The sequence below is a fragment of the Euphorbia lathyris genome, chromosome 5, assembly GCF_963576675.1.
Source record: "Euphorbia lathyris chromosome 5, ddEupLath1.1, whole genome shotgun sequence".
Classification (NCBI taxonomy): domain Eukaryota; kingdom Viridiplantae; phylum Streptophyta; class Magnoliopsida; order Malpighiales; family Euphorbiaceae; genus Euphorbia; species Euphorbia lathyris.
In genome coordinates, this window is record NC_088914.1 from 51,731,997 (window position 1) to 51,804,085 (window position 72,089).

General features: G+C 38.6%; 2 protein-coding genes across 8 annotated transcripts; both read right to left on the reverse strand.

Moving 5' to 3' along the window:
- Nucleotides 1-12,666: 12,666 nt before the first annotated feature.
- Nucleotides 12,667-29,374, reverse strand: LOC136230040 (protein TONSOKU). The gene is made up of 20 exons (XM_066018974.1): nucleotides 28,985-29,374; nucleotides 27,538-28,335; nucleotides 25,247-25,423; nucleotides 24,951-25,042; nucleotides 23,280-23,378; nucleotides 22,632-23,110; nucleotides 22,511-22,554; nucleotides 22,173-22,415; nucleotides 19,815-19,962; nucleotides 19,013-19,129; nucleotides 18,169-18,269; nucleotides 17,954-18,074; nucleotides 17,635-17,744; nucleotides 17,004-17,115; nucleotides 15,709-15,813; nucleotides 15,560-15,626; nucleotides 15,222-15,342; nucleotides 14,957-15,130; nucleotides 13,489-13,606; nucleotides 12,667-13,410 (listed from the first exon to the last, which is right to left on the reverse strand). Exons 1-20 carry the CDS (start codon nucleotides 29,255-29,257, stop codon nucleotides 12,908-12,910), a joined length of 4,002 nt encoding a protein of 1,333 aa, XP_065875046.1. The 5' UTR covers nucleotides 29,258-29,374; the 3' UTR covers nucleotides 12,667-12,907.
- A 30,904-nt stretch (nucleotides 29,375-60,278) lies between these two features.
- On the reverse strand, nucleotides 60,279-63,696 carry LOC136230666 (probable serine/threonine-protein kinase WNK6). 7 transcript variants are annotated; one of them, XM_066019815.1, is made up of 9 exons: nucleotides 63,654-63,696; nucleotides 62,944-63,049; nucleotides 62,769-62,806; nucleotides 62,337-62,564; nucleotides 62,038-62,258; nucleotides 61,817-61,974; nucleotides 61,298-61,745; nucleotides 60,969-61,193; nucleotides 60,279-60,900 (listed from the first exon to the last, which is right to left on the reverse strand). In XM_066019815.1, exons 2-9 carry the CDS (start codon nucleotides 63,028-63,030, stop codon nucleotides 60,488-60,490), a joined length of 1,818 nt encoding a protein of 605 aa, XP_065875887.1. In that variant the 5' UTR covers nucleotides 63,031-63,049; nucleotides 63,654-63,696; the 3' UTR covers nucleotides 60,279-60,487. The 7 variants fall into 7 exon arrangements, with proteins under 7 accessions (XP_065875887.1, XP_065875885.1, XP_065875889.1 ...); XM_066019813.1 differs by having other exon boundaries at nucleotides 62,769-62,809; XM_066019817.1 differs by having other exon boundaries at nucleotides 60,969-61,187; nucleotides 63,500-63,691.
- Nucleotides 63,697-72,089: the final 8,393 nt, after the last annotated feature.

The following is a 72,089-nucleotide window of genomic DNA, read 5'->3' on the forward strand; positions in this document are numbered from 1 at the left end:
AGTCGCCTCCCACTGCAATCTTTTGGCCAGCAGGCGATCTCCATGGATGGTGATCCTTCCGTGTTGAAGCGGCAAGGTAAAGCATAATCCGGAGATATCAACCGTGGCCTTCAAGGTAGCCAGCAGAGGCCTTTCGATGATGGCATTGTAGGCCAGGGGGATATCGACCACCACCCATTCTGCGGTATCCTCGATCTCCTCGACACCTTCGGCGAAGATAGTCGACAGTGCGATAACTCCCTTTACTGGGACTTCAATTTCCGACAGGCCAACCAGGGGGAAAGTCCCGGCTCGGAGGGCAGTGTGAGTATTCTTCATTGTACGGAGTGCCGTCCAGGTGAGCAAGTTCACCGAACTTTCTGTGTCTACCAGCACTCGGTGCATTTTAAAGCCGGCGATGTTGATAGTGATAACAAGAGCCTACGAATGGCTGGTCCGGAGCGGTGGTTGCACCCTCAGGGTCTGCCCGATTGCCTTCCTTTTACGGGAGCTCTCCGGAGGCACGCAGAGTGATGGTGCCCCCTCCCTTATGACGTGGATTTCCCCATGGTACCTTGGCCGTTTTGGCTCATCTACTCGGCCTGCTTCCCGCTGCTTCGGGCTCTGCTCCCTCTGCCTGATCGCCTTTGGTGGCGCGCCCTGCTCCGTGATCCGCTCAATTTCCTTCTGCATCTGATAGCAGTTCTCCGTGGAGTGTCCGGAGGATTTGTGATATTTGCAGTATTCTTTCTCGGCACAGGTCTTGCTCTTGTCGGCAGATGGGATCTGATGCGTGAATCAGCGAGGCTGGCTCTGAGCAGCGTAATGCACTTCCTTCCCGCGGGATCGATCTCCCCTATGCTCCAGGTTTGCTCGCTCGGCCCGAGCCGAAAAAGGCATTGGGGCCTCCTTGCGGGCTCGACCCTCCTCACGTGCTTCTGCGATCGGTCTGCCTTTTTCCTGCTTGTGCGTGTCTCCTCTGGCCTTGTCCCTGTCTGACTCTTCGTATCCTGCGGGCCGGTCGCAGTCGTCGTATCTGATGAAGGTTTGTGCCATGGTCATGAGCTCTTCGAAAGATCTTGGCATCTTTCGTAAACATTTCTGCTTTAGAGGCTCGCATGAGGTTCCTTTTGCCAGAGCGTAGTGAGCCACCTCTAGGTTGAGGCCTTTAACCTGTGAGGCCATATGGTGAAACCTAGAAAGAAAGTTGCACAGCGGTTCAGTTGCTCGCTGCTTGAGCCCGTTGAGGTCCGAGCTGATCTTCCTTACTTTTGCTGCTGCGGCAAAACGGGAGAGGAAAAGATCCTTTAGGAGATCAAATGAGTCGATTGACTCTGGAGCAAGTCCTCGATACTACTCTTGCGCACTAGACGAGAGTGTGGTTGGAAAAACCTTGCACATGATGTCCTCGTCTTTCGAGTATAAGTTGATGGTGCTCATGAACGATGCCACATGGTCGTTCGGGTCCTCGGTCCCTGAATACTGGGATAGTCGAGGAGCTTTCCAGTCCCGTGGGAACCTTGTCTCGATAATCCTTTGTACTAGTGGCGTTTTGCTGGAGGTGATGCTTCCTCCCATGACGCACCCGAGGGCCCTCTTGTCAAGAAAACGCTGGATCTTCAGTTCCAACAAGTCTTCGCTATTCGCGGCTGCTACCTCTTCGCACCGCGCACTGCCCTCACCGGACGAGGCGGCCCCGGCCCCTCTTCCCGCGAGGACCCCGGGTCCCGCGGGCTCTCCTGGCAACGCCCCCTCTCTTTGTATTTCTGCTGCTTCTTTAAGGTATTGCCAGATTTTGGCGTTCTCCTCCTGCAGGCTCCTTTGTTGGTCTATGATCTTCATCTGAGCCGCCGTATGAATAGCCTGGGTTGTTTGAAAACCTTGTATTGCACTAAGGAGTTGAGTGGTATTGTAAGTCTCTTCTTCTTCAGGGCTTACCTCCTCCATCAGTGGCCCCAGGTTTCTGGGGGAAATTGGAATGTTCGGAGTGGAACGCTCGATGTTAGTCATGGAGCTAGTTGCTCCTACTTCCGGTACTATCGTCGGGACAGAGTCAGTCGGGGTCTGCATTTCGCTTGAAGCTCCGAGGTCACTTGTATTCCACCTTCACCGCACCAAATAATCTGGGAATGCGGAACAGTGATCTGGATCTTCGTCGGGAAGGTCTGGTTTCTTCGGGGATCGGCTCTGCGCGGGGAACGGTCCCTGCGGATACTCCGAAGATTAAGACAGTTAGTGGTTCAAGAGAGTATGGTAATCAAATGTGAGTGAGGTGGGAAATTAGTTACCCGATCTCTTCTCCTTCCTTCATTGGCATATTTATAGCGGATTGACTTGGGCCTGTGGGCCTCCTGTTGCCCTGGCCCATTCGCTGGTCGGGCATTGTTGGGCCTCTTGGGCCTAAGTGATATTCCGAATCACTTTGTTTTTACTTTGTTTTTGACCAAGTAAGTCTTACTTTATTTTTTTTCAAAAAAAAAGTCTTACTTTGTTTTTTCTATCATTGGATGAACTTACTTTGACAAAGTCTACTATCATGCAATGGTGAAAAATACAAAGTAAGTTTTACTTTATCAAAAACAAAATAAGCATAAAAGACACCCAAACTTCAATGTATATTACACGTATTAATATAGCCAGTGAAATAAAGCTGATAACCATTTAATTGATTTTCGGAAATAAATATTCAAGTAACAGTTTTCTTATTTGCCCTCTTTCTAAGAAAAAAGATACAGTATTTGTTAATATTTGCTCTATTCACTTAAAAATAGATAATTAATAAAAGGCAAAAGCTAACGGATATATAATATGCATTAAGTGGTTTGACACAAATTAATTAATTAAAGACAAAAGGTTAAATAATTGTGTTAGATATATATTGTATTTATGGTAATTATCCTATATTTACGCTAAATATAAGATAATTACCATAAATACAATATATATCTAATACAATGTGCCAAAATTAATTAAAGTAATCAAGAATCTTTTTTTAGTTATTTAAGCTAAATAATTAATGACCAACAACATTTTGTGTAGGAGATATGGAAAGTCACTTTCACTTATTGTCATCTTTATTTTACCTCGACATATTATAACTCAATCTCCTCCTCTAACTCAATCTCCTCCTCTAACTCTTCTGAGCATATTCAATGAAATTTAAATAAAAAATATAATTTCCAATTTCCCACTTATTTCTTTGATACTTGATTTTCTAATTTTTGAAAGCAAAATGATTAATTTGAATGTCCTCTCACCCATCCAATGAAAACATAGTTGCGTTCATGGGGGAAGATCCTAATTTAGAAAATTCATTACATACTTCAATTTCAGTACAGCCTCCAAATAATGCAGAAGAAACTCATGATCAAGCAACCATTTGTGGGTCAAACATTTTTAAGTTAAATTTTTTGGGTTATTATTTACACAGTCTCCAATTCTTCACTAATTTCCTCTAATTTTAATATTTGGTTTTTTAAAATTTTAGAGCAAAAGTGCATGATTTGAATGATAACTAAATTAATTAAAAAAAGAAGAAAAAAAAAGAACTAATATTAGAGAGAATTAAACGTTAGATTTGTAGAGAGAGAAACAAGAAGAAGAATAAGTGGTATAAATGACAGCTAAATTACCATTAAATAGACTACCCAATTACAACCATATTTTTTTTTTGACCAGAAAATAGAAAATCATATAGATGATGGACTCGCATCCGTTTCAATAATGTTCACAAGCCATTCCGGCACAACAGTTGAAAAGAAATCGCTAGCATTGGAACAGGCAAGCCTAGCTACCAAATGAGCTGCACTGTTCACTAAACGAGGAATAAAAGCTAATTTAAAAAGTGGGTTGGATCCTAACAACACTCGACAATCCTGTATAATCATTCTGAACTCGAATATATCCTGTTTACCCGCTAGAATAGCATCGACCACAAGTTTGGCATCAGACTCGAACTCAATAGATGTATAACCCAAATTAACAAGCCATAGCATACTCGTTCGAATAGCAAGAGCTTCAATAATGCTAGGTTCTTTGATACCTGCTGGGATAAGACTGCTGCTGCATAGTAAGAAAGTACCCTTTTCATCTCTGATTACCACGCCCATACCGCTGCTCTTTAATTCTTTAAAAATTGCACCATCGATGTTACATTTAACAGAACCTGGGTTAGGAGGCTTCCATTTCTGAACCGGAACCGATTGCCTCATGGAACTGATGGTCGAATTCTCTTAGGCTCCTGATACCGTGTTACCGCGTCCATACCGCGTCTGATTGGTACTGCGCGACACTGGACGCTGCTGATCAGGAACGGGACCAAGTGTCGTCGGTTGTGCACTGTGGAGGCTGTGGTGCATCTGCCCCTCCCTGCTTTGCGGTGATGCCGCTACTGGTTGTCTGGGTGGCTCTCGTTGTTGGTATGTTGTCCAATCATGAACCGCTTCCAAGCTGGTACGCCAGCTAGTATCTGTCGGCCACCACCTCATGTGCCAAAGAACTCTGTTTATGTGGTCCCATATTACTTTCAAAGCACAGCATGTTCTGGCAATTATTTCCTGGTTTGAGCCGCATAAAGCTTGTTGCAATAGCCACTCTGCCAGATTCGAATTGCCCACAATCGGAGAAGGAACAGTTACAACCATATTTAATGCATAGAATTTGACTAATTACAATGCAAAACATTTAATGTGTTATATAAAAAATAATAAAATATATTTTTTATTTAGTGCTCCGGACACGTTAGCAGGCTCGTTAATAAAATCAATTAAAATTGATTTGAGTTATAATGGCCTCTAATTATTTAAATTAATTAGGTATTCTCTTTGATATTTAAGGTATGAAAACAAACTCAATTAGATGTTTCTTTTTGACAGAACTTAATTAGATGTTAAACTGATATTTATTTTTTATTTAGAAAATGAGAGTTTATTGATCACTCAAAAAGAATTAAATTGGAAAGAGGGAGGGAGGGGTAGAAAACCACATCCCATGATCAGACACAGAACCAGCCATTCGAGCCAGTATATCAGCTAAATGATTACTGATGAAGTGTATGATACTGTCACCACAAGCTTAGTCATAAACTTGTGTTGTTAGAATCATACAACTTCATCACCGTGTTATATACTTTTCCATAAGCATAACAAGCCAAGTGACATGATACATAGTAATGGAGATTTAGGTTGACCATATGACTATGCTTCACTGTCACCATATGTTGTAGGCATGAACATTATTTCACTGAATGAACATTCATAGCATAAGAGTATGGCCAATCACAACAACATCATACATGTAACTAATCAGCTACATGCCCAAATGAACATTCGTACACATACTCAATCAGTCTAGCTTCCTAAACAGAACATCAAACAAGCCATGTTTCATAGACATACACATATCAATCACTTCTAGCAGTATAACTCATAGGTGTAAGAGTATTTCCAAGCACAATGAACATTCAAAGCTTTAGAGTATGCCTAATCAGCCACATGCGTAATGATAATTCATACATAAACTCTATAAGTCCTAGCTTCCTAAACAGTTATATCTAACCAATCATTCATATCAATCATTCATCATCACCCACAACATCATACATGTATGTAATCGTTCAGTTCAAACCCACATAACAATATATATATATATACTCAAAATCAGGCTAGTTTCCTAAATCAATGAGTTCTATGTTCCTAAACAGTACATCAAACATACTCAATCACTTCTAGCTTCCTAAGCAGAACATCAAGCATGAACAAGCCAACATGCTTCATATACATACACATACTCATTCAGATAACAAGCCAAGTTGAAGATATATTGCAAACCTATCTCAGCAGCACCACCCACAACAACATCATACATGCAACTAATCAGTTCAAACCAACATAACAACAATATATACTCAATAAGTTAAAGAAATCTGCTCATATGCTAAACGCAATAACTGATTGACAATCTCTTTAGTCAGCCTTCACATGTAGCATTCTTACTATCCCTGCAAATATTATGTCCAAATAAAAAAAAATCAGAACATCTTCAGGAACCGGCACTGTATTGCCCTAGGTTAAAAAAGATAAAGACCCAAGCTTTTCAGCGGTGAATCTAACAGTGAATACAAGAAAATCAGTGTATCTAAGCGAGAGATCTAACCCTTTCAACGATAGGTCTGAAAATCAATAGATCCTTATTCCAGCTGCTGAAATCGACATACACAAAAGTAAATCGGATGAGGAAAAGAGAGAGTAAGGAACAATGAAAATCAATAGATACTTACCAGTACCGTGTTTGGAGCTCACTGATTGCATGAATCAACCATGGAGATAGAGAGAGATGAGAGGGGATCAAGATTGCGTAACCTAGAAAATGGGGTTTTGGGTAAGATACAGGGTTTATATATGAGCTAAAATTTCAGCCAAACCATCCAGCGCCTAAATTTGGTATATGGCCGCGTAAGTGAAATTTCGTTTACCGCTTTTTTTGTTTTCCGTATACAATGACAGTAATTTATTTCAGGTGTCATCTGATGAGTAAGTGAAATTTAACAAAAACGCGCATTTTCTTTTGATGACAGGATTCTGTAATCGTAACGTTATCTGAGAATCGAGTGCATTTTTTATTTCGCCTTCAGATGACATAGAGTTAAAATACTGTCACGAATAATATTCAGACGGCACGAAAACAAATGTCTGTCATGTATCTTGTGTCATGTGAAAGGAAAAATGGCATAGTGCCCCTATATAATGGAAACTTTTTTCTAACAAACAAAAAGGCCTAAGTAAGATCAATGTTACCCTTACATAAAGAAAATGACTCTTATTTGATTGTCACATCAAACCTTTCAAACATCAATTATGTCTAAAATATTTAAAATGTTGCAAACAACTTATCAACAACTAAATTTACAAAAAAAAAAAAACAAACTACCAAAATATCTAAAATGTTTAGTATGTTACTAACATGAAAACAATCTGCCAAAATATAAAAAATTGTTTCAGTTTATCAACAAACTTGTTTGGAATATCCAATATGATAGACAAACTACCTCGTTCAAATTTTCTATTAAGTATGAAATAAAATTGATGTTGTTTAAAAACAATATAAGTAAATTTTTACCATTTTTGTATGTTAAGAATAAATTTACAGTTTAACAAAAACGATAGGAATAAATTTAGAATTGATCCCTTATATATATATATATATATATATATATATATATATATAAGCAAAAAAGAATTTCATTAAACAATATCAGCATACAAAGCTTAGTGAATCAAAGAATGAGAGTATGCATCCACTCCATAGGTCAAAGAATGGCTAGTTTTAACTAAGGCATGGGTTACGGCATTCACAAAATGACTAATAGAATTGACATTCACATCAGTGAATAAACTAAACAAGAACTTACAATCATCAATCAAAACAATATAAGAACCGGAAACTTGGCTCAGTTAAATGAGCAACAACTATTGGAACATTCAACTCAACGTCAATCTCATCCAAACTCTTAGTCTTTAACCAGCTTAAAACCTCTCAAATATCCATGACTTCCACATCAACCCAATCTCCAATTGACATTGCACGGTCAAGACATTCTTCAACCCAATCAGTAGAACTCGTTCCCCACTTCAACATAAATGGATAATCATGGAACCCAAATCACAAAAACCACGGTTAAAATTAGCTTCTTGAAACTCCCGCAGTAACCAATTACAATGAGGGACTCTCCCTTTTTTTTCAAAAGTATATAAAACTTGTTTGACATACTCATAAGAATCAAAACTCTACCGACACCATCCCTTTGTTTAAGAAATTAATATAGTACAATTATAGAAAATCAATTTTCAAAAAGTAACATAGATTACAAAATCAAGTTCAACTATAAAATATGCATCAAAGTGATTTTAATTTTAGGGGAAATTAACAAAATTAGCCCAATTCGGAGATCCATTTATATATGAGACCTTGGAAGGAAGTAAAGTTGGCGTCCTTGCTCATCTGTGTCAAGGGAAATCATTGGATATTAGGGACCCTTCATATGATGGTTATGCATCTACATGTACACGATAGTTGTATTGCAAACAACAATGATGTGAACCTTTTTTAATTCTTAGCCAAAGTCAAAGCTGTTATGTTAATATATGTATAACATTCAATTTTCATAAATCACAATATCTGAAATATGTACCTGCTAATTGTTGTCTCTCATAAAACCATCATTGTAGAGTAGCTCTAATGTAATCTACCAACATTGTGATAGGTAGACGGCTTCCTACCACCATAACTGTATTCCATTATTCTGTTATGTTTGTGGTCATCCTGTTATATCGACAAGTATGAAAGTATGCATGTGAGCATTTCTCGATTCCAACTTGCTTTAAATATTCTATTGTCGGGCCATGTAGTTGCCGAAGTCGAGAAAATGCCTCGTTAAAATCAGAAACTCTATAAGCTTTAGCAGCTCGCCAGTATGCCTCATTTATCTTTCTTATTTTTCGGAATGTAGCTTCCACATTCATTCTCAGATGTTGACAACAACATTCATATATTGCATTTGAAAACACTAAGGGCTCGTTTGGTATGTTGTAATGCAATGTACGTAATGTAATCAAGTTTGTAATGTAATCAAATGTGTAATGTAATGTAATGAAATAATCATTCCATTACCATGTTTGGTTGACAAATTTTAATAAATTTGATAAAGTGCAATTATCATTACAATATATATATTTATTTAGTTAAATACAATTTTTCATGTTTTTCGCGTTTTTTTCGTTTTTCCTTTCGTTTTTTCACATTTTTCCGTTTTTTTTTCGTATTTTCATATTTTTCTGTTGTTTTCCTCGTTTTTGCTTCCATTTTTTTTCTCTTTTTTCGTGTATTCATGTTTTTTTCGCCTTTTTCCATTTTTCGTTGTTTTTCTCATTTTTGCTTTCTTCCATTTTTTCTGATTTTTCATGTTTTTTCATGTTTTGTTGTTTTTTTTTCGTTTTTTCTATTTACATATTTTTTTTGTATTTTTTCTTGTTTCCGGTTTTTTCACATGTTTCTCTTTTTTTCACTTTTTTCGTTTTTATATTTTCATGTTTTTTCGTATTTCGACATTAGTAATAAAAATATAAGGGTTAATCGTAATGAGGATTCATGTCCATTTTGTTCGTAATGCCCATTACATAGTTTTGCAAAGAAAAATTAAGTGATATATTCGTGGTTCCATTACGACAAAAATGATTTGGCTAACCAAACATGGTAATGAGTCTCCATTGTAATGGACATTCAATTACAACACCTATTACAACGTACCAAACGGTGCCTAAATTCACGGCTTAATCAATTTCCATGTGCCTATTCGAAATGATGGCAAAATTCTTACATCCACAATACATTCTTTAAGCTTGGTTATAAACCAAGTCCATGCCTCATTGCTTTCGTTTGGTCCAACCCCAAAAGCAATATGATAAATCTGGCTATTACCATCTTTGCCAACTAAAGTGTACAATTCGTGTGGATATTTACCTTTTAAAAGTGCTATGTCAACACAAAAAAACATGTCGAATATATTCTTTAAACGCTCTAAGTGAAGGACTCATCGCCAAAAAGAAGTATTTGAAGTGATCATCGTCGTCCATTTGAATATGTGTCACCGTACCTGGATTGCATTTTTTCAAGGTATCGCAGTAGTCCGGTAACAACATATATTACTCTTCTAGTGGACCCCTCACATCTTCTAAAGCCCAGCATCTTGCCCTCTAAGCTTGCAGGTAAGACATGTTGATTTTATACACTTTCTCAAAATCTTTAACAATGTCCTTTGGTGGATATACTTTATCCTCGAGATCAAAACTGATTCGCAATAACTCATTTCCCTGCTTGCCTGTGTTGTGGTAACATTTGATCTCTGACACATGTGTGTTTGTTCATTTCATCCATTCTTTAGAGCCTGAACATATCGGAATTGGGTATCACAATACCTCTAAGCCGCCATTTACATGTCTTATCATGCTTACATCTAACTATAAACATGGACTTGTCAAACTTGTACACTCTCCATTCGAACATATTCTTAACTGCGTATTTTCCAAGTGCATCTTGCAATTCTTGTTTGTTTGAGAATATATCATGCACCTTTAACCCGGCAAACCCTTTTGATGCACTAGATTCAATAGGAATAACAGGTGCATCATAGACCTATGATAGCCATCGAAATGGATCAGTTCTCTTTCTTCTTCTTTCTTCATCATCCGTCTCATAGATACTTAATGATACATGGTCAGCGCATGCATTGATTTCGGGAACACCTTCGCAATGAGATTGTTTCCGAGGGATATGTTGTTCTTCATTTGCATCATCATCATCATTGGGGTTATAATGACCTCAAATATCTTCTTCATACCGTTTCTTCGGGGTAAAAAATGGGTTCGAGCTAATTTCATCTAAACCGGGGTTGGATGCGATGTTGAAATCCGTGATCTTTTCTTTACCTGGTTGATGCATGCCAAGTTCAATGGTAGCATCACAACTTGATTGAATAACATTCTCTATCTTCATAGCTCGCGGTAGTTGTGCATTTATAGTTTGTGGTTCAAAATTAACATATAGTGAGATAAGACCGTTTGGATTCATCCGACAATACTCTATGAAGCACTCAACATCACTTGAATCAACAATCGAAACTACTATCCTATGAACTTTGTTTGGAACCTATGTAGTTTGCATAGTCATACATACGTCAAATGATGTTGAATCAACACATGGAGAAGTGTAGACTCTCTCCTGTAAAATTTCGAAGTTGATTTTTGTTGAAAGCCGAAGCAACTTCGATTCACCCCCCCCCCCCCCCCGCGTATGTCATGGATTTTCTCATGGTTTTCCATTGGTCATTCCACATGATCACACACAAGAAATGGTCGGTTAACATATATACTACTACTATTAAAAAGTAAACACATTGTTAAACAATATTAAAGACAAAAGGAAAAATGCCAAGGAATGTGTTTCGCATTTAACATAACCCCGAAGTAATGATATAACTGCAGAGTCGCAGTTCGTATGATCATGAAGTAATGATACAACTGCGGATTCACAGTTCTTCGCGGTTATCCAAACTGCGGACCCTATTTCTTGATATTATAGCTTCGCAGTTTACGATTCTACGAAGCAAAATCGTAAACTGCGAAGTGAACGGGTAAATGCTGATATGTACGAAATGGTAAAATGTTACTTAAAATACACAACTATCCTATACAAAGTAATTTTGGGATGTAAAATTAATAAAATACTTACATGAAGAGTTTGGATCTTGGATTGATGTATGAAATTGAATGAAGAAGAGAGAAAGATAAAAGGAAGAGGAAAAAGAAATGGTTAAGTGTTATATATATATGAAGGGCATTTTGGAAAATTCATATTAAAATAGTCTAGATATATTTTTTTTATGGGAAAAATAGTCTAGATATATAATGGATGGTGTAATGAGTCTAAATATGTAAATGGATCTCCGAATTTGGCCAATTTTATAATTTACCCTAATTTTTATTCATATTAAGATTATAAAAACCATTTAATTCTAACGTTAAAACTTTTTATATTTCTTATATATATTTAGGAATGACAATGGGTACTGTACCCGCGGGTACCCGACACTATCCGGCGCAAATGGAACTACATGTACCCTGTATAAAAGGGTATGGGACGGGTATGAGATCAAAATCATTACCCGTTAAGGTAATTAGATGGGTATAGGAATACCCCCCAGGGTACCCGGTACCCGTCATAACTCGTTTATATATTGAAAAATATTATTGTGTTTTAGATGTAAGATTTGATATTTGAACTTCAACCTTTGTTATTCAACCATTAAGTAATACCACTAAACTACTTTGTTCTTATTAATGTTCAATTTGTTCAATTTTTAGATGGATGATTTATTAAATTTATACTTTATTAAATTTGTAATATTTTCTGTTTTATTTATTGATTCTTAACGGGTAAGGATAGCTGCGAATTAAATGAGACGGATATGAGATGCGAAAATATTCTTGTTAGGGTAATGGGACATGTACGGATAATTAAAAAATAAACGGGTAGGGATTTGAAATTGACACTATCCGTGGGTACTCTACCCGTTGCTATCCCAATAATATATTATAGTTTTTATATGTTTAAAATGTATAAAGTATTATTATATAATAACTTTAAAATATTTAATTTCTGATTCAACTCCCCATAACCATTTGCATTCTAGTCTGATTTGTTTACCAGTATAGATATGAATATATGATATTCAGTTTAGTTGAGGGTGAATAGTGAAGTAAAGTACATTAAGGCATGTTGTAACAAAATAAAGCATATTAGGGTATGGATAATGGACCGTAAAATCAAAATATGTATGTAAAAAATGTTTGAGAGAAATGGAGGGGTTGCATTAATAAATGGAATTTCCCTGGAAATGGTTTAATGGGGGGTTGAAATTCTCAAGTCAAATACAGAGAACCAAGTGAAGCCTTTTTCATGGTTTTGAAAACATTGGTTTAGACATGCATTTTATCACAAACAAACAGAACAAATGGAAGCTTTTCTAATTTAAATATTTATAACTCTACAATACGATATTCAAGACTAATGAAGCCACAAACTCGGGAGCTGATGAACAGAATACAGTGATAACTTTATGATTCAAAAGCATTTCAAATGCAGATATCCAAACAATATTTTATTCTCCTAAAGTACCTAACGAATTCATTCACGAATTTTCGGAACCTCTACATTTCCTCATTTGTAAAGTTGCAGAAATATCACTATATATTTACAATGACCAGAAAATTTCATTATAGCATGGTTGCAAACCACCAATGCACCGGGAATGAAGCATCTACATAGAAAGAAAAAAAAAAAGTATGCAATGTTCTAGCTAGCTTCCAACAAATAATTAATCCTTTCTGCAGCAGGGCTTTACCCTACAACACAGATTCAAATCCGTAGAGAAATGAATTACCTTTTCCTTAATGTGCTTGCGCGGCGAACCAGATCCTAATCTAGATGACCATGCAGCATACAGCACTTCGCCAACCGAGTTTGAGAAATCATTATTGCTTAGGTCCAATAACTGCAACCGATTTGCCAGGCTGATAGCAATCGAAAGCTCCTGAAACTGTCCCTCTAAAGACGAATTCTTATCATATGAGCTTGTGCAGCAATCATCATACTCAAGACCAGCTTCTTCCATTGTCAGGTTATCTTCACTATCAGCTACTTCAAGCTGATTACTGTTAACAGCACATAAAACCTGCTGACTCGTGTCAGTTTCTTTTGAAGAAGATCTGCATGTGCTGTTATCTGCACTCGTTTTCGCTGTGGAGTTATAATGGGTTGAATATTTATTATCCATGTTGATATTGTAGGCTAGATGGAGCTCTTCCAAATGCTCATTCTCTACATAAACAAATAAAGATATATAAACAAATAAACACACATGTTAGGGGCAGATACCAAGGATTAAATTTGAAAAACCTGATAGTGCCTTGATCACTTGAACAATTCCAGCGAGCTCCAACTGACATTTGTTAAGGACCAAAACTTTCAGACAACATTGCGGATTTCTAAGCAAAGTCGCAATTGCACCCATTCCCTGTTTTCACCTCTTGTCAAGTTCATTCTATTATCACAACTTGAAAATGCTAACTAGTACAATAAGATCACAAAAGGAAATAATACAATACACAAGCAAATTTAAGAGTTCATATCAGAAGATATTTTATTTCTTGTAAATCACATCTTCCCAAATGATTATGCGAAGTCTCTTACTTTGCAAGGATTGGAGGATAATCTATCATGTGCATCTACTTGAGAAAATTTTGCAGATTCAAAGAGGGTGTGCAGATTATTGAAAACATTAGAGAATCCCAAGTGGACCCCATCTATATTTCAAAGCTACATAATTAACCTAAGTAAACATATTGGACGTTGATTAGATGTTTAATACAGTAGGTGACTGTTCCTTTTCAAATAGAGGAGATTAAGATGTACAATTTGGAACCTTAGGAACCTTAGCTGATTTAAAGCTAATGAGCAGCAAGTTACTTAAAGCTAATGAGGTCAAGCTCATTTGTCAACCAAACAAGCCTAAAATGCATATGCGTACTGCACTGCAATAAACATAAGCATGCTTAGCCTGCTAAGGATGCTGTGGGCCTGTGACAGCTAGATGGCTGCTAGTAGGGTCTATATGTTTGTTTAATTGTAGGAGTAGTTTAGGAATAACCTTGTATATATATGTGTGTATTGTTCTTAAGTAAATTATATTATGTACTCTTAGATTACATGGTATCCCATGTATCTCGTCCTATTTACATGGTTTTCTACACGCACCTTTGAGAAAGGGAGTATATTCCTAATTTATTATACAAAACATACAGACACATATTAGTGCAGTCCAGAAAAAAAGGAATCAAGCCTACATGCAAGTAGTTCAAATTAATGATTGAGATTCCATACTAAGTTTGCTTGGGATATTACTAAGTAAATTAATCTTTTAGAGAGTATGAGAGACATTTGTTTTAATAAATTAGCTGTGGGTTTTATTTTGTAATTTCTGGCTTTGTTGCAACAGAAACTGAGATACAGGAGTCCTTAAGTTCATGCTCAAACCTATGGCCTTCATTGGTTTCAAAAGATGTCATTCCCTTCTAGTTTTAATTTAGGAACCTGAATTCTTAGAGGATTAGTAATTTAGTATTAGTTTGAGTCAAATTCAAGGTCTACAAATACATTTGTCCACAATTACCATGCTTCTACACTTTTTCTTTTAATTAAAACAACAATTCTAGCAGTTATGCCAGCTGCAGATTGTGTAATGCAATTCAGCACCTGTTGCTATCTGCTACAGCCCAGGAACTTATGTGCTAGATAGAAATAAAATAACCAGGCAACCATGCCAACTGTTGCAATCAAAGTGTGATAAGTAACTTGAAGAACAAACCTCTTCCCGAATAGGATTGCCTTCAAGGTTCAGCTCAAGCATGCTGGAAACCAGATTATCATTATTATTAAGTTTCTGAATATATGTGGCTGTGAGTCCACAATATGACAGGTCAAGCTTCACAGACTCTTTAGACTGACTGAACAATGATTCAGTTAATTGAACAGCTCCATCCTAAATTTACAACATCAAATTTCAAATACCAGTGATTAGAAAAATAATTAAGGTGCACTAGAAGCTTAATACAATATCGAAATTAACTTACATTTCCGATGCCAGTGCTTCCAAGCATTAGTCGTGACAAGCATGACCTTTCAGCAAGTTGGCAAAGGCTATCAATAACAAGCCTGTTTATCTTTATACCATTGAGGTTCAGCTCTGTAAAACTATGAAGAAACAAACTTTAGAGTTAAAATTCCCATAAAGGGCGGCCCGGTCGCACTACGCGTCCCCGCTGAGCGAGGGTCCGGGGAGGGGTCCCACCACAAGGGTGTACTAGGGGCAAGCCTTCCCCTGCGACTTTAGAGTTAAAATTCCCATAAAGTAAACAAAAAGATCAAATGAAGAAATCATTTAGAGAAGATCAAGTTTGTAACTGAAAACCTTTCCAAAGAAGCAAGTTTGGTTAATAGATGAATGATAGCATTTCCAGATATAGGGTTATTATATCCTGACAAAGTCAAAAATCATTAGGTAATACTTACCAATAAAGTCAAGATTTTCAGAAACTTAATAGCTATTTCCAAGTTTACCTATAGACAGTTGTGCCAAAACTGAGCCGGAAGTTACTGCATCAGCAATCTTTTGAATTGTTCTTGACGTGATAGAACATTGCTCTATGTTCAAACTATAAAGAGCTAAATACAAAGAGAGCATTGATAAGAGAAAAAATAAATATGAAGGAAACCAAATGCTAGAATTCAAACGCAATAATATATCAATTCAAAATTAATAAAGGGAATTTCAAAAGCCCTTGACCAATCCCAAAACTCCAATATAGATATTTGTCACACAATAAGTCAGAGTAATAAATGTAAGCATGTCTAAGGCTCTTATGACAGCTAGATGGCTGCTAGTAGGGTCTTTATGTGTGCTTAATTATAGGAGTAATTCAGAGAGAACCTTGTATATATATCTGTAATGATCTTTAGTTTAATATATTCATGTAGGCCCTTAATCTACATGGTATCCCATGGATTTCTCTATATTTTCATGGTCCATAACATGGTATTAGAGCCTTGTTTCGGCTTCTTTTTGGGTTTCTGGATTGAGATTCTAAAATTTGTTTTCTGCTTTGTGAGATAAATTTTTGGGTTTCTGGGTTTGTATTTTTGGGCTGTTTCTTTCAGCATTACTGTCTGCCTTGTGAGCATACTATTTGGCCCTAGGGTTCCAAGTCTCTGTTCTTCTTCCGCCGCCGTCGCCTCCCTGTTTCCGACCTGTCTGCCCGGTTAGTTTTCCGGTGAATTTCTTCTTTGTGTTTGACGTTGCTGGCAGCCTCTTGTCAGTGATGTTTCAACTGGGTTATGCTTCTCCATTTCCAATGAGGATTGTTGTTCTGCTGTAATCTCTCCGTCTACCTTTTGCTTGTCTGATTTGTTCTTTTAGGTTGCATCTCCTGGATTGTATTTTATATTCTAAAGTATCTCGAGTGTATTGTCTTTAAGATTATGTTATCAGAATCTACAGCAAGCTGAGCATGATTAAAACCCATGCTTCAGCTTGAGGGGGAGGGGGAGGGGGAGGTTTACACAATAAGTCAATGTAATAAATGTAAGCATTTCTAAGGTTGCTATGACAGTTAGATGGCTCCTAGTAGGGTCTCTATGTTTGCTTAATTATAGGAGTAATTCAGGGAGAACCTTGTCTACATATCTGTACTGACCTTGAGTTGATATATTCATGTATGTAGGCTCTTAATCTACATGGTATCCCATGGATTTCTCTATATTTTCATGGTTTAGAACAATATGGAATAGTGACAGGCATTTAATTAAATTGTTTTAGCTTGCATTTAACTGATTGAGGAGCTCGAATATTGCTTTACCTCTACACTTTTCCAATATGGTTGAAAGGTAGGATCCACATGCATCAGTAAGACGATTTCCAGAGATATTAAGCACTTCTAGTCGAGCAAAGAGTACAGGACATTCACAAATCTGAACATTAGGAAATTCTAAGTCATTAAGAGAAATGAAATTTGGATCATTAAAAACGGTATAACTTAACATCAGTATCAGAAAAAATAAATACATAGAAATACACATATGATGACAAAAGACATCAGCATACTTCTTTCATCTGAGAACATTTTTCAAGTGCTTTTTAAATCATGAACTGTCTTGCTCTTAATTGCATTAAGAATACATTAAAACTTAACACAGTCAACACTGTTTTAATTGTAGAGTTACATCTTTGTTGAAACCATTTGCAGGAAACTGGTAGATCTAGTTAAGCTAGATTATTTGCATGAATAACACAATAATTCTCCCCAATGGAGGATAACGGGAAAATAATGAAAAAGAAGGGAGATCAAAGGGGGCTAGATTCACTCAAAGAATTAATACTTGAGCAAATACAAGCAAATTTAATAGTCTAATAAATAGCAAGCTACAGAATGACAAGCAATTTTGAAGCTTTAACAATGAATGAAAATAGTTGAAGCACAGATGTTAAACCTGAAACAAGGCAGTTGGACCAAACCTATTGCAATGCAAATCCAAAGTTAAATCACCATATGTTTGGCCTGATATAAAAAACTTTTGAAGTTTCTCCATTGTTCCATTTCCTGTCAGAGAATAACCAAATAAACAGCTATTAATGACCAATTTTGAGAAAAATTCAGACGACCATTTCTTTTGAAAATTAAAAAGGAAAACAAAAGAAAATAGCTACCTTCTAAGAAGAATTTAAAGGAAATAAAGCAATGAATCTTGTACTTCAAAAAAATTGTGAAATTTAAATTAGGGATCATGTCAGATGCCATTACGGCATTACCTAATAAATTATGAGACAAATCAAGCAAGGCAACAGTTTTGTGTGTATGCAAGGCATTCAACAGCGGAGTTATAGATATATCTTGCAAGTCACATTCAGATGCAACTAATTCATCCTCAACCTGCAAAGTAGCAGTAATGAAAAACTATCTGAATTAGTTAACTGTCATCTATGAAACCAAAACTATCCTACACATATTGAATATGCAGTAGTACCTCTGAAATATATAATCTTTTAAGCAACTTCATATTGGATATCTCCGACAACTCTTCACAGAAGTCTATGTACAGTTTCATCAGGCGCTTTTGAACCCATCCTGTTAGTCAAGAAAAAAAAAATTGCCAAATGATAAAAAATGTATATTGGGAACAAACTTAAAGTAAAAGAGCAAAATGGAAAAGGAACAAGAAACTTACTGTTATCCACAAAAATTAGCATGTAAGAATCCACCAATTCTTTGCTTGTTTCAAATTAGTTCAGCAATTTTAGCATTATATCATTTACCGCATTTGGTAATTAGCAGGTTATGAGGAGGGAGAGAGAGGGAGAGAGAGAGAGAGAGAGAGAGAGCACTATGCAAAGATGAGCCAACATGGAGGAATTAACTTCCTAATTGTTATTTATCATTTAGGTTGTATCTAACAGTCTAACACATACTCTTTCTAAAGTCAAGTATTTCAACAGTGATAATGCTTCGTTGGCCAAAATTATGTGAATACACATAGAGACAACTTGAGATGCCTCACCCAGAAACCAACTACGTCAAAAATAACATTTGTTTATTCTTCAACACCCATGACATAAACTATCATAATAGCAGATCTCAGAAAATATGTTTCATCTTTTCAAATCGGTATTTTTCTTTATCATAAAAAAGAGGCTCTAACTGATGGACTGAAATAAGTAAATAAACAAATAAACAAGGAAGAATATCTATACAACAGTATACTCTATACACAGTAATTAAGAGTCAAGTACTAAGTACATAAACATAAAACAAAGATGGAGCCTTGGAGATGTCACAGCTTCCGGAAATGAAAAGGGAATTGTAAGACTTACCACTAATGGAAACTTCAATCAGGATATTTCCTACATCATTCACAAGAACATCAAATGCTTCCAGAGGCTCCAGAACTTTTCCATCATATTTTATATGCTGAATGATGGGCAAGAGACCTAACAAGAAAGACCAATGCAATGCATACTATAAAATGATGTAGAAAGAAAATGAGAGGATATAGAACGAAAAGATAATAGCATCCTGAAACAGGCAGAAAAGCAAGTTCTGGCTGATCAAGCTTCCAATGATCGCTTTATGACTTTTATTGCCCAAAAAACTAAGCTTGGTGTGCAAAGCAAAGCCTTGGATGCACTAATATTAGGACTTGCACATGTGCATAAGCTAAACTATGTTTGACATGCACAACTGTTGAAAACTTCAATTAGCATTTAAAGGCATTTGTTACTGACCATGAGAGCTACAGCAGTCCACACTTTGTTCAATACACCTCAAAATTGGCTTCATTGGAACATCAATCATTATAAAAATTTGTTTAAGATTTTTTGACACACATGCCTTACATTCATGATCTTGGTGCCAAATCCATTTAGAGCCCATGGAAACAAAAGCATTATCTGTTTCCTAATTGATTCTGAATCTCAGAGGATTGCAAGTCAAGATTGGAAGGCACTGCTGATCGTGCAAAGACAAGAAAAAGAATCTGTTGCAAATTCTTTTGTGCTTTGTCTACAAATGCACAAGTTTCTTTGCAGAATTAAAAAAAGTAGCTGTTGCATAAGAATCTTAGCATGAGATTAACTGGAAACCAAAAAGGTCGTAAAATCCAATAGTTAGACTAACCCTTTGCTCTCTTGTCAGCAGGAATATGCAAGAAATATAAACAAGCTAGTTCGACCTTCATAGACTCCATGCTTGTTTCATCAACAGCCAAAAATGAGCCTCCTTCAATGTCTATCTGGACATCATCAATTCTGCACCCAATGCATCGCTGCAATACATACAAGAGCTCAAAGCTTAACAATATTTGCCAAAAGAAATAAAATATGAACAGGTAATTTGAATCACTTTCTGCAACAAGACAATACTATCTAGAAAGATGACAAGGAGTTTTCACATATCAAGGAGCTTGGGTTGCAAACAGAAGTATTTAGGTGCGGAGTAGGTCAAGTGCAACAGAATATGGCGCCAAGTTGCCAACCATAATTCATGATCCATGACAACTGTAAATTACCATTCCTAGATAATAAAAATTCCAATAAATCAGATTTATTTTTCTTACTAATATGTGGTGTGTTTAGATAAATTCACCACCCACTAAATTTTCATGTCAAAAGTTTTATGGAAATTACGCATGAAAGTTATCAACCTATTCTCACATCAGTTTGACACCTACACTGAAGTAGTTCATGAATGCTGCTAAGAAAACTTGCTTCAAATTCAATTAAAAAACTATGGAGCGCCTGTCATTGATTTAAGTCATAGATATATGGTGGCAGTTGTAATAGTGGGCAGAAATTGGGCCGTCACAGCAATAGCGTATCATTATTTTTTTTATACAAATATCATTAGTAATGGATATCAAACAAGTAAAATTCCATTGTTGCTAAAGTCAAAAAAAGAAAAAAAGAGCTAACTAATGAACATAAACACATTAAGTAAGGACGCTGGATCCATGATTTGTATCAATTGTTAGGATTTAAGTTTCGTGTGCATTAAATTGAAATAATTATGCACTATGTACATTATCTAGCATCAACTTTTAATTTGATGTCAAGTTTCAATAGTATGCATAAGATCAACTCCAAGAAATTTTGTAAAAGAAACAACTACGACACCATATCTTCCCCAAAAAGCCCTTAATAAACTATGATTTACACAGATTTTTTTTCCTAAGAATGCAAAAAATCATGTAAAACTTTTATATAATAAAAGTTCTGAAACCACTAAAATGAAGCTTGAAAATGGTATAAAAAAATTACTCCCTCCATTCTTAAATAAGCGTCATTTTAGAATTTTCACACAAATTAAGAAACACAATTAATATGCACTTAAATTAATAAATTTATATGGATTAACTAAATAAAAATTCTCTCTCCTATAATGATTGGAGAAAAAACTTTGAAAGCTTAAAAAACACATAAATCAAAACAAAATTTAAATGCTTAGACCAAAAAACTATAGTAAATTTTATTGAAAAACGAAAACGACACTTAAAAAAGAACAAAAACAATTATCTAAAACGACACTTATTTGAGAATAGAGGGAGTATATAATAAGAGTTTTGAAACCAATAAAATGAAGCCTGAAATTGGTGGTTTGATTAGTGAAGGAAATACAAGGGAAGCACAATTTTTGGGCTTGGCAACAAAACCTTATTACATAAGGGCCATTACTAATATGAGACCACTGCAATTGCAATTATTTTACTAATAACAGCTGATTGATGGTTATTAGCATTATATGATTGCCATTACCAATAACTATATTTATAACACTAATTATAATTAGGTAATTCCCAGTTCCTTGCTAATACTATTAGAAATAGGCCTTAAAAATCATTAAAATACAACTATGGTCACAAAACAAATATAAGATTTCTTGGAAACTTGGTGGCAGTTATTTGAAACTATCATTGCAGTATGTCACAACTCACAAGCTAAATCTTTCTGTGTGAATGTTAAATTCAATAAAAAGCTATTTAACAAAAGTTGAGTAAACTTCCTATTGAACAAGTTGAGTAAAGTTCGGAAGTGTGACTCAGTATTGATTCTATTGAACAAGAGTACATTAAATAGCCAATGAATCTATAAAGTACGTTTTATTAACATCCTGATCACTTTAGGTCGAATTTGAATTTCAAGTTTTGGTCCTTGCCTTTTAGAGAAATCAAGTAAAGATGTTATTTGTGCTAGATGAGTTCATATAGGAAAAAAGAAAGCAGATTATCTGTGGTTGCATACGTAGGAAACAAGTCGAGATCTCCATTGCAGCCAAAAGAACCAATTTTGTCATTTGAAATGTATATTAGGCCTTTTTTTTTTTGTAGTGTCAATCTTCGGCGGCTGTTGCCATTTAATATGATAGTAAAATCCAGTAAGTATAAAAATTAGCTGCTCAAAGAGTCAACAACAAGATGAATGCATAAGCACATATCAGTAATGGACTTATCTATGCAAGTAAAATAAATTTAGAACTCACTTTGTGGTTGCTAGAAAAATCATACAATTTGAGATGGGCACCAGTGTACTTAATCTTTGTTCTTGTGGAGATGTCAATATCATGCTTAGAACCACTAGTTGCAGCTTCATCAGCACTTAAAGATCTAGAAACGTTTTCAGTTGGAATCACCACTTTACGAGATTTATGTGAGCCACAGCTTTCCTCAATATTCAGAGGAATGCAGGAGCTGGACACACACTTGGACTCTATCCTTGAGAAATCCTACCAAACCGAAAGCGTAAAGCACATCAGCAGTTAGGTCCATATTTACAATTAGAAGAGCTCACATATATCACTGGATCCAGACAATAATATACCTCAAATTTGTACGAAGAACTAGAAGCATAGTTTTTCTTCTTAACTGCAGCCATTTGAAAAATTATCTCAGTAAAAAACAATAGAACTATAGAACTCAAATAGGTTAAAAATGACGCCTACATGCATCAGAAGTAGCAATATGCTGCGGCACTGAGCATCTACGAGTCAATCCTTCAAAACAGTTCTCATCATTCATTTCACCTTCATCATCTGAAAGGATTACACGAACACGTTTACGCCCAACAATTGTCTGTTGATTACTAGCTTTAGACAAACATTTTGGAGAAGCTTCAGTGGACTTGGTAGAAGTATTGCAACTTTCTGTGTAAGTTGTTTGCTTTTGTGATGAATGTTTATGGGAGTGGAGAAATGAAATCAAAGGCACATCATCATTCAACTCTTCAACACCATTTGCATGTTTTGAATTTGTAGAACTGGATTTACTGGTCTCTGGTGAGTAGGATTCATTAGGTCTAGCATCCGATAGATGACCATCTCCATCTGTATCAGTCTCAGAGCAGTAATCCCGTGCCAAATTTACTGTTTCAAGCTCCTGTCTTTTTGACCGCTTCAAATTGCTAATTTCACGCTGTAACCTCCTATAAAAGAGAACCTTATTTTTAGCAATATAATTTGTTTACGCCAATAATAAAGTTCTTTTAAACAACTAAAATCTGAATTTCTTTCAGAAAAAACTCAAATTCGAACAATCAACTAAACCCGGTGCTTTTTGAAAAATTCAAATGTCGACTATCAATATAAGTGTACCTGGCCTCTTCAACATTATCAAATCTTATCATGTAGCTGTAATGCATGTTCTCTAGAGCTGAAAGCTGAATTGAAGGAAGATTAGCTTCAACTGCAATCCTGCACAATAGAACAAACATCAAACATTAAGTATACTTCTAAAAACAAATGCAGAGAGGTAATTAAGTAAAAAAATATATTCAATTTGAATTAAATATTCCAAATTGATCTTCTAAAGAAGATAGAATCGAGTTCCTGTTTTTCTAGGATGCAATACTTTGCAAAACTATGGCACTTCAGATAACCTGGAGATTGTTTAATCTTCAGAAGCATAAGAAAAGTCTTTTCACAACCAAATTTTATTATAATAACCAGATCGTCTGTGGAAAATTGAAAACGGCACTGATATGAATCGTAACAGATAACTTATTACAGCTCATAAATAAAGGAGAAACAAAAAATTGAAAAAGAATTAACTGCTGCCACATCCTAGGTCATGATGAATAATATGTTGAGCCAACTTGAGGCTTTGCATTGAGTATACTAGATAAGGCAACTAAAGTCGCAGAAATACAATTTTTGCAACCGACTTCATCCATTTTGATATTGTGACAAAGGAGGGAACATAGCTTCCGAAAAGGAACTGGCAAACAAAAAGCAGCCAAAGCAGACTCAAAATGTATGAGACAGAGGAAAGATGAATTCATGTATGCAAAGGCATGCATACTTAAGATTGCGGGTCACGATAACAGATTCTTAGGAACTCGTAGAATATTAATTGGTGACAGGCAGAACTTATAGATTTTTAACTGTAAAACCTACCTCATAAACAGCAGTATCCAATGTGGCAGTTAACACCTGGAGATAAATTTTAGTTCCCAATGGATAAAAACTAAACTATTCGGTGAGCCACTTCTCATTCCAAATATCTACCATGAACTTCTAGTTCCAATATATGTGTAAAAGAAACATTGACCAAAAAACTCAAACTCGCAGATGGCAGAGCAAAACAGGATTTTATTTTTCATAGTAAATCCACTGAGTAGCCTTCATGTGCAGATAACTATAAGTTGTTATGCCCATGGGATCTAGTTATGGGACGGTGATAATATTCAATTGCTGTTCTTCCTTAGAACCTATTATGATTAGAAACAATGGCTCATTTACAGAAAACCCACCGTTCTCTTGATAATATTTCACCAAAATCTTTTGTCTGCCTGTTAACATTTATTGAATAAATAATAGATAAAGGCAACTGCTCTAGGACTTGTAAAATTCTTATAACTTTGCTTCATGCAGTTAACATGAATGCCAGTAAGTGTTATTGCATTAGAAACTGTTAATGTTATAAATGTGAATAGTTGTAACATTTCTCTACTGTTTCTACAAGAACAAACTTAGGGGCTATGACCACATAGGAAGACAAGTCAAACCACATCCAAGCAGTCTTCTTGTGGCGTATCATTTATACACTTGTAAGGGCTGTTGGTGCATAACACAACCCACTTCTATCTCAGGCTAAATTACTGCATAATTCAAATCAATTGAGAAAAGAAAAATCTAATATGTGAAAAGTAATTATATAAACTAAAAGGCAAAGCTTGTATTCGAGAGACAGAAGAAAAAGTTATAATGTTCCATTATCTAATAAAAGTAACATTCTGCAAGTAATCAGAATGCAAAAATAACTACCTATAGCTCTCTTTAAATGCATTTAGTGCTTCCATCCATTTTCCATCACAGTCCAGAACATCACCAATGTTGTTTTTAGCTAATGCTTGACCCTGAAATAAATATAAAGCAAAACTAAGAATGTTGAACATCAAAATTCAACACGTCTATGTACTGCAAATTGACCACCAAGTGTAGCATCATCTCTAAATCTAATGTTGCTAATATGTACAGGCTCCTTGATTCTAGTTCTTCAACAAGAATACTAAGGAAAAGTTTTTGAGGAAAAGAAGTATAGTAAAAAGCAATGAACTTACCTCCAAGTTGCCAATTGCTCGAAATGTCTCCCATCCTTTTTCCACCCATTTTAGTGCTTTATCAAAGTTTCTAAGCTTGAGATATGACTCTCCAAGAACCAGAAATGAATCACCCAACTTTTCCTTGTCACACAGGTTTTTTGCTATTCTCTTCTTACACTTTGCATACTTACAATGCTATAAAAAAGTGCACTGTTTTAGCGTGTAAACATTGTGATTATGCATAGCAACATCAATAAATTCTAAAGACCTGACAAATAGTTCAAAAAACAAGAAGTATGCATGTCTATCATTTGCAAACACCTAAATGACCTTGCTTTGTTAATTATGAAATTATCATGTTTTCCAATTGAATGTTATTTCTAAGACAGTAACTATGATGAACAGAACAACACAGCCTTAATATTTACTATATCTCAAAATACCTTGCCAAAAAGAAATGAGTGGAGTGCAGTTACAGATGTGATCATGCTATGCCATATTTGGTGTAACATAATGGAATACAGAAAAATCACTTAATGGAAGTCCAAAACTCCACATGACCAAAAAAGTAAAATCTGCATCTTCAAATAAAGTTAAAGATCAGTCAGTCCTTTGCTCTTGCCAAATTTAGCCTGTTCGCAAGTTAAAAATATAGTAGCAACTTTATCCAACCAGTCAAAGATTGAACAAAAAGAATATTCTTTTTATCCAGTCATTAACTTTGTATTTTTCATTCTCTCTTTCCCCGATCCCTTTACCTTTAGCCCACGTTTGCAAATGTTATGATTTCTCTTAAATTTCTAGACTTCTTGGTAATACTAATAATTGTTGAATGATGCATGGTTCCAAGAATAGGTTTCACAATTCAACTTCTCTACCTAATTACTTGGTTAGGTTTCTTAGGTAGAGGTAAACATTTCTTTTAGTTAATTCTCCATTAATCCTACAACACAATCTAAACGCTTATTTAATGATCCCTATTTGATAAACACGATTCACCGCCATCCTAGCCTATAGTGTCTTAGCTCATGTCTGAGCTAATACACAGAGGCATAATGGGATGGGTCGAAATATGAACTTCTGTTCATCGAATTAGGTTTATTAACTCAAGAATAAAAGATGAAGGAAGATGGAACTTGAAATTAGATAAACTGAATTTGATTAATAAAAAGGTGAGAAACAATTAATTAAATGTCAAGTTACTAAATTGATAACGGAATGAAAACAGTAAATATACTGAAATATAAAAGACAGAAAATAAAACTAAACTAAGACTATGCTACACTAATGATAAATCTAAGATAATTCAACCCCTTTGATCTTCGGGACAATTTTTAAGATTTTTCAATTTTTCAAGCCAAAGTCTCATTTGATTTACATTAAGCTATTTTATTGTAATTTTTCAGAAGAGAGAAGGAACAAGGACAATGAACAACAACGGGGAAAGATGGTGGGACAACAGAAGAAGAATGTATAATAATTATTACTCCCTCCATCCCCTTTTAGAAATCATTTTAGGGAGTTTCACACAAATTAAGAAATACAACTAATTTAAAGTCAAATTACAAATCTAACCTTAATTAATGCCTTAAACATTGGTTGAAAAAAATGTGGAACTCTCTCTCTCCCTCTCATTCCCTTCTCTCTCTAAATTCACCAATAAAGTCTCTATAATTCAAAAAAATGTCATTATTGAAAGTTGGAAACCAAAATAAGTAATTAATATTTGAAGAATGATTAGCCATTAATGAAACAATAAAGAGAAGGGTAAAAATGGGAAAAAGACTCCAAAATTCCCTTGACATTCTAAATGACACTTATTTTGGAAAAAAATCAATTTCTAGAATGACTTATAAAGTGGAATTAAGGGCGTAGTTATTATCAATGAAATATAATTACTTCATCTAATGTTGTCGTGTGACTGAGAGGTCACGGGTTCGAGTCTTAGAAGCGGCCTCTTGCCAAAAAATTGACAAGGAAAGGCTTGCCCCCAGTACATCCTTGTGGTGGGACACCTCCCCGGACCCTCGCTTAAGCGGGGAAGCGTACTGCACCGGGCCGCCCTTTAGTTCCAGTTATAACTAAGGGAAAGTATAAAACTGCAAATTTGCATAAGGTTTGAATTTTCACACGATGAATGCTCTTCATAAAAAAAGATGATATAGTCATTTATTCAATTACATTCCATTGCATTTAATTTCCTTTACCAAAAACATCCTATATTTAGAAGTTTTACTGAGATAGGACACTTCGCAGCCACTCAATATCATGAAAGCAAGTAAAAAGAGGAATGCACACAGAAATTTTACCTGATCCCATGCAAAAATCATGCTTGATTTCTCAATGAGACGATCCAGCGATTCAAGCTGATGTACCAAAATTTTCCGCTCATGCGGTTTGCCTATTGCATTCTCCACATTCCTTGTTAACTTCTTAAAGTTCTGCTCTTCTTTCTTCAATTCCTCCATAACCTCGACTGCTTGTTTTACAGTTCCAATATTTTGGTGAATTTGCCTGGCCAAAGCATCCTCATCTTCCATGGACTTTGCTAAACTCAGTGCCCTCTGATAGCAACAGATTGCCTTGTCATACTTTTGAATCCTATAGTGCAACTCACCAAGATTGATGAAGCCTTTTGCCTCCCCTTGGCAATGCCCAATTTTCTTACAAATTGCGATATCCTTCTTAATGTGCTCACAAGCTTCATCCCATGCTCTCATCTCCAGGTAAACAGTTCCAAGATTGTGATGAAGCCTGCTGCGGCCATCATCATTTTCATTTACCTCCTCTTCATCACAAATTTCTAGTCCTTTTGTGAGAATTTTCTCAGCTTCTCCAAAATTGTCAAGATCCATCTCAAGCATCCCAATATTATTATGTGCGTCTATGTATTCTTTAAGAAAAGAGGATTTATTTGTTGGTGGATTTTCCTTCAGAATTCGAGCAAGCTCCATGGCTGACTTGAAATACTTTATTGCATTTCTAACTGAACTATGGTCATCTTCAGATTTCAAAAAAATCTCATGGTATGTGCGACCCAGCTGTGTGTTGGCTCTTTGCTGCTCAATAATGTCATTGGCATCTTTAGCAAGTTCCAAATGCTTTTTCTGCAGTAATATATCATAGAAAGAAAAATCTCAATCTCTGAAATGTATTAGAACATGACAGATTCTCCAAAACCTGTGCTTTCAGCTACAGCATTACACATGCAGGTCTAAAAAGGCAATGACGTGATGGAGCCAAAAAGGTCCAATGCACAGGAAAAGTTTTGGCCTTGGCATTTTCAGAGATCAAGACACAACAGAGGGATGAAAAAATCGAGACAACTTCCTATATCACTTTAGCCCATTTTCTCAGCAACTATCAAATTGTAGTGGCCATGAATTTTTTTCTTGTTTCAAGTATAGACCAAAACTCATTACATTATTTGAAACTCCCCCTTTCTGAACAGAAACTAACCAACCAAGCAAAACCCTATTGTTTCTCATTTTCTTCCTTCTCTTATTCCCCCTCGTTAAAATGCACCTACATCATGAAATTTCCAATCCACTTGTCTGAATATATGTGCTTATAATTTCTAGATCAACTTAGGAGGAAGTTCATATCAAAAAACAAAAAACTATCAAGTACTAAAATATAAACAGCGTAGACTATTAAGTATTGCAACTCGTTCCCGTAAGTCCAATCAAAATTCATCTGATAAAGTACAGCACAAAAAAGAAAAAAAGAAATCAATACATATGTCGTCGAACTCACCTGATAAGTCAACGCATTCTTAAAGTCGAGGAGGCGGAGATAGACGTCGCCAAGAGACTGGCAAGTGGCCAACAACTGCTTCTCAGGTAAGTACTTGACTGAAACATCATAATCAATCCGCAACCACTTGAGTGCGTTTACATACTCTCCTCTATTCTTCAGTATGTCCCCTATCACATTCGCCCACCGAGCTTCCTCCTCCCGGTTCCCCACTTCCTCCGCTATCCTGTAAGCTCGCTTCGCCGCAGTTAATTGCCCGTCGTCTTTAGTCATCGCTATCTACAACCGTGAATTTGAGAATCTAGGGCTTATAGATCATTTGGGACACTTGAAAAATTAAATCCAAATAACAAATTGTATGTGCCAAAAAAAAGGAAATTTCCCGCCAAAAGTCTATCAGTGCTGGAAGCTTATGGATTCAGATTAGGGATGGCAACGGGTATAAAAGGGTATGGGATCAAAATCATTACCCCGTTAGTGTAATGGGACGGATATGGGAAGACCCTAAGGTACCCGGTATCCGTTATAATTTTTTTATATATTAAAAAATAGTGGGCTGCTATTTACCGCAATATGAATTTCCACCTACCGCCGTATTTTGACAATTATACCCTTCTCATAATTTAAACTTAAAAAATCAAAAATCTCAAATCTTCTCTAACTTTTTGGTTTTTCAAAAAACCCGATCTAAAACAACATGCCGCCAAAGCCAGGAGCGGGTAAAGGCTTCATGAAATCTCCGGTGAGTTTTTTTTTTTAAATTATTCAAAAATCACGAGTTTCGCCTCCGAATCGGAGGCGAAACCCGGATGAATTTGGTCTAAACGGACCCTATGTGCTGTTTCCGCCAAGGGTGGAATGGACGAACTGTCCATTCCACCTTAGGAGGAAACGGCACCGCCGTTCGTTCCTTCTTTAGGTGGAACGAACGGCGCCGTCGTTCCACAGTACGGTGGAACGAACGGCGCAATCGTTCCACCGTACCGTGGAACGACGGATGTGCTCGTTCCGCCTTACGGCGGAACGAAAGGCGCTACCGTTCCGCCGTAAGGCGGAACGAACGGCGCTTCCGTTCCGCCGTAAGGCGGAACGGTACGCAGTGACCGTTCCGCCTTACGGCGAAAAGGAGTGCCGCAACCGTTCAGCCCACTGTCCGGACGGTTGCGGCGCTCCATTTAGGCCAAATTAGGCTCGAAATTTTTTTTTTTTTTAAACTTGGTCCGACCCGGTCTATGGCAATGCCTAAGTATTAAAAAAAGCAAAATACGAGAAATTGAGTATATCCAGTTAAATATGCGTTATTTGCTTATAAATGTAAAATGTTTTTGGTTTTTACAGACTGATAATGTTGATAACCGTTCTGGAAAGAGACATACAAGGTCACGTGTTGTGACTGCCTCTGCCCGGAGGGACCGGGAAGAACAGATATTGATGAGGGATGCTCAGAGGGCACAGCCGGATGAGATGACGGATGCTGTAGAGATGGACGGAGATGACTCTATGCCTCCTCAGAGTTCATCCTCTGTGCGAGTACCTACTAAGACCATACCGAGGGGTCCTGGCGGATGTTTTGCTTCTACAGCAGGGTCGTCTTCGGGTGAGAAATTTAAATTTAATTATTATTATGTTATTTATTCGTGATTATTATAAAATATACGAATATAATAAATGAGTTTACTGTAATTTCAGGTAGTAGCAAGCGCTCGAAGAGTGATGTAGAGGATGACTGGATCGTGAAGAGCCCGGTTTCTGGGGGTCCATATGATGGTCTTGTGATCCCGAGCTTTCTAGGACATATTGCCACTGCTATCTGGAGCGGACAGGATAGGGGCCTCCTCAGGTGTCAGACACGATCATTATACTGTGGGAAGCTGTGTGTATGGTACGGTGGGGCTTCTCAGCAGATCCAGAAGCGTATAGAGTCAACTGGATTGTCTCATTTACCCAATATCATGTATGGCCACATCGATGCGCCCCTAATTGCGGCTTTTGTAGAGCGATGGCAGCCAGACACGTCATCATTTCACATGTCGTTTGGTGAGATGAGCATTATGTTGCATGATGTGTGGCAGATTTTGCGCATCCCCATCGATGGGGCTATGGTGACTGCTGATGCGAGTGTTGAGGAGCTTCAGTCTTGTGTGATGGAGTTGTTTGGTATGACTCGGGAGGAGTTGCAGAAGGGTCACTACTTTAATGGCGGTATACGAGTGGCTTCCGTCCCGGATTATTGTCAAGGAGATCGGATTGCTGATGCACAGGCTACTGCTTGGACGTTTCTGATGCTCGGTTGCACATTGTTCGTGGACAAGAGTGGAGACCGCATTCGACCTTCTTGTCTGTTGGAGGTACAGGACTCTGTATCTGGAGCCATTGGACTCTCACGGGGCTCAGCTGCACTAGCATATCTATACCGTCATCTAGGTATTGCTAGTAGAGGAGACTGCGGGCAGATCACGGGTTGTCTGACACTGCTTCAGGCATGGATTTATGAGTACTTTCCGTGCTTCAGGCCTCAGCGAGAGGGAGTCACATTGGATCTAGCGATGCCGAGGGCTTGCATGTGGCCATCTATACCGTTGGAGAAGAGTGGGGATCGACTGAAATCATATCGTGTCCGGCTTGATATATTGACTGCTGATGAGGTGCAATTTCAATTTAATTATAAAATCCAAATTCATTTACTTGTATTATTTGCATATTAATGTTGTTGTATACGTCTGTAGGTGATGTGGATGCCGTATGGTCCTGATGTCATTACGCATACCCCTAGGACGATATACGCCGGATGGATACGTTACAGGGATGTGATTGAGCCGTACATGCCGGGGAGATGCCTTCGCCAGCTAGGTTACGTGCAGACCATACCCCGACCGATCTTGAGGCCGTTGAAGGCCGTACGTCCTTGGTCCACCTTGAAGTATCGGGTAGAAGTGCCTGGGGATATGGTGGAGGATCTTTGGACATCGTTTAAATTAGGAGATAAATTTAAACGAATATAGTGGCGACAGTGCGGACCCAAATGAGCTATGCAGATCTCTCGTTCTGGTCTTGTAGCAGTGGAAGGGGCATACAATGGTAAAATAGTACCACAAAAAGTAGAGTTATTTCCATCCAGGTATCCGAAAAACATTACAGCAGCATTGTATAATGTAGCAATCACAAACATGTCATCATAAGCGAGCATCCAATGCTCCGGCGAACATGCTCCACCGTCCCAAGTGATTCTATTAATTGCTGCATCAACACCATCAATTAACACAGATTCATACCGATAACGGTTAGCAATTACTTCATTCCTCATGTGATGCCTAACTGATTGCCAATTCTCTTCGGTGAAAAAAATGTATGAAGAAACAACACGGAAGCCACAATTTCCATCACCGACTACGTCGCAATATGTTTCAACATACGGCTTAATAATCCCAACTACTTTGTCAGAATGCACGAAATCATTAACTTCATACGTATTTCCATCTGCATTGAATCAAAATAAGATATTGTAAACCGCACATAACTTATGTTAAGTGTAAATGAATTAGATATTGCAAAGTTGTATTACCCGAGGATGCAAAATTATGAACAGATGATGAAGAGCTTTTCCTACCACTTCTACCACGGCTCTTAGACGAACTACTAGAACGAGCACGTCCACGCCGAGGTTCGTTGTACTCCCAGGCACTAGGCATACGTTTTGTAGATTTACCCGACTTCGGTCGTCCTCGAACGTTAATTTTCACATCAGGTTCGGTGTAATGTGCTTGATCAGGGTGTAGTTGATCATGTATAAGTATTGAAATGTTTCGCAGCAAGGCTGGGCCACCTTTAGATACCTGGTCAACTAAGGATTTAAAATATCTCTCATCTTCTGTCTGATCATGACACCCTTCAGTTTCATGAGTCTGGCCATAATTAATCAAAACTGTTCTCCAGAACACATGAACCCTCTCAACACTTATAATATCGCCGGACTCATAAGCTTGTTTGATCTCGCATGCACATGGTATCTGATGAGAGGTTCTCAATACACATCCGCAACGTGCATTCACTTCATGGCTCAAACTTCTCATGCGAGCTAACTCAACATTGATCAGTTGCATGCAGTAGTGTGAGACTTTGCATACCAGGTGGTTAAAGGGGAATCCGGAGTAAGAGACTCCTTTATGAAGCCTGGACTGCTCAAGCATGTACCTAATAAGAACATAAACATACTATCAGTTGACTGAGATTTACAAATACATGATAAAAATACAAACATCTTCCAATAGAACTTATTGAAAAATACCTAATATGAGATGCCTAGGCTTCTATCTGTTTATGAACCTTTTGCCATACCGTGTCCAGCGATCCTGTGGATGTATTAAGCCATTGCTTTAGACTCGCATGTTCGCTCTCCACACGACAAGTGGTTGTGTTGCCAAAATGTAAGAAATTTTTCGTCCATGCAACAACAAACTTCTCTTTATGCACCAACCACGTCTCCTCAACGTACGAGATAAGAGTTTTGTACCTGCTCATCGAATCCTGCATCTTGCCCAGATTTTCCTCGTACTCCACAATGGATAAAGATTCAATTAATGTTCTCCATTTTCCATTCTTGAATTTACCGGCAATTGATTTGTCTCCCATGATTCTGTACGTCCGATCTTCTACATCCTTGTTTATATGCCAAGTGTATAGCAAATGTGCTGTATGTGGGAATACATCCAGAATCGGTTTCAACAACCCCAACTCCCTATCACTGACGATAACAGTCGGGTTGAGATCAAACCCAATCAAAACCCTCAGCCGCTGCAGGACCCAACGGTAACTTCCTTCAGTCTCATCTTTAATGATGGCATATGCGATCTTGAAATTGTTATTGCAAGGCGTCATCCCAACAATTTCAACAAATGGCATTTTGTACTTGTTGGTTTTGTATGTGGAATCAATGCCAATGTACCAGTGATAAGTCCTGAATAAATCTACTAATTCTGGATGTGCCATAAACACATGTGTAATGACGCTGGAATCACCCTCAGTTTGCGTATAAAGAGCATACTTGTTCTCGAGAGCGATATGATAGAACTGACTAGCCAAGTCTCTACCTTCAAACCCATCATTCCTCATCTTATCTCTATAGTTGTAGACGTGTTTAATTGTTGGGTGGTCTTCAGGATGCTTTTCTTTAACGGCTGCTAAAATAGCACAAGGCTTCGCTTGAGCCGAACTCATATCACGAACGATTAATTTAGATGCGATACTGAGTCCGCTCATCTGCCGACTTCCCTCTGGATACACACGTAACGAATGATTGTGCTGACCAGTTAATCCAGCCTTAGCCTTTATACTCCAACCAGTAAGGTCTGACCGTTGATAGGCTTTGATCTCAAATTTACACCTGCACGCTTTAGTTTTCGTTTTTCGTATTAACCCTGCGTCATCTTGTTTCCCTCTATAGCGTTCACCCCGTGAACATCTCAATTGCTTTTGCTTTCCACCATTTTTATGCGAAGATATTGTAATCTTAAACCCAATTCGAATAGCTACCTGTTTTTCCCAACTAACAGCATCTTCACACGAAGCAAAAACAGTGTCCGTTATAAAACGAGAACTGTAATCAATACCATCCGGTTGCCAATCTTCTAACGGTTCCTTAATATATAAAAAATGCATAATATGTATTAACAATATGTAAAAAAATGTTGAAAAATGACATTCGGTTACATAGTAGGTATTAATAATACATTTAAAAATATAAAAATATAAATTTAGGACTTAGTCGGGTTAAAAATTATAATTCCGAGCTTGTTCGGGCCTCGTATAGGCTAAATGGACAGCAAGCCCGGTTAAAATGGCAAAAATTGGGATATTTTTGCCTAAATGGGCAGCCTGCCCGTTCCACCGTACGTGGGAACGGGCAGGCCACGCCACTTCGGCCTACGACCGAACGAGCGGCATGCGCTGCTCGTTCCGCAGGCCGAACGGTCAGCGCGTGCTGCTCGTTCGGCTGGCGGAACGAACGGCGCATGCCGCTCGTTCCGTAGGCCGAACGAGCGGCGCATGCCGCTCGTCCGCACGGACGAACGGGCAGTTCGTTCGTTTGACCGTGCGGCCGAGCAGCATCGGCCGTCCGTTTAGGCCAAAACATAAAAAAAAAATCGAAAAACAAAATTTAAATTTAAATTTATATAGTAGGATTACCTCGTGTACGAAATCATGGTCTTCGGGAATGCTTGGGTCCATTTTCGTCCAATTAGAATTTTTAGGCTTGGGAGAGAAAGAGAGGAAATTGTTTTTTGGGGTTTTGAGTTTAAATTATGAGGAGGGCATAATTGTCAAAATATGGCGGTAGTCGTAAAAAATATTGCGGTAAATAGCATTACCCTAAAAAATATTATTGCATTTTAGATGTAAGATGTGAGATTTGAACACCAACTTTTTATTTTTCGACCATTAATTGATACCATGAAGCTACTTTATTTTTATTGATTAAGGTTTAATTTGTTCAATTTCTAGATGGATGATTTATTAAATTTATATTTATTTATTGATTTTTAACGGGTAAGAGTACCTGTGGGTACCCGTGAATTAAATGGGACGGGTATGGGATGCAAAACATATACCTGTTAGGGTAATGGGAAGGGTACGTGTAATTAAAAAATAAACGGGTAAGGATTTGGGATTGGCACTACCCGCGGGTACCCTACCTGTTGTCATCTCTAATTCAGATACCCTAAAAAGTGAATTGCTATTTACCGCCCCTATTATACTTTTCACCGCCCCCTTATTGACATTTATGCCCTCTTCACAATTTCAAACAAAAAATCAAAAACTCTCAAATCCTCTCTAGCTTTTTAAGATTTGAAAAAAACACGACCTAAAACGACATGTCACCAAAGGAATGAAAGGGAAAACGCTTCATGAAAGGTCTAGTAAGTTTTTTTAAAAAGAACTGAACGAAATCACGAGTTCCGCCTCCGAAATCGGAGGCGGAACTCGAATTTTTTGGGGTAAACGGGTGCCCCATGCTGTTGCCACCGTGGGTGGAACGGACTGTCTGTTCCGCCCATGGTGGCAACGGTCGGGCCATGCGTTCCACCGTAAGGTGGAACGCATGGCGCACCCGTTCCACCATTAGGTGGAACGGTGGAGCCGGGCGTTTGGCTCAGCGGCCAAACGGACTGGACATCCGTTTAGGCCAAAAACGGACCCGAATTAATATTTTTTCAAAAAAAAATTAATTCGGGTCGCCCGGTGGCAGGCCCGAAATATTAAAAAAACGAGAAATTGAGTATAATAAATAAAAAAATGTTTTATTTGCTTGCATATTTTATTTTTTTTTACAGGCTGATATTGCTGAGGCGCGTTCTGGACACAGGCATACATCCTCACATGTTGTTACTGTCTCTGCCCGAAGGCTACGGACGGAGCAGAGAATGATGGCGGACGCCTAGAGGGCACAGACTGCACACGACGAGCGTGTTAGACGTCAGGAGATGGCGGATGATGTGGAGATGGACGGAGATGAGTCTATGCCTCCTCAAAGTGCTTATTCTGTCCCAGTACCTCCTGGGACAGTGACGAGGGGTCGAGACGGACGTTTTGCTGCTGCAGCAGGATCGTCTTCGGGTGAGAATTTTAAATTTAGTTATTATTATGTGATTTATTCGTGATTAGTAGAAAATATACGAATATTCTAAAATGAGTTTACTGTAATTTCAGGTAGCAGCAAGCGCTCGAGGAATGCTGGAGAGGATGACTAGATCGTGAAGACCCCGGTTCCCGGGGGTCCATCTGATGGTCTTGTGATCCCGAGCTTTCTGGGACATATTGCCTATGCTATCTTGAGCGGGCAGGATAGGGGCATCCTCAGGTGTCAAACACGCTCAGTCTATTGTGGGAAGCTGTGTGTATGGTACAATGGTGCTTCTAGGGAGATCCAGTCACGTATAGAGTCATCTAGGTTGTCCCATCTACCAGGTATCATGTATGCTCACATCGATGCGCCTCTGATTGCGGCTTTTATGGAGCGGTGGCAGCCAGACACGTCATCATTCCACATGCCGTTTGGTGAGATGAGCATTCGGTTGCATGATGTATGGCAGATTTTGCGCATCCCTGTAGATGGGGCTATGGTGACTGCTGAGGCGGGTACGGATGAGCTTCAGTCTTGTGTGATGGAGTTGTTTGGGATGACTCGGCCTGATAGCTCCCTTCAGTCTCATCTTTAATGATGGCATACGCGATCTTAAAGTTTTTATTGCATGGCGTCATCCCAACAATTTCAACAAATGGCATTTTGTACTTGTTGGTTTTGTAAGTTGAATCAATGCGAATGTACTAGTAATAGGTCCTGAATAAATCTACTGATTCTGGATGTGCCATAAACACATGCGTTATCACGCCAGAATGAGGATCGGCTAGCGTATAATGAACATACTTGTTCTGAAGAGCAATATGATAGAACTGACTAGCCATGTCTCTACCTTCGAACCCATCCTTCCTCATCTTATCCCTATAATTGTAGACGTGTTTAATTGTTGGGTTGTCTTCGGGATGCTTTTCTTTAACGGCTGCTAAAATAGCATAGGGCTTTGCTTGAGCCGAACTCATATCACGCACAATTAATTTAGATGCGATATTGAGTCCGCTCATCTACCGACTTCCCTCTAGATACACACGTAACGTATAATTGTGCTGACCAGTTAATCCAGCCTTAGTTTGTATCACCCCAACCAGAAAGGTCTGAATGTTGATAGGCTTTAATCTGAAATTTACATCTGCACGCTTTAGTTTTACTTTTTCTTATTAACCTTGCTTCATCTGTTCTCCCTCTATAGCGTTCACCCCATGAACATCTCAATAGCTTTTGCTTTTTGTTCAGCGATTTCCGCAAGTGCACGGTTTCGCTTGTAGTAATAAAATATCGATCCCACAGGGAACTTTTTTTAATGAAAACTTATTTTAATTCAATTTGATTCACGTTTTAGGTTTATAAATGTGGAAAATCATTTAATTGAATTGGATTTAATTGAATTGAATTAATCAGAATCAGATGAGAAATTTATGTTAGAAATTTAGAAAACAATTCTGTTTCGAGATTGGATTACAAGACAGAAACTTTAGCGTTTAAAGTAAGAAAAGCGTTAAACTCATTTGCATTAAGCAAAGATAACAACTTAAACTTTGAAAAGATTATAAGCATGTAATAAATCGTAAATTCCTTCAATTAATAGGCTTTGAACCGTAGAAATCTACTCCGAACCAGAGAGATTTCTACGGTTCAAAGCATATTCTCTCTGGTTCGGAGTAGATTTCTACCTTAATCAAATTGGTATTTATTCCCGATAAACCGACCTAACGATCACATCTTCCGTAAACACTAATTCTTTCAAGTGTTCAACTAATTTTCCTTGTAATTATGTGAAATTAAATACGTTTTAATGGAAACACCAGAACCTTACTTCGAAGGTAACATCAAAGTAACTACAGAAATATATATTGAATTGTGTAAACGTTTTATTATAGAATTTGTGAATCATAACAAGTTAACAAAGTAAAGTAAACATGGAGAGCATTCTAATTAATTTGAGTTCCGGGTTGTCAATCCTTTCCTCAAACTTCGTTGGAGTTTGTCAGACTCTAGGGTCGCTTCCACTGTTAGTTATTCTCGTTGAATCTTCGGAATAGAGATGGTTCGTCTTCTACCAGAATGAAAACTTGTCTTCGAACAATTCTTAATCTAAACTTAATCGCTACTGTGTTTGTAATTAATCTAAGAACAATTTGTGTACATCAAGATTGCTTTTACAAAAATGTAAACTAATCTCTGACTCTTTTCTGAGTCAGAGATTCAACATAACATCTGCTCTCTAAACTCTCATTAACCAACTCAATCTTAAAATATGAACTTCTTCATCTATTTATAATATTCCAAGAGGTGTGTTTTAAGGGTCGTATCCGTTGGTGAAGAGTCGCCTCTATCCGGATGAAAGAACGCGTCGTTTGGAAATTAACACATGTAAAATATGTGCTGAAGTTGTTGTTGTTGCTACCGAGATTCTAAAATCTTAATCGCGACCTGGGGCTTGAACGAAAGTGAATTTTCTTGTCTAAAGTAGGCGTGTCGCGACCGATATATAGGAATCTCAGTCACGACACGGGTGTTTGTGCCCGGTCCTCGACTGTTTCCCATCTCCTCGTATCGGTCTTCTAAGTTACATGTACTTTTAGCTCGAAACTATGATTTTCCTCTCGTTTTTGTTCCGTTTTAGCTCCTATTTGGATTTTACCAAATAATTGAGTACCTTGCATCAAAGAAACATATTCGGACGTAAAAGTACTCTAAATAGATATAATTAGCACAATTTCATGATAAAACTGACGTAAATATTAATGATATTTTAGGTATATTTTGGGCTTAACACTTTCCCCCATGTTTATGCGAAGATATTATAATCTCAAACCCATTTCGAATAGCTACATGTTTTGCCCAATCAACAGCATCTTCAAACGAAGGGAAAACGGTGTCCGTTATGAAACAGGAAATGTAATCAATGTCGTCGGGTTGCCAATCTTCTAACGGTTCCTGAATATATAAAAAATACATAATAGGTATTAACAATGCGTGCAAAAATTTAAACATTAAAATTCGGGTGCATAATAGGTATTAACAATACGTGCAAAAATCAAAAAATAAAAATTCAGGGCTTGTTTGGGCAGCCTGCCTGTTAAAAATTAAAATTTCGAGCTTGTTCGGACCTTTTATAGGCTAAACGGGCAGGCTACCCGTTAAAAATTAAAAAACAGGCCTTTAATAACCTAAACGGGCAGCCTGCCCGTTCCGCCCGTTCCACTGTAGGTAGGAACGGGCAGCTCACACTGCCCGGCCTATGACTGGAACGGACCGAACGGGTGGTTCATTCGTTCAGCTTACGGAACGGGTAGCATGCGCCGCCCGTTCATGCCAAAATTTAAAAAAAAATAAAAAACGATAATTTAAATTAAATTTAGATCGTAATAATACATCGTGTTCGAAATCATGGTCTTTGAAAATATTCGGGTCTATTTTCGTCAAAGTCGGGTTTTTTGGCTTGGAAGAGAAAGAAAGGATTTTGAGTTTTAATAGGAAATCAATGAGAAAAGCGAAATAGTAAAAGAAGGGGCGGTGAAAAGTAAATTAGGTGCGGTATTTAGCAATCTAACTATTAGCACGAATCCAATCCAACTAGCTTGAATGATTCGGTTCGGTCCTATTAACCTTTTTTTACGGTGAATATTAATTTATCTTTTATTAATTTTATTTTTTTAATTACTTTTTTTAGCATTTTGCTAAATATTTCTAACTTTTGTCAATTATTTTATTATTTTTAATAAATTAATATTTCATATATTATTTTAAGCTTAGTCTATATCTAAAATTAATAAATTTATTTACCAAAATAAAGGGTGTTGCTATTTACCATCCCAAATTATTAGTTAGCGCCTCTTATTGGACAATTTTGCCCTTTTCATATTTTTTTCAAAAACTATGAATGATTTCTCTCTTCCGATCAAAACTGAAATTCTGAAAATAATTGATGAGTTACAACACCAGAATCCCGAAAATGGATGATTATGAGTCCGAGAAATTGGACGAGGTATATTTTTCGTGAAAATATACATTGTTTCCCCTAGACGGTCACAGAAATCGTCTGACTATGGCTACGTGGTCACGCAAACCGCCTGGCCAAAGGCCAAGTGATCAGGGAAACCGCATGGCCATTGGCCAAGCGTTTTTTTATAGCCGCTTAGGGAAAATAACATATATTTTCACGAAAAATGTACCTCGTCTAATTTCTCTGACTCGTAATCATCCATTTTCGAGGTTCTTGGATTGTAACTCGTCAATTATTTTCAGATTTCATTATTGTGCACTCAGAATTATTTATAAATTTCTTCCACCTTGAGAATTCATTTTTTTTCATCCTCCCGTTAACTCCAGAAAAAGCTCCATCCACCAGACTCTCAAGTTCTCATCCACGTCAAGTTCAGAAAGACGACCGCCTAGTCGACAGGTTTCGAAAGGGGTTTTTACCCTCTTATTTCGGTTTACTTTTATAGATCTTTTTATAAATTCTGAATTGGTTGTATCCTAAGACACTTTATTTCTTCATCTTTGTAATGTATATACATTACATAGCTTGAGGTGTACAACTGTAAGTATTTATTAGTATAGGTATTGGTTAGCATTTATTCCAAGTAAGTGTCCCTATGTATATATACCTATCATATTGAGCATAATCTAATTATTGAGTTTTCCCCCAATCCTTTATATCAAGTAACATGGTATCAAAGCTTCCTCAGTGTGTAGTGTTTGCCCAAGTGTGCAGACAGACCTAGGGTTCCACCCTTTTTCGTGTTTTTCGACCTCCGGCCACCGACATCTCACCGCCCTGCCCACACTCTTGCCCAGGCTCCGACCGGCCATTATGCGGTGGTCCGGTCACATTTCGACCGTCGAGTGCACCGCACACGCCACCTGTCTTCAATGACTCCTCCTCCATGCGTTGGCTCGTGGCGGTGCGTTCGACCACCTCTCCGACTCCGGTCACCACCGTCGGCTTCGTCTTGAGTTTTATGACCTGTCTATCAACTTTATTTCTAATTCCAGTAACTCCTTTTTTTCCCTTCTCTATGGAGGTTTATTACTATCTCTTTACTAAACCTATTATACTTGTTGTGTTGTGGCTCTTCTTTACCAATATGGCTCAAGAAAAGAAAGGTATCAAGTTGAAGCTAGCAGAAATGTGGTCAGTGGAATTATGACGGTATCCCCTAAGATTACCAATCATAAACTGATTGGGTCCAACTATATAGATTGGTCTAAAACAATCAAAATATATTTGCGTAGTATCCGGAAGACGCACCACTTAACTGATGATCCAAAGACGAATAATGAGGATTGGATGACAATTGATGCTTGTCTGTTTCTGGGCATCAAGAACTTTATGTATACTTCTATTGTTGGAATGGTTCATGATTGTGAGTATGCCAAACAACTTATGGACTACTTACAATATTTATATGTTGGCAAGGATAATGTATCTCGCTTATATGATACTTATAAGTCCTTCTATTCCACTGATCATCAAAGTCAATCTGCTCAGGATTACTATATGCAGTTGAGGCAAATTTTTGAACAGCTGAATGAATTGCTGCCTTTGACTACTGATATCAAAGTGTTGCAAGCTCAATGGGAATAGATGTTTGTTCTTCACTATCTACGTGGACTTGGCTCTGAGTTTGAAGGTGTCACTTCTCAAATTCTTTCTAGTGCCACCATTCCTGATCCTAAAGAAGCTCTTAGCCGTGTTTTGCAAAGTGGGGTGGTTCTTTCAACCACTCATGTTGTTCCTGCTTCCAGTGCTCTCGTCAATCATAAGCCTTCATCTAACCGCTCTTATAAGGGTCCGACTAAGGGTGGTACTCAATACACCAAAGGTCCAATAAAAGGAAACAGAGTCTTTGAGTGTTACTACTGTCATGAGCTGGGGCATACCAAGCGTACTTGTCTGATACTCAAGGCAAAGGCGCAAAGGAATTGGTCTGCTCAGATTGTCACTAGTGATGCTACATCCTCTAGGCTGACTTACACCCTTACTATAGATGAATATGCTAAGTATCAAAAATCATTAGCTTCCCAACCTTCTGCTTCATTTATCACTGTCATTGCTAATTCAGGTAATTCCAATAAGTGCCTCATTTCATCGTCTTCAAAGTGGGACATTGATTCTGGTGCAATAGACCATATAAGAGGTAATTCTAAATTGTTCACCTCTCATAATAACACTTTTCCTTCACATGTTACTGTCATTGATGGTACACATTCTTCTGTTATTGGTTCTGGCACTATTAAACCGAAATTCTTCCTTGCCCTTTTCATCTGTTTTTAATGTACCGAGATTTGCATTCAATCTTATTTCTGTGAGTAAGCTTACCCGTTCACTTAATTGTTGGATCTCATTCTTTCCTAATCATTGCTTGTTTCAGGATCTTACAATGAAGCAGATTATTGGTAGTGGACGGGTATCTAACGGTCTCTACATATTGGATACAATTGTTAGAAGACATGTTGCCTGCTCTAGTTTATCCACACCTTTTGATGAACATTATCGGTTGGGACATCCTTCTCTACCACTGTTGAAGAAGTTATGCCCTCAGTTTTAGAATTTGTCTAACTTAGATTATGAGTCGTGTCAGTTTGCTAAACATCACTGTCTGTCTTCCCCTTCACGAGTTAATAAAAGATCAACCTTTTTATTTGAATTAGTTCATTCTGATGTTTGGGGTCCTTATTCAGTTCTATCAAAACTGGGTTTCATATATTTTGTTACTTCTGTTGATGATTATTCTCGAACCACTTGGTTATATTTAAAGAAAAATCGTTCTAAATTATTTACTCATTTTACTGCTTTTTGTGTTGAGATTAAAACACAATTTAATTTTTCGGTTCATACACTACGAAGTGACAATGCTAAGGAATACTTTTATGGACCATTTCAAACTTTCATGATCCAAAATGCTATCCTTCATCAATCTTATTGTGTTGATACACCATCCCAAAATGGTGTTGCTGAATGCAAGAATCGTCATCTTCTTAAAACTACAAGAGCTCTTTTGTTTCAAACACGTGTTCCTAAACACTTTTGATGTTGCCTCTACAGCATGCCAACCGTATGCCTTCTTCCATGTTAAATGGTGAGACTCCTTACTGTATCCTATTTCTTCACAAACCCTTATTTCCTGTGTCACCTTGTATTTTTGGGAGTACTTGCTTTGTTTGGGATGTTCGTCCACAAGTTACTAAAATAGATCCAAAAGCCCTTAAATGTGTCTTCCTTGGACACTCTCGACTTCAAAAAGGGTATAATTTTTTTCTCCATCTCTTAATTGTCTTCTGATGTCATGTTTATGGAATATCTTATGTTCTTTCCCATGTCTTCTGATATATCCATCAGCGATAATGCTATTGATGAAGTGTTAGTCTATCACATTCACCCAGTCTCGACTCCCCAACCCTCTAAGCCACCTATTACTTAAGTATATTCACGATGTTAAAGACCTCCTGCTTTCGATCCAGTAGAAATTTCTGCTTCACCTTCAGATCCTCATTCTGAGTCAACCGAGGCAGTTGATGACCTTCTCATTGCCCTTCGTAAAGGTAAAAGATCTTGCTGCTATCCTATTTCAGCTTTTGTTTCCTATGAGCACTTATCTCCTCCTTCACAGTCTTTTATTGCTTCACTTGATTCTACTATTATTCCAAAATCTGTCTCGGAGGCGTTATCCCATTCGGGCTAGCGCAACGCCATGGTAGATGAAATGAATGCTTTGGATGCTAATGATACTTGGGATTTGGTAAATTTACCTGTTAGCAATAAATATGTTGGATGTCGTTGGGTGTTTGCTGTGAAAGTCAATTCTGATGGTTCTATTTCTCATTTAAAGGTTTGACTGGTTATAAAGGGCTATGGTCATACTTATAGAGTTGATTATTCTGACACCTTCTCTCTAGTGGCTAATGTTGGTCCCTGGTAATTAGTTCCAAGGGGGGGGGGGGGGGTTAGGAACTAATATAACTTTTTCGCGTTTTAATTAAGCTGACTGGAAGTTATTTTTGAGAGTTTATTAACTCAGCCTTTGGTCAGCTTGGTGAGATATATCACAGGACAGCTTTAGTCAGATGTTGACTAAAGTTGTTTCCTTGATAGTTAGGAATTGACACTCTTGGAGGTCAGCTTCTAACTCAGCGCCACTTACTTACTCAGGATCAGCTTAGGTAATTTATATGCTGAATAAATAAAGCAAACAACACATGCAGTTATAAGAGAGAGTTTAGAAATTACTCAGTATCACTTATCCTGGTTCGGCCTCTCTGCCTACGTGCAGTCCCCAGAGTCCTCCAGGCTTTTTGAATCCAATACTGAGCTCTTTAAAGGTAGAGCACAAACCAATTACAAGGCGGTTGAATATGCAAGAGTACCTTCCTCTATTCGTCTACTCAACTCCTACTAAGTGCTACAACCCAGCACATAGATTTCTCTACCACTGAAATGCTTACAACCAAGCACTCAGCTTTACACTCTCAATATTCCTATTGATCACAGACTTGTTCTTTTTTAACTAAAGAACACTTTAGATGATTACAAATCAATCTAGCATTTACACATAGAATAGAAAAGTCGGTGTAAGATTCTTTTTGTATTTGAGTGCTTTTGAAACTTTCTCTCTTGTATTTTTCTTTCGATACTTCAGTATATATCCAAGTTTTTCGATTGTCCTTTTATAGAAGGAAATCTGTAGATTTGATCGTTTTGAAATGTCCTAACCGTTAACATCAAAACAGCTCTTTTGGGGAACAATTTCTGGAAAGCTTCAGACTGCACCTCCATTCCCTTTCTCTGTTTTCTTCAGGCGTCAGGTTTGTCTTCTAGCGTCTGGTTTGTCTGTTTGTGCCAGTTGTCTGTTTCCAATAATCCAACGTCCCATGACTCTTGGAATTAGTCTTTTAGGTGTCTTCGAGGTTCCAATTATTGGTGCAGAAGATTGGCAGACTTTGTCTTTTAGTGAACGGATCCTCCATGCTATCCTGACCGTTACTCAACTTCGTTTGTTCTTTTCGAATGTTCAACGTTCATGCTGAGTTCCTTCAAGGTCAGCTCCGTTCTGTTTAACCGCTCCTGAATAAGTCTTCAACTTTAGTCAGCTTCGTTTTGCTTCTGAATTTTAACTCCACTCAGCTTCTATTCTGTCATGCTGAGTTCCGTTCTACTCAGCTTCGTTTATGCTGACTTTTGTCCTGTCTTAACTTTATATATTTTTGCACTCAATATTTAACAAACATATTAGTACAATTAAATCAAAGCATCTAAATTTAATTGCCTCTTAATCATGGATGATTTTGTCAAATCAAAATCTTGTGGAAAGGTGTTTCAACAAACTCCCCCATTTTGATGTTGGCAAAATACATAATTACGGAACTCAGTTATAAGTTGCCCCATGATTGATATTTTTGATATGACTCCCCCGTAAGGGTTGCATACAATTTTGTCTTAATTTATTCTAAACCTTCCAAGATCTAATTTGATTAGACTTAAGACATCTGTGTGTACTGACTCTGTTTTGGAAGGATGTTGTCTCTCAGTTTTTAATGTTAATGTGTTTAACCTTTTTGATTCGTTTGTTCAAACTTGATTAGTCAGATCAGGAAGAAGACTGATACTTGTGATATTGAATTTAAACAACAACAACAAAAAACATATTAACCTAAACAGTAGACAACTAAGTATTCAAAGACAGGAGACAGGATATGAAGCTAAGTCTCTAGACACTGACTAGCTAGCTTTACTTCTTCTTTCTTTGAGCTGAGGGATCAATATGAGCAATGCCTTTTCCTTTGCTTCCAGACGCAGTACCTGCAGGCTGAGGCTGAGTTCCTCCTTTACTTGTCTCCCCCGTTTTGCCATCATCGGGTTTGTAGAGGAAAGTTTCATTCCGTTCTGCGGAGGAGAGATACTGAGAGTAGCGCTGGAGCCTTTTAGTGCTTTCACCCAAGCCATCAATGACTGGCACACTATCATCCTGGATATGCCGAGGAACCCTAAGAGAGCTGCTGATCATACTGAGGAGGCATTCATGAGATTTGCTCAGGCAGGTGAGGGAGCTGGTGATCTGTCCAAAAGCTTGATGAAACAGTTTGAGCAGAGCAGAATCATAAAACATGCGCTGGCCATTGTTGATGCGCATTGCCTTCATGATAGCTTGTGAAAAGCTCATGAGTTCAGTGTTGGAGATGGGATCAACATCCATTTGGGCTCGGTCAATGTTGAGTAGTCTTACTGCCTCACTCAATTGGTCAATAGTACACTAAGAAGAGGAGGATACTAGATCACGTGTACTGGTCATCTCAGTATGAAGTTGGGTGAAACATTTTTGAAGTTCGGCAGAGGTGGCAAACTCAGCATTGCCGGGTGGACTTAATTTTGTCAGCTCAGCATTCAATTTGGTAAAACAGTCTTGCAATTCAGCAGACGTAACAGATTCAGGATTGGCAGGTGCTCTAGAGGTGGTCAGTTCCGCTGCTAGCTTAACAAAGTAGCTTTGAAGCTCAGTGGAAGTGACATACCCTGGATTGGTTTCTGACAGTTGGTGAATTTTGCCTTCAAGCGAATTCATATGAGTGGCCATTGTAAGCACCAGTTCAGTCAGTTTTGCGATTTGCTCTTGATTAGGTTGCTGAGTTTGAACCGCAGTGATAACACTAACCAGATCCTTAAGCCCTCGAAGTTCATTTAGAAGCTGAGTAATACCAGACAGGTGAGAGGACTCAGCTTGAGTGGATTGGTGACCATCAGCTTGAGTAGTATTGAAGTCTTGAAGCAAGGACTGAGCAGAAGCAATGACACGTCGGCCAGACTCAGTAGCATTCAAGTATGCAAACTTAGCAGTATTGGACTCAGAGGCTGGTACAGAGTTTGATGGTGGTGGAGGAGTTGGTTCTCTGCCAGATTGAGTACCTTGATTGGTACCTGGACTTTGATGGGTTTCTTGAGCTGAATCATCAACATGTTGTGTTGGGGGTGGAATTTGATTAGATAAGTTAATCTGCTCAGCTTGAAGTGGGGAAGTGGAGACAGGAAGTGTGCTACCTTGAGCATCTTGGATTGGATCTGCAGGGTTTTTGGCTTGTTCCTCATCCTGAGTAACAGAGGCTTGTTTTTCCACTGGATCTTCTGGTGGTGACTCAGTTTCATTTGAGAAGTACTGGAACTGGATTGTAGAGAGGTCAGTTTCAGGCTCATCAATGGGAAAGTCGTCCATGAGATCAATTTGCTTTTGTGCTTTCTTTTTAAGTCTTCGCCGTGTCTCAGCTCTTGGCGGTGAATGGTCAGTTCGAATACCTTCACTGGACTCAGTAGCAACTGTCTCCTCTTCTACAAGTTGCTCAAAAGGACCCTCAACGGCATTACTTTCTTTCTTTCTCTGCTCAGTATCATCCTGAGGTTCTTCAATAGTGGGACATTCTTCCTGCTCAGTATTAACTTCTTGGTGTTCAATATGTTGCTCAGTCTCTTTCACAACTTCCTTTTCTTGGTCAGTTCCATGACCTTCAGGTTGAGTAGAGGCTAGTGGGATAGCTTCTACTATCTTTAAAGAGTTACCCTTTTTCTTTTTCTTAAAAGGGGTTTCTGGAGTTTCTTCGTTCTCATCCTCAGGCTCTTCTTGCATCTTTCTTTTCTCAGCTTGCTCCTTAGCCTTGTCGGCTTTAGCTTTTTCTCTTGATGAAAGCCTTACTTTCTTTGGGACAGCATGAATGTCTTTGGAGCAGGTTTCTACAGCCTTCCTCTTCTTCCTTCTCTCAGGCTGAGCTGTCTCAGGTGACTCAGTATGAGCCTCAACATCTTTTGCAGGCTCAACTTCAGGCTCAATTTCTTGTTGCTCAGCTTCTTCATCTTCCTCAGCATCTCCAACTCCTTCATATCCCTTCAAGGGTTGATTATACAATAGTCCATCCAGTAGGACTGCAGTGATTTCACTTCCCAATGTGCTTGTTTCATTCACCATCTCTATTTGCTTGTCCTGTATAATTTTTATAATGAGTGAGCCCAAGCGGAGTTTCTTACCACTTCGTTGAAACGCTCCAACTAGAAAGACGGGAAGATTGAACGGAGTGTAGGTCAACATGTGCCAGATGAAGCACTGTTCGAAGTTTGATGCGGATGAAGCTGAGCTGAGTTTGGGGAAGATAAAGTTGGTCAGCATGAAGTGGACCATCTTTTGTTCTTTACCCATACAGGTGCTGGGTATTTCCCCCTTATGATCTTTGGGTTTACAGAACCCCTTTAGCTTCTCAATTGTGGCTTTTGGTATTTTCTCCTTTGTCGTTCTAAATTGAATTCCTTCGTCTGGTAAATCTAGCAATGTGGCTAGATAGGCAGGGGTTACAACGATTTTCTGACCTTTAACAGTGGTCTCCAAATAGTCACAGTCATCTGCATCAACACGTAGATTCGAGTAGAATTCCCGTACTAACCTGGGATATATTGTTCCTGAAAGAGAGAAGAGACCTTTCCATTTGTTCTTCTCGATCCATTCACAGAATGGTTTCTCAGATGAGACAAAACTTGAAGAAAACCATCGGCATTTTAAAACCTCCAGCTTGTTGACCTTTGAATGTACCTTGATCATTTTCCTTTCTATTTCCGTCGAAGGACCCGCGTGGTCAGTGGGTTTGTCTGTGGTTTGAGTTTTAGGGGTTTTGTTTTTGCCGGAAGCCATTTTTGAAGGTTTTGAAGTTCTTAGGAGAGAAAGAAGTTTGATTTTCAGGAGATTACAGGCGTAAGGAATGAAGAGTGGGGATTCTTCCACTTTTTATATAAATTTACGGCGGTCCTTAATCATTAACTAGCCGTTTTTACCTAGGGACGTTCAACCGATAAAAGTTCTGTCAATTATGACATCTTCGGCGCATGGGATTTGCCATTAATGTGCGTCTTCCCAAGGTGTCAGAGGTTACACGTGTAGGTTCTCTTTACGCGAATGGGTTTTTACTAGGTTTTGCTAGAATTCGAAGCATCCACGATATTGATTGCCTAAGATAATTTCTCTATCACTAATTTACTCAACATACGTTACTCACTCAGCATGTGTATTTACTCAACATAGAGTGATTACTCAATATGTTTATCTACTCAGCATAGGATGTTTACTCAGCTTTTATGCCTACTCAGTATCATCACTCAATATATATGTCAATTCATCATAGGGTGGCTTTTTCATTTTCAAGTGTAGTAAGGAGTTGATATTTTACTCAACATGGCATTTGCACAATTATTCAAAGTTCCACTCATATGACAATTATTTAATACAGACTTAGTTAGAGTGGATATACCAATTGCTTCCCTTAGTGTGTTGAATTGTTCTCGTGCCAAGGGCTTTGTGAAGATATCTGCAAGCTGATCATTTGTTGGCACGTAGGTCAGCTTGATCTCATCTTTTAGTACATGGTCTCTGATGAAGTGATGCCTTATGCTAACATGCTTCATCCTGCTGTGTTGGACTGGATTTTTAGATAGATCAATGGCACTTTTATTGTCGCATTTGATCTCTATTGTCTTTGTTTTGACTCCGTAATCCTCAAGCTATTGCTTTATCCATAGGACTTGTGCAACACAGCTTCCAACAGCCACGTACTCAGCTTCAGTTGTAGATAGAGCTACGGATGTTTGCTTCTTGCTGAACCAAGATACTAGACAGCTTCCAAGGAAATGACATCCTCCTGAAGTACTCTTCCGTTCTAGCTTCTCTCGTCCATAGTCAGCATCAGTATATCCAATGAGTGCGAAGTCATTTGAGGTTGGATACCATAGACCTGCATCAACTGAGCTGTGCAAGTATCTAAAAATTCTTGTTACAGCAGTTAGATGAGATTCCCTGGGGTCAGCTTGATATCTAGCACAATAGCATACTGAGTATTGAATGTCCGGTCTACTGGCAGTGAGAGAGAGTAAAGAACCTATCATACCTCGATAGAGTTTACTATCAACTGACTTACTCTTCTCATCTTTGCATAGGACCGTATCAGTGCCCATGGGGGTTGATATTGGTTTGCAATCTACCATGCTGAATTTCTTTAACATTTCCTTGGTGTATTTAGACTGACTTATAAAGATGCCATTCGTTCCTTGCTTGATTTGAAGTCCAAGGAAGAAGTTGAGTTCACCCATCATGGACATTTCGAACTCAGTTTGCATCTGTTGGCTAAATTCTTTGCACAAGGATTCGTCAGTAGCACCAAAAATTATATCATCAACATATATCTGTGCAAGTAGGGTATGTTTACCCTTTTTCTTAATGAACAAGGTTGTGTCAGCTTTTCCCCTGACATAGTTCCTGGTCAGTAGGAAGTTGGTCAACCTCTCATACCAAGCTCTTGGAGCTTGCTTTAGGCCGTACATGGCCTTTTTGAGTTTATAAACGTGATTTGGAAATTTTGGATCTTCAAATCCAGGAGGTTGATTAACATATACCTCTTCGTTTATAAAGCCATTAAGAAACGCACTTTTTACATCCATTTGGTATAGTTTAAAATTCATGTAACTAGCATAGGCACACAATATACGTATAACTTCTAATCTAGCAACAGGAGCAAATGTTTCTCCATAGTCTATACCCTCTTGCTGACTATAGCCTTGGACTACAAGTCGAGCTTTGTTTCTAATCACATTTCCATGCTCATCTAGCTTATTTCTAAAGACCCATTTGGTTCCTATGGGCTTTTGATTCCTAGGTTTAGGTACTAAATCCCATACCTCATTTCTGGTGAATTGGTCAAGCTCTTCTTGCATAGCATTGATCCATTATTCATCTTGCTCAGCATCAGCAAAGTTCTTTGGCTCATGTATTGATACGAATGCAACATTGCTGAGGTATTTTCTAAGTTGATCTCTGCTCATTAGTTTGTTGTTGGCGGCATCAAGAATGGCTTGTTCCGTATGTCCTCTTGGGATCTTTATTTCCTTGGGCAGTGTTGAGTCGTTTGGAAGAGGTGTTTCTACAATCTCTACAGGAATAGATTGGTCAGCAAATGATATTTCAATTTCTTGCTTACCTTGAGTCAGCTCCTGTATAGATGAGACAGAGGCTTCTAGTTGATCAGCGGAAGCTGAGCCTGGTTCATCTTCTTCAGGATGAGCTGACTTACCTATAGGGTCAGTTTCATCGAACTCAACATGTACAGACTCTTCTACAACCTGAGTTCTTTTATTAAATACTCTATATGCTTTACTGTTTGTTGAGTACCCTAAAAAGATTGCCTCGTCAGCTTTAACATCAAATTTAGCAAGGTTGTCTTTTGTATTGAGTATAAAACATTTACACCCAAAGGCACGAAAGTATCCAATGTTGGGCTTTCGACCTTTCCAAAGTTCGTATGGGGTTTTCTTAAGTATAGGTCTAACTAGAGCCCTATTCAGTATGTAACATGCCGTGTGAACAGCTTCACTCCAGAAGTACTTTGGAAGCCTATTTTCACTCAGCATTGTCCTAGCTATTTCGACAATAGTTCTGTTTTTCCTTTCAATGACCCCATTTTGTTGAGGTGTTCTAGGAGCAGAGAAGTTGTGGTCAATACCACAGGTTTCACAGAATTCATCAAACTGTTGGTTTTTTAATTCTCCACCATTGTCGCTTCTAATGTGAGCTACTTTTAGGTCTTTGTCATTTTCAAGCCTTTTAATCAGTGAGGTAAACATCTCAAAAGTTTCATCCTTGCAGCTCAGCAAGATGATCCAAGTGTACCGAGAGAAATCATCTACAATAACCAAGGAGAATTTCTTACCTCCCAAGCTGAGTGGCTGGATAGGTCCGAAAAGATCCAAGTGTAGTAATTCCAATGGTCTTTTGGTTGAGACAATATTTTTGCTATGAAATGACTTTTTAGTTTGTTTGCCTTGCTGACAAGCTTTACACAGTTGATCTTTTTCAAACTTTAATTTGGGTAATCCCTCAACTAATTGCTTTCTAGCTAATTTGGCAAGAAGGTCCATGCTGACATGCCCAAGTCTTCTATGCCATAGCCAGGAGTTGTCCTCTTTAGACACTAAGCATATGTTTTTAGAAAACTGTTTTTCTAAGTTTAACATATATACATTTTCTACACGAGGTGTAGTTAAAATCAGTTCATTTGTATTTCCCTCGAGTATTTGACACTTAGTATCATCAAATACAACCTTTCTGCCGCTCTTGCAAAGCTGAGCTACACTCAGCAGATTGTATTTGAGACCTTTAACTAAGGAGACAGACTCAATAGTTGGGTTACCTCCGATAGTGCCTGATCCGACTATCTTACCCTTCTTGTTGTCTCCAAAGCTTACACTTCCACCTCGTTTAAGCTCTAGTGTGATGAACTGAGTTTCATCACCTGTCATATGCCTTGAGCATGCGCTGTCTATATACCATAGTTTTGACTTCTCCACACATGTCAAGCTGACCTGCAGTTCAAACTATTCATTTTTAGGTACCCAATTTCTTTTGGGTCCTTTCTTGTTAGTATAAACAAGTGCAAAATCATATTTTAGCTTGTGACGACATACTTTTATGGTGTGGCCTGGCTTACCACAGAAATCACAAAAAGGTACCCTTTGTGGGTTGAACTGAGTATAGTCAGCATTATTGTGTTGGGCATGCCAACATACTTTTGTGGTATGTCCTTTTCTTCCGCAGAAGTCACATTGGACAGTCCGCTTGTTATGCCAACATACGTTCTTTGTGTGTCCCCTTTTTCCACAACACTCACATTGAGTAACTTGCTTATGCTGACTAGTATTTGCGTACTCAGCATGGGCATTATTTCTTTTTGAGCCCTTCTCTTGACTCTGTAACGTTGTGATATCCTTTCTAAGTTTCTTTGACTCAGATTGAACCTCCGTGACAAACTTATGTAAGATTTGCAAGTTGGTATGCAAGTCAGAGTTGTCCTGGAGAAGATATCGGAGGTCACCCAGCTTGACCTCTTCAATCTCATCACAGCGCCTGCTGAGTGCCTTAATCTTTTTGTTACACTTCTTAATTAGTGTATATAAGTCACTCAGGGCATTTACCATTTCGTTTCTAAGCAAAAGCAAGGATGTTACCTCATTGTTGTGATTCTCCTGGTCAGTTTCATCAGAGAGGTCAGCATGCTCAGATTGGGATTGGTCAGCTCCATCATCTGCCATAAAACATATGTTGGCTGTTTCATTTTGCTCAGCTTCAGATGATGTTGACTCATCACTGTCACTCCACGTGGCTACCATAGCCTTTTTGCTTCCCTTCTTCTCTTTCTTGAGGTTGGGACAGCTTGACTTGATGTGCCCGGTTTGATGACACTCAAAACATGTGACAGATTTCGAGCTGTCCTTCTTGTACTTGTCACTTGACTCAGCTTTGTACTTATCATTTCTTCTAAATGATCTTTTGCCATTTCTATCATTTCTCCTGAACAGCTTTTTCATCTTTCTGGTGAACATGGCCAGTTCCTCATCATCAGTTGACTCCGCTTCAGTTGAGTCAGCTTTCATGACAAGGGATTTTTGTTTCTTATCTTCTGATTTTTCTTTCTCTTTGGCTTCAAAGTTTTTCATAGAGATTTCATGGGTCAGCAGGGAACCGATCAGCTCATCATATTTGTAGGTAGTCAAGTTTTGGGCTTCTTCTACGGCTGTTTTCTTTGCTTGCCAGCTCTTGGGCAGACTTCTCAGAATTTTCTTCACCTGTTCTTCTTCAGTGAAGTTCTTTCCAAGCCTTTTTAGCTCATTTATAATGTTTGTGAACCTTGCGTTCATCTCTGAGATGTCTTCATTCTCCTTCATCTCAAACAGCTCGTAGAGTCTCATATGTTGATTGACTTTAGACTCCTTAACTTTGCTTGTGCCTTCATAGGTTACTTCAAGCTTCTTCCAAATCTCCTGTGCTGACTCACAACCTGAAATCTTATTGTATTCTGCAGCATCTAACGCACAGTGAAGCATATTTATAGCCGAAGCATTATTTTGTAATTTTCTGAGGTCATCCTCTGTCCACTCAGCCTCACTTTTAACAATTTTCTCATTGTTAACAGTTTTGTATGGCACATGTGGACCTTGAACAATTGCAAGCCATGCACTCATGTCTGTGGCTTGTATAAAGTTCTTCATCCTATTCTTCCAGAAAGTATAGTTTGATCCAAAGAATAGGGGAGGTCTAGTGATCGATAACCCCTCAGGGAGTATCTGCGTTGTTTGGTTTCTAGGAAGAAAACGAGTGCTATTCTCACCCATTTTTAGGGATCAGCTCAAGATTGTTAAATCTTTGAGTAGTGAGCTTAGGTTCTGATACCACTTGTTGGTCCCTGGTAATTAGTTCCAAGGGGGGGGGGGGGTTAGGAACTAATATAACTTTTTCGCGTTTTAATTAAGCCGACTGGAAGTTATTTTTGAGAGTTTATTAACTCAGCCTTTGGTCAGCTTGGTGAGATATATCACAGGACAGCTTTAGTCAGATGTTGACCAAAGTTGTTTCCTTGATAGTTAGGAATTGACACTCTTGGAGGTCAGCTTCTAACTCAGCACCACTTACTTACTCAGGATCAGCTTAGGCAATTTATATGCTGGGTAAATAAAGCAAACAACACATGCAGTTATAAGAGAGAGTTTAGAAATTACTCAGTATCACTTATCCTGGTTCGGCCTCTCTGCCTACGTCCAGTCCCCAGAGTCCTCCGGGCTTTTTGAATCCAATACTGAGCTCTTTAAAGGTAGAGCATAAACCAATTACAAGGCGGTTGAATATGCAAGAGTACCTTCCTCTATTCGTCTACTCAACTCCTACTAAGTGCTACAACCCAGCACCTAGATTTCTCTACCACTGAAATGCTTACAACCAAGCACTCAGCTTTACACTCTCAATATTCCTATTGATCACGGACTTGTTCTTTTTGAACTAAAGAACACTTTAGATGATTACAAATCAATCTAGCATTTACACATAGAATAGAAAAGTCGGTGTAAGATTCTTTTTGTATTTGAGTGCTTTTGAAACTTTCTCTCTTGTATTTTTCTTTCGATACTTCAGTATATATCCAAGTTTTTCGATTGTCCTTTTATAGAAGGAAATATGTAGATTTGATCGTTTTGAAATGTCCTAACCGTTAACATCAAAACGGCTCTTTTGGGGAACAATTTCTGGAAAGCTTCAGACTGCACCTCCATTCCCTTTCTCTGTTTTCTTCAGGCGTCAGGTTTGTCTTCTAGCGTCTGGTTTGTCTGTTTGTGCCAGTTGTCTGTTTCCAATAATCCAACGTCCCATGACTCTTGGAATTAGTCTTTTAGGTGTCTTCGAGGTTCCAATTATTGGTGCAGAAGATTGGCAGACTTTGTCTTTTAGTGAACAGATCCTTCATGCTGTCCTGACTGTTACTCAACTTCGTTTGTTCTTTTCGAATGTTCAACGTTCATGCCGAGTTCCTTCAAGGTCAGCTCCGTTCTGTTTAACCGCTCCTGAAGAAGTCTTCAACTTTAGTCAGCTTCGTTTTGCTTCTGAATTTTAACTCCACTCAGCTTCTATTCTGTCATGCTGAGTTCCATTCTACTCAGCTTCGTTTATGCTGACTTTTGTCCTGTCTTAACTTTATATATTTTTGCACTCAATATTTAACAAACATATTAGTACAATTAAATCAAAGCATCTAAATTTAATTGCCTCTTAATCATGGATGATTTTGTCAAATCAAAATCTTGTGGAAAGGTGTTTCAACAGCTAAAATGACCTTTATTCGTCTTTTTATCTCACTGGTTACTCGCTCTAATTAGCCCTTACACCAATTAGATATCAAGAATGCTTTCTTCCATGGTGATCTTCAAGAAGAGGTTTACATAGAGCAACCACTAGGGTTTGTTGCTCAGAGGGGGAGTATGGCAAAGTTTGTCGTCTCCGCAAATCACTATATGGGTTGAAGCAAAATCCTTGAGCATGGTTTGGAAAGTTTAGCCAAGCAGTTGAGGAGTTTGGGATGAAGAAGTGCAACTATGATCACTCAGTCTTTTATAAATGCTTCTGGAATCATTCTCCTTGTCGTCTGTGTAGACAATATTGTTATTATACGCAACGACATTTTAGGAATCTCGTCCCTAAAATCGTTTCTCTATGGCCAGTTTCACACCAAAGATGTAGGAGCTCTAAAGTACTTATTAGGAATCGACATGTCAAGGAGTAAGAAAGGAATTTTCATGTCTCAAAGAATATATGTCCTTGATTTATTGTCTGAAACAGGAAAATCTGGAGCTAAGCCATGCAATGCACCTATGACTCAGAATTTGCATCTCACATCAAAAGGAGACCCCTTTGAAGAGCCCAGAAGATACAGGCGTTTGGTGAGAAAGTTGAATTATCTTACAGTGACTAGATCTGATATTGCCTATTCTGTTAGTGTTGTTAGCCAATTTATGTCATCTCCCACAACTGATCATTGGAATACGCTTGAACAAATCTTATGCTACTTAAAGGGAACTGCGGAAAAGGCTTATTTTACAAGAATTATGGTCATACCCAGATTGAGTGTTTATCCGATGCAAACTAGACAAGAGGAGACAAGGATGATAGGAGATCCACTACCGGTTATTATGTCTTTATTGGAGGGAACTTAGTTTCTTGGAAGAGCAAGAAAAAACATGTTGTTTCTTGCTCCAGTGCAAAATCTGAATATCAAGCGATGTCTTAATCAATGTGTGAGATTATGTGGATTCGTCATCTCTTGTCCAAACTTGGTTTCAATATCACCATTCCAGCAAAGTTATGGTGTGATATTCAAGCAGCTCTTCATATTGCTTCAAATCATGTGTTCCATGAACGTACCAAGCATATTGAAGTAGACTGTCACTTTCTTCGTGAAAAGCTAGAAGAAAACATCATTGTCACAGGCTACATTGGCACAAATGATCAGCTTGGGGACATTTTTACTAAAGCCATAAATGGGGTTCGAGTAAATTGCATTTGTAACAAGTTGGGCACGATAAATATATATGCTCCAGCTTGAGGGGGAGTGTAATGTATATATATTACATAGCTTGAGGTGTACATCTGTAAGTATTTATTAGTGTAGGTATTAGTTAGCATTTATTCCAAGTAAGTGTCCTTATGTATATATACGTATCATATTGAGCATAATCTAATTATTGAGTTTTCCTTCAATCCTTTCTATCAAGTAACAATCTTTAATTCAATTATCTATTCAGTTTATGAGTTCTTTAATGTTTGTGTAGCATATTGATTGAATCCCAATATTTTCTAGGTTCATATTGTGAGTCTAATCTGGTTGTCTTATATCAGAGACTGTAGGTATTGACTACACCACAATAACGGACCCAAATTTCTTAACCCTTAGAGTTAGTCACGACCCATAAGAAAGGAATTGTGTGCTAAGTACCCTAGGAGGATAACTTGGTTCAATCTTTAAGTATGTCTATACCATATTGAATTCCTTATAATCATAAATCAAAATGTTGCTTGAATACTTCTATTATCGTACCATTACCATCTATATTTTTGGGGATTTATGAATTGCTCCTGATCACATTAGGAGTAGATCAGATATATAAAACAAATTCAAATCAATTTTCCACCACCTAAATAATGATCCGAAACCGAGTAGTCCGATAGTTGCGGTATAAATTTCGTGGATTCGATATCTGGACTTTCCAGATTTTATTACTTGATAACGACGAGATACACTTATCTCTTAGCGAGTCTTTGAGCGTTAGCTCGAGGCGCATCAGTGGAGTTCGCCTACAATGGAGCCGCCCATTCGGGAATAGGGAAGTCACCTTATGAGATGGTATATACGAAGACCCACAATCATACTCTAAATATTGTAGATATCCCAAAAGGAGACAAAGGGAATGTGACCGCTCACAAGCTTGCTAATGAATACCGACAAATGCATCAAGAGGTGAAAGAGACTCTTGAAGAGCGGAACAAGAAGCTAAACGCAAAGGTTGATGTGCACCGAAGGGATCTTCACTTTGAAGCCGGGGATAAGGTGATGGTATATCTAACCAAGGAGAGACTCGCTAGTGGACCAAGTAGCAAACTTCGGTCAAGGAAGTATGGTCCGTATAAGGTAGCCAAGAGGGTCAATGCCAATGCCTACCTTTCTGCTCTTCCAAATTGGCTAGGTAATATGTCATCGTCGTTCAATGCACCTGATCTAAGTCCATACAATCCGGATGCCTCTCTTGAGTTTATAAAAGACGAATTGGGGTCCAACTATTTTGAAGAAGGGGAGAATGATGAAGCCATCTCCTTTGGAAATCCCAACCAAGAGTGCAGGAGGGCTCATACGGCGTGTCACCTTAGCCACAGGTCGTGTGAGCCAGTTCAAATAGAGGAAGATCTGGGGAAGGAACCACACGGCGTGTGAGACCTTCACATGTAGCGTGAAATGCTTGCTAAGCTTCTGGAACGTTTCGCTTAATTCACACGTTGTGTGGCTGTTTTAACACGCTGTGTGACACTGATCAAGGGCGGGGCATTTGAGAGTTCCATACGCCGAGTGAAGCCCTTTGGCCCGTGTCAAGTAGCATGAATTCAATAACAAGACGTGTCAAATAAAACACACGCTGTGTGAGATTCCTTCGGAGCCAAGGAGACAAGTGTGCCACCAGCGTGCTTCAACCTATTTACTGTTTGTCATCCATTATTTGATGTTTGCCATTGGGCCCTATTTACTGATCTGCCACTAATTTTCCTCCCTTTAATATTACCCTTATTTTGTAAGTAGAATTTGTAACCATAGCAAGGACTTAGGTCCTTTGTTATCTAATTGTAGGAGGTATTTAAGCTCTTGACTTTATAAGGATGAAAAAAACCTTTTATCAATCAAAATTCAATTTCTTTTGAAAAGTAAGATTTCTAACTTTTATTTAGTTTAATTAGTGAAGAATTTAAAATCAAAATCAAGTGCCTTATTCGGGTTGATCTGCTTCAAGGTAAAGAAAATTTCCTCCCAGGTATAATATCGTAAGAGGTCCAACTATTGGTAAGTGGACAACAAATTATCCGTAAGAGATCATTAAAATAAGTTACCACCATTGATTCAATATCAGTGCTGCTCTCAAACTAAATCCGTTATGCATTCTGCAGATAATGAATATCTAGCCATTCCGGATTCGCCACAAATATGTGCAGCAGCCGCTCCCATATTATATAGCATCAGGGTTAGCCCCCTTATTAGACCAAGTGAAAATAGTCCCGTTACCCTCAACGTCCACCAAGTTACAATTCTCTAAACAGTTGAAGAACCCATTCATATCTGCATTATCCCGATATCACCCTCCTTTTTTCTCCCAGGTCTAGAGGAATTTCATTAAAATCTCCAAAACACACTCAGATTGTAACAATAATTAATTAAATCACATGCTCCCAGAACAACCATACACAGCTAAACCCCTCCAATAAGTAACATTTTTAATTTGTAAAAGAAACAATATACCCCATATATATATACTAAAATATTTGTAATGAAGTAAGGGCAGCTAGGTTGGAATTATTATGCTGAATAATAATTATAGGCATCTTCATTGAAATATAGATGAAAGAAAGTGCAGAGAAATGAAGATAGAAGAAGCCCCAATCAATTTCACACAACTCAATCAAACGGATAAAGAAAATGTCCCAACAAATAATTAAAATTTCTTTTATTTGTTAAAGTTTAGTTTAATTATGTTGCAACACCCTTCAAACTAATTAATTAAAGAAATTAGGCATAAAGAATAACATTGTTGGTTGAAACTAACAATTGGTTTGGGCATTACATAAGTTGAATTGAAACTATCTCAATTTACTTCTCAAAGACTGAGTTATTAGAGACCAGAAAAGCATTTACAGTTAAACTTGTTTAGATATATACATACACTTAATTCCAAGTTCCAACATAAGAACAAAATGGAGAAAACTAGTGAACTAACTCTATTCTATACTAGTACTTTTCTGTGATAGCCTCTTTGTCGTTTCCAGAATAGCTTCATGTCGTCTTCTAGCTAACTCTTTCATTCCTTCCTGATACTGATGGTCTATCAGTTCCAGCTCCCTTCTCAGTTCTTCGTTTTCGCTTTTACTATTCATCATGTCCATGGATTTGTTCTTGCACTCAAGTGATGAGCCTGAAATCTCCCCCCTCAATGCATGCTCCTCAAACTCCATAACTCCTAACTCTGCAGAGATGTATGAATTCATTGACAACTTTTTATCATTCATGTCACTAGAGGATGCAGATAGGTATGAAATCTCCGAAACTCTATCTTCACCACCCATTGATGAACTCTGCTCACCCAACTCCTTTACGTGACTCGGACTTTCTTCTCCTTCCGGAACTGATCCTCCTAAAGAACAAAACTCAAGGCAATTAGTCTCCCTAGCTATTTTCTGATAAATGAAAGTCTTTTGTTACCTTTGTAGCTATGTGTTCTATTTCGGGAAACTAGATGCTCAACTCGAACACAAGGTTTCCAATTCGGTATTAGTTTCAACAACAACAAATCAATAAGTTCTGCTATGAATGTGACATTTTGATCTTCTAGCTCTAGTTGCTCAACCATTTCACTTGAAACCAACCGAGCAGTATCACCATCAGGGTAGAAAAGGAAATGAATATTCCTAACCCGAGAAACTGTATCTAAGAGGGAGGGACATCAACAACAGTTGAATTGAATACTTTTTTAAGTGAAGAAAAATTAAAAAAAAAAAAAAAAGAATATGAGAGAGAGACAGGGTACTTACTACTTTTATCAGCTATTCGAAGTATTAGTGATATAGAGTTTTCATCATGTCTTTCACCTTTTAACAAAAAAACATCCCCTCTCTTTGCCCTTCGAACCTCTACAGCTAAATAACCGGAATGGCCATTAACCAAATTATTATTGTTATTACTAAAAGTGGTAATAATGGGCATCTCAGGATCTTGATCCAAGTCCATGGAGGGAGGTTTATTTCGTGCACTGGGAGGTCCTTCTGACATCAAACAACGATCTCCAAATGCTGTCATCTTTGGCATAACCATATCAGGAAGTGGCAAGGGATGATTCCTTGATGAACCATTCGTATCAAGGAAAGGGTCCTTCAGGAGCTCCTTAGCAGACAGTCTTTGAGCTGCTGCCACTATACACTTGTCAATAAATTGTTTAACTTCCGGATCTTTAACCTTAGACAGTGCAGCGGGCTTTACTCCCTACACAGAATGAGTGATGTATGTAGTTGAGAATCATTTTTTATCAGTGAGGAAAGGTTGACAGGACTTACAGATGAGACCTTCTTGTATATCTGAGCTGAGTTCCTACATTCACTGTAAGGATATTCCAACGTAACAAGCTCCAGAATGCACATACCAAACGAATATATGTCGGCCAACTCATTATAGTTCTCATCATACATCTCAGGAGCCATAAACTCGGGAGTTCCTATTTAAAATAGATAATTGTTGACATCATAAGCAATTGAAGAAACAAAAACAAGCATATTACCTATTACACTTTTGGCATTTGCCTGTTCCATTACAGTTGCCAAACCGAGATCTCCAATTCTAACTTCTCCTTGGTTACCATTGATAAATATGTTATCACATTTTAGATCCCTATGTATAATTGGTGGCTTGTGACTATGAAGGTAAATCAAACCCATCAAAATCTGCCTTGCCCAACTCTTAACAGCCTTCATGTCAACATTCATGTGCTTCTTACGGTACCTACATCCATACCATACGAGTATAAGTACAGTACATAAGAGAAAATAAATAAAACATAAACAAGGAAATTGAACTTACTGTCTCAAGTTGCCAGAGGTGAACAGCTCTGTTATAATATTGACAGTCTTCTTTTTGTCATCAATCCATGAATTATAAAACCTCACAATATGACTATGGTTTAATGATTTCAGGAGATGTACTTCAGAATAAAGCCTCTCTAAGTCTTCAGGTGACTGTAACACCTCATCAATCCGAACTTGGTTCCATGCTACCTCAAGCCCATTTACTTCATCAAATGCCTTATAGCTAATGGAAAATAGATTTAAGGGAAAATCTAGATTATATAGGTTAATCAAAAGTTTCCTCCCCATCTATCAACTTGCCACATGAAAATATGTCAAATGTCTCAATTTGATTTCATTATGCTGAAGAAAACAGGAAGCTGAAAGGAAAATGTTATGCCACACCAAAAAAATAAGCATCAATGGAGATAAAAAAACAAAAGGATACACTTTCTTGAAAGCACCTTTTCCTAGCACCTCCTTGTACTGCTAGATATCAACAAAGTGTATAATTAAAAAATCCAATTGCATGAATTCATTTTATCAGTGAGAAAGAGTGGAAAAGGGATATAATCAAAGAGCTGCTATGCAAGAAGGGGAAAGAAAGAAAATAGGAACAGTACTCTTATATAGCGACCAGTTGGATCCACCTCAAGAATCTCCCTATCTGGAGGTTCAGAATGTGCCCCCAAGTCTTCTGAACTTCTCATACCAACCAAACTCCTATGCCTGCACTTACAAAAATAAGAAAATCCCAAAAGGAAATCAATTAATTCATAATGGTTGAACCATTAGAATTTCTCAAACTGAATTTGGAAACAAAAATTCAAAATCCTAATCTCTAAGCTTGTTGTAGGCAAGTGAAGAATCTGAACCACATTCCTTAAGATTTATTGAACAGTCACTGTAGCATTTGCAAAATAATTAATGGCTATCAAATCCTAAAGATAACCCAAAATCTTAAACAAAAAAAAAATCCAAATGCCCACTGAATTAATCACTAAATTTTAACTTCACAAATTCGTAATAAGATTGATCAAAATGTGAGAGAAATATAAAACTACAGAAATCACAAAACCCATATAAATTGTATAACAAGGAAATAGAACCATGTATCTATCAATACAAAACAAAATCTGTATTTTACATATATAAATCCAGCTTTCAGTTTGTTTTTACCTGAAAAACAAAAGGAAGACCAGAAAAATATTGGATTTTGGGTTATCTTCTCAGATCAACAACCGGAATCAGAAAGAAAATTCAAAATTCTCAAGGAAATCTAATACAATGAGTAATAATCGAGAGAGAAATAGAGAAATGGAATGAGTGTCACCTCGTCTTCAAATGCAATCTCTCTCTCTCTCTTTCTAACTGAAAACAGCAAAAGCTGGGCAGGTGAAGGAAAGCGTATATTTATACATATGTATCTATAATTCTATTATTTTTTAGGAAAATTACAAAAACGAACATGGGGTTTGACAAATTTATAAAAACAGTCATATCGTTTAAAAGTTTATAAAAAAATATGCAGTTTGTGTGGGTTTTAAACTCAAACATTTGTCAAAAATTGTTTTACTGAATATTTAATTCAAAATGGAACCAGCAATTAAAAAAGTGGGCTGCTATATACCGTAATATTTTTTCCACCTACCGCACTTTTTTTTGACAATTTTACCCTCCTCATAATTTAAACTCAAAAAATCAAAAATCTCAAATCCTCTCTAGCTTTTTGGTTTTTCAAAAAACCCGACCTAGAACAACATGCCGCCAAAGCCAGGAGCGGGTAAAAGACTTCATGAAATCTCCGGTAAACTTTTTTTTTTAAAATTACTCAGAAATCACGGGTTCCGCCTCCGAATCGGAGGCGAAACCCGTATGAATTTACGGTAAATGGCGTCGCCGTGCCGTTTCCGCCACGGGTGGAACGGACGAACTGTCCCTTCCACCCACGGTGGAAACGGCACGACCGTTCGTTCCACTGTACGGTGGAACGAAAGGCGCAATCGTTCCACCGTACTGTGGAACGAGAGCCATGCTCGTTCCGCCTTACGGCAGAACGAGCGGCGCATCCGTTCCACCGTACGGTGGAACGGTGCGCGTTGCCCGTTCCGCCGTAAGGCCGACACGAGCGCCGCAACCGTTCGGCCCAGCGGCCGGACGGTTGCGGCGCTCTGTTTAGGCCAAATTGGGCCCGAAATTTTGTTTTTTTTTAAATAACTTGGTTCGACCCGGCCTATGGCAATGCCCAAGTATTAAAAAAGCCGAAAAACGAGAAATTGAGTATATTTAAATAAAAATGCGTTATTTGTTTATAAATGTAAAATGTTTTTGGTTTTTACAGGCTGATATTGCTGAGAACCGTTCTGGAAAGAGACATACAAGTTCACGTGTTGTGACTGCCTCTGCCCGAAGGGAACGGGGGGACCAGATATTGATGGGGGATGCCCAGAGGGCACAGCCTGAGGAGATGGCAGATGTTGTAGAGATGGACGGAGATGACTCTATGCCTCCTTATAGTTCATCCTCTGTGCGAGTACCTACTAAGACCATACCGAGGGGTCATGGCGGACGTTTTGCTTCTACAGCAGGGTCGTCTTCGGGTGAGAAATTTAAATTTACTTATCATTATGTTATTTATTCGTGATTATTATAAAATATACGAATATAATAAATGAGTTTACTGTAATTTCAGGTAGCAGCAAGCGCTCGAAGAGTGATGTAGAGGATGACTGGATCGTGAAGACCCCGGTTCCTGGGGGTCCATCTGATGGTCTTGTGATCCCGAACTTCCTGGGACATATTGCCACTGCTATCTGGAGCGGGCAGGATAGGGGCCTCATCAGGTGTCAGACACGATCATTATACTGTGGGAAGCTATGTGTATGGTACGGTGGTGCTTCTGAGCAGCTCCAGAACCGTATAGAGTCAAATAGATTGTCCCATTTACCCAATATCATGTATGGCCACATCGATGCGCCCCTAATTGCGGCTTTTGTGGAGCGGTGGCAGCCAGACACATCATCATTTCACATGCCGTTTGGTGAGATGAGCATTATGTTGCATGATGTGTGGCAGATTTTGCGCATCCCCATCGATGGGGCTATGGTGACTGCTGATGCGAGTGTTGAGGAGCTTCAGTCTTGTGTGATGGAGTTGTTTGGTATGACTCGGGAGGAGTTGCAGCAGGGTCACTACTTTAATGGCGGTATACGAGCGGCTTCCGTCCTGGAATATTGTCAAGGAGATCGGATTGCTGATGCACATGCTACTGCTTGGACGTTTCTGATGCTCGGTTGCACATTGTTCGTGGACAAGAGTGGAGACCGCATTCGACCTTCTTGTCTGTTGGAGGTACAGGACTCTGTATCTGGAGCCATATCTATACCGTCATCTAGGTATTGCTAGCAGAGGAGACTGCGGGCAGATCATGGGTTGTCTGACACTGCTTCAGGCATGGATTTATGAGTACTTCCCGTGCTTCAGGCCTCAGCAAGAGGGAGTCACATTGGATCCAGCGATGCCGAGGGCTTGCATGTGGCCATCTATACCGTTGGAGAAGAGTGGGGATCGACTGAAATCATATCGTGTCCGGCTTGATAGATTGACTGCTGATAAGGTGCAATTTCAATTTAATTAAAAAATCCAAATTCATTTACTTGTATTATTTGCATGTTAATGTTGTTGTATACGTCTGTAGGTGATGTGGATGCCGTATGGTCCTGATGTCATTACGCATACCCCTAGGACGATATACGCCGGATGGATACGTTACAGGGATGTGATTGAGCCGTACATACTGGGGAGATGCCTTCACCAGCTAGGTTACGTGCAGACCATACCCCGACCGATCTTGAGACCGTTGAACTCCGTACATCCTTGGTCCAGCTTGAAGTATCGGGTAGAAGTGCCCGCCGATATGGCGGAGGATCTTTGGACCTCGTTTCTCAAGGCTTGCATGCTTATATTGTCTCGGTTCACTCTTGCACGGACTCCTTCGGACTGTGAGGAGCAGTACATGCCGTGGTACTGCCTGCATTCACACCCTCAGCTACTACCGGATATGCCTGCACCCGGACCGGTTATTCATACTCGCTCGAACAGCGAAGTGGTACGTAATTTAATTGTTAATCAATTTATTTACAATTATCAGAATGAAATTAAATGAAGTGATATTTATTAATTTTGGGTTATTTCTTTTGCTAGTGGGTTAGCCGTTGGGTTAACTGGGGAGAAGGTGCATTGGACGCGATGAACCTTCTTGATGAGGATGTTACGGCTGAGTGGAGACAGTCGTACGACCAGATTTTGGATGCTTAGAATTCGGCCAAGTGATTTGTGGTTGTGTTTTTAGTACTTTTTATTATAAGTATATGGATGTTGGCATTTTAGTACTTTTTGGCATTCAGATAATATCTTTTATTATGTACTTGATATTTTAGTACTTTAATTTTATAAGTACGTTGTTAATTACTATTTGTTAAACAGAATCAATCAACAACATGTAACTCGAATCAACCTGTAACGCATATAAAGCTATCCAGATCAATACAGATCAATATAGAATCATTACAGACACAATACAGACACAACATGTAACTCGAATGAACAAAACTGAATCAAAACAGCAACTGTTTGTTATCCAGAATCAATCAGAATCAACCTGTAACACATATAAAGCTATCCAGATCAATACAGATCAATATAAAATCATTACAGACACAATACAGACACAACATGTAACTTGAATGAACAAAACTGAATCAATACAACAACTGTTTGTTATCCAGAATCAATCAGAATCAACCTGTAACGCATATAAAGCTATCCAAATCTAAGTTGACCAGTCTTGTCCATTGTGCTGTCCTAGCTGCATAAATGCGATCCCACCCTTCAACGCTACGTTCATGGTGCCCCTTCCACCATTCTAGTACATGAGGGACTGGAAAATTAGGAGATAAATTTAAGCGAATATAGTGGCGACAGTGCGTACCCAAATGAGCTATGCAGATCTCTCGTTCTGGTCTTGTAGCAGTGGAAGGGGCATACACTGGTAAAATAGTACCACAAAAACTAGAGTTATTTCCATCCAGGTATTCGAAAAACATTACAGCAGCATTGTACAATGTAGCAATCACAAACATGTCATCATAAGCGAGCATCCAATGCTCCTGCGAACAAGCTCCACCGTCCCAACTGATTCTATTAATTGCTGTATCAACACCGTCAATTAACACAGATTCATACCGAGAACGGTTAGCAATTACTTCATTCCTAAGGTGATGCCTGACTGATTGCCACTTCTCTTCGGTGCCAAAAATGTAGGAAGAAACAACACGGAAGCCACAATTTCCATCACCGACTACATCGCAATATGTTTCAACGTACGGCTTAATGATCCCGATTACTTTGTCAGAATGAACGAAATCATTAACTTCATACGTATTTCCATCTGCATTGAATCAAAATAAGATATTATAAACCGCATATAACTTATGTTAAGTGTAAATGAATTAGATATTGCAAAACTGTATTACCTGAGGATGCAAAATTATGAACAGATGATGAAGAGCTTTTCCTACCACTTCTACCACGGCTCCTAGACGAACTACTAGAACGAGCACGTCCACGCCGAGTTTCGTTGTACTCCCAGGCACTAGGCATACGTTTTGTAGATTTACCCGACTTTGGTCGTCCTCGAACGTTAATTTTCACATCAAGTTCGGTGTAATGTGCTTGATCAGGGTGTAGTTGATCATGTATAAGTATTGAAATGTTTCGCAGCAAGGCTGGGTCACCTTTAGATACCTGGTCGACTAAGGATTTAAAATATCTCTGATCCTCTGTCTGATCATGACACCCTTCAGTTTCATGAGTCTGACCATAATTAATCAAAAGTGTTCTCCAGAACACATGAACCCTCTCAACACTGATCATATCGCCAGACTCATAAGTTTGTTTGATCTCGCATGCACATGGTATCTGATGAGAGGTTCTCAATACACATCCACAACGCGCATTCACTTCATGGCTCAAACTTCTCATGCGAGCTAACTCAACATTGATCAGTTGCATGCAGTAGTGTGAGACTTTGCATACCAGGTGGTTAAAGGGGAATCCAGAGTAAGAGACTCCTTTACGAAGCCTGGACTGCTCAAGTATGTACCTAATAAGAACATAAACATACTATCAGTTGACTGAGATTTACAAATACATGATAAGAATACAAACATCTTCCAATAGAACCTATTGAAAAAACCTGATATGAGATGTCTGGGCTTCTATCTGCTTATGAACCTTTTGCCATACCGTATCCATCGATCATGTGGATGTATTGAGCCATTGCTTTAGACTCGCATGTTCGCTCTCCACACAACAAGTGGTTGTGTTGCCAAAATGTAAGAAATTTTTCGTCCATGCAACAACAAACTTCTCCTTATGCACCAACCATGTCTCCTCAACGTACGAGATAAGAGTTTGGTACCTGCTCATCGAATCCTGCATCTTGCCCAGATTTTCCTCATCTCCACAATGGATAAAGATTCAATTAATGTTCTCCATTTTCCATTCTTGAATTTACCAGCAATTGATTTGTCTCCCATGATTCTGTACGCCCGATCTTCTACATCCTTGTTTATATGCCAGGTGCATAGCAAATGTGCTGTATGTGGGAAAACATCCAGAATTGGTTTCAACAACCCCAACTCCCTATCACTGATGATAACAGTCGGGTTGAGATCGAACCCAATCAAAACCCTCAGCCGCTGCAGGACCCAACGGTAACTTCCTTCAGTCTCATCTTTAATGATGGCATATGCGATCTTGAAATTGTTATTGCAAGGCGTCATCCCAACAATTTCAACAAATGGCATTTTGTACTTGTTGGTTTTGTACGTGGAATCAATGCCGATGTACAAGTGATAAGTCCTGAATAAATCTACTGATTCTGGATGTGCCATAAACACATGTGTAATGACGCTGGAATCACCCTTAGTTTGCGTATAATGAGTATACTTGTTCTCGAGAGCGATATGATAGAACTGACTAGCCAAGTCTCTACCTTCAAACCCATCATTCCTCATCTTATCTCTATAGTTGTAGACGTGGTTAATTGTTGGGTGGTCTTCAGGATGCTTTTCTTTAACGGCTGCTAAAATAGCACAAGGCTTTGCTTGAGCCGAACTCATATCACGAACGATTAATTTAGATGCGATACTGAGTCCGCTCATCTGTCGACTTCCCTCTGGATACACACGTAACGAATGATTGTGCTGACCAGTTAATCCAGCCTTAGCCTTTATCCCCCAACCAGTAAGGTCTGACTGTTGATAGGTTTTAATCTCAAATTTACACCTGCATGCTTTAGTCTTAGTTTTTCGTATTAACCCTGCGTCATCTGTTTTCCCTCTGTAGCGTTCACCCCGTGAACATCTCAATTTCTTTTGCTTTCCACCATGTTTATGCGAAGATATTATAATCTCAAACCCAATTCGAATAGCTACCTGTTTTGTCCAAGTAACAGCATCTTCACACGAAGGGAAAACGGTGTCCGTTATAAAACGAGAGCTGTAATCAATGTCGTCCGGTTGCCAATCTTCTAACGGTTCCTGAATATATAAAAAATGCATAATATGTATTAACAATACGCACAAAAATGTTAAAAAATGGCATTCGAGTGCATAATAGGTAGTAACAATACGTGTAAAAATTAATAAATATAAATTTAGGGCTTAGTCGGGCAGTCTACACGTTAAAAATTACAATTCCGAGCTTGTTCGGGCCTCGTATAGGCTAAACAGACAGGCTGCCCCATTAAAATGCAAAAAATGGGGCAAATTATGCCTAAAGGGGCAGCCTTCCCGTTCCACCGTAGGTGGGAATGGGCGGGTCACGCTGCTCGTCCGGCCGGCGGAACGAGCGCTACATACCGCCCGTTCCGCATGCTAAACGGGCAGCGAGCGCTGCTCGTTCGGCTGGTGGAACGAGCGGCGGCAGGCCAAACGAGCGCGTGTGCCGCTCGTCCGCACGGCCGAACGGGCAGTTCATCCGTTCGGCCGTGCGGACGGGCGGCATGCGCCGCCCGTTTAGGACAATTCGGTATGAAAAAAAAATTCAAATAACGAAATTTATATCGTAGGATTACCTCGTGTACGAAATCATGGTCTTCGGGAATGCTCGGGTCCATTTTCGTCTAATTAGGGTTTTTAGGCTTGGGAGAGAAAGAGAGGAAAAAAAGTGTTGGTTTTTGATAAAAAATTATGACAATGACATAAATGTCAAAAGGGTGCGGTGGGTGAAAAAAAATTGCGGTATATAGCAATACCCAAATAAAACGATCTAATTAATCATATTAGATTTTTTAAGGGTATTGCTATATACCGCAATATTTTTTCCAACCACCGCACTATTTTGACAATTATGTCCTCCTCATAATTTAAACTCAAAAACTAAAACTTTTTTTTCCTCTCTTTCTCTCCCAAACCTAAAAACTCTAATTGGACGAAAATGGACCCGAGCATTCCCGAAGACCATGATTTCGTACACGAGGTAATCCTACGATATAAATTTAAATTAAAATTTCATTTTTAAATTTTTTAAATTTTTTTTTAATTGCATTGGCCTAAACGGGCGTCCGATGCTGCTCGTCCGCACGACCGAACGGACGAACTGCCCATTCGGCCGTGCGGACGAGCGGCACGCGCCGCTCGTTCGGCCTACGGAACGAGTGGCATGCGCCGCTCGTACCACCAGCCGAACGAGCAGAGCGCGCTGCCGTTCGGCCTGCGAAACGGGCGGCACGTAGCGCTCGTTCCGTCGGCCGGACGAGCAGCGTGACCCGCCCGTTCCCACCTATGGTGGAACGGGAAGGCTGCCCGTTTAGGCATAATTTGCCCCATTTTTTGCATTTTAATGGGGCAGCTTATCCGTTTAGCCTATACGAGGCCCGAACAGGCTCGGAATTATAATTTTTAAATGGGCAGCCTGCCCGTTCCACCGTACGTGCGAACGGGTTGGTCACGCAGCTCGTCCGACAGGCTGCACATTAAAAATTACAATTCCGAGCTTGTTCGGGCCTCGTATAGGCTAAACGGACAGGCTGCCCCGTTAAAATGCAAAATATGGGGTAAATTATGCCTAAAGGGGCAGCCTTCCCGTTCCACCGTAGGTGGGAACGGGCGGGTCACGCTGCTCGTCCGGCCGGCGGAACGAGCGCTACCTGCCGCCCGTTCCGCAGGCCGAACGGGCAGCGCGCGCTGCTCGTTCAGCTGGTGGAACGAGCGGCACATGCCACTCGTTCCGTAGGCTGAACGAGCGGCGCATGCCGCTCGTCCGCACGGCCGAATGGGCAGTTCGTCCGTTCGGCCGTGCGGACGAGCAGCATCGGACGCCCGTTTAGGCCAATGCAATTAACAAAATTTAAAAAATTAAAAAACGAAATTTTAATTTAAATTTATATCGTAGGATTACCTCGTGTACGAAATCATGGTCTTCGGGAATGCTCGGGTCTATTTTCGTCCAATTAGAGTTTTTAGGCTTGGGAGAGAAAGATAGGAAAAAAAAGTTTTGGTTTTTGAGTTTAAATTATGAGGAGGGCATAATTATCAAAATAGTGCGGTGGTTGGAAAAAATATTGCGGTATATAGCAATACCCTTAAAAAAATCTAATATGATTAATTAAATCGTTTTATTTGGGTATTGCTATATACCGCAATTTTTTTCACCCACCGCACCCTTTTGACATTTATGCCCTTGGCATAATTTTTTATCAAAA

Bases quoted from the DNA above. Each gene is read 5' to 3' on its own strand.
- LOC136230666 (XM_066019813.1), bottom strand. From the start codon at position 63,030: ATGAGAAGTTCAGAAGACTTGGGGGCACATTCTGAACCTCCAGATAGG. The intron at 62,259-62,336 runs GTAAGTTCAATT...GTATGGATGTAG, and splicing joins ACCTCTGGCAACTTGAGACA to GTACCGTAAGAAGCACATGA. The intron at 60,901-60,968 runs GTAACAAAAGAC...TTTGTTCTTTAG, and splicing joins TAGAACACATAGCTACAAAG to GAGGATCAGTTCCGGAAGGA.
- LOC136230040 (XM_066018974.1), bottom strand. From the start codon at position 29,257: ATGACTAAAGACGACGGGCAATTAACTGCGGCGAAGCGAGCTTACAGG. The intron at 28,336-28,984 runs GTGAGTTCGACG...ATATTACTGCAG, and splicing joins AGAATGCGTTGACTTATCAG to AAAAAGCATTTGGAACTTGC. The intron at 15,627-15,708 runs GTAAACTTGGAA...TGACTTTGTCAG, and splicing joins TTTGGCACAACTGTCTATAG to GATATAATAACCCTATATCT.